We start from the raw sequence: 72,089 nt of genomic DNA, 5'->3' as shown, positions 1-72,089 counted from the left end.
GCTCTGGAACTCAGAAGGTTCAGAGCGTACCTGTCCTTCTAGTCAGCTGGCCAACTCATGGCGATGATCGGGTCCTACACCCCATCGAAAGTTGCGGGCTTCATATTATCAAAGTCCCGATACTGAAAAAACCCGACTTGATCCAACCCCTGCAACCGCATTGGCTGCAGTGGATACAACAACAGTAGTCTCAAACAAGGCAGCATTGCGCTCATCAAATTACTCAATCATTGCAATCTTGATGGACCCAAACATCTCTGGAAACTAAGCTAAAAAACAAGCAACAACCTCCTCTTGTAGGATCTCGCTTATCTTGTCATCTAACGCAATTGAATCACCTTGACGGCTAGTTCCTGATCCCGAACCGGACCCAGCCTGAACTCAACACGTAGTCACCATACATAAAATAAACCAGGAGGATATCAGATAAAACGCATATCATAACATGGGAACCAACTCCTGACAAAGCCCTAGGGGCTGTGACTTCCTTGTTATGCGTAAGACTCATGTGCTTTCCGTAGCACGGGCCCATACTACCTTCCACACCTACCCTTATTTGTCTTAGAGGATCACCACAACACCCTAACAATACTCGTTAGCATACTTACATACTCAATCCTCACTCCCTAGAGGAAAAGCTATATATCGCAAAACTGGCAGGCTGACCCCACACAGCTCATCCATGAAACTTCCACCAACCCTGCATCACTTGTGTATGATATCCATACATAACATTGGACCCTATATACAGTCGAATATCTGATCGTACCCTAAGCCCTTCGTCAAACAACAACAAGAAATAAGCCCAGACCAAAAAATCTCAGGCTAATAAATCTTAGTTATGCACGACCATGACGTATACGCTAAGAAATTACAGTAATGATGTGAATTACATTAGAGAAGAACCCTAGGCTATCAGGAATCTTATAATTAGTCAATTCTATCATGCAAAATCATGAAGATCAATAGCCTATCACTAGCATGATGTTCTAACATATCACAATATCAAGAGGGTGTTTGGCTTAGCTTTTTAAACCCAAAAGTTCTTTTTGGAAAAGTTACAAAAAGTCAGGATTTCCTGACTTTTCCAAAAAGTTCCTTTTGCTTATGTAAAAACTTCAAAAGAAACCATTTTGCCAAACATCTTTTGATTTTTTTTTCTTTTTTTCAAAAAGTACTTTTGGCTTTGAAAAGCCAAGCCAAACACCCCCCCAAATAACAATATGGTATTTTGGGGTCTACTAACTGGCTCCGACTAATCATACACATCACCTCCTTGATTATTTTGAAAATCATTTCAAATATCATTTTAAAAATCTTTTTCCTTAGTTTGAGATTGGATTCACATGAGTGTTCCTCCAGTTCACTCAAACCAAGGCTCTGATACTAACTTGTAATATCGATAAAATTAATGAAAAATTTAAACTTTTAAAACAACCCAAAAATCATCATTATTTAAAAACAGTTTACAAAACAACTTTAACATCAGAGTTTTCCCAAAATTATAAAATCAAAACTTTAGTAGGTGTACGATAATGCCTTTGCCTTCCTGCGATCCACTAAGGTACCTAAAACAAAATCCAAAACTGTAAGCCTAAAGCTTAGCGAGTTCCCCGAAGATACCAATACACATACAAATAGCACATATACAATAACACCATGCAATGGGTGAACAGCTGATATACTGGATTACCCCTGAGCCCATAGCATAAGTCTGGCTTGCCCTTGGCCCACATCTTATTTCTGGCTTGCCCCTCGGGGCCACAGCTTATGTATTGCTTGCTCCCCAACCTGATCAGTCCTTGGAATGAATACTTCTAAGCCCTCAGTACGAGTCTAGTATACCCTACCCAACCCTTGGCTCGTATCTAGAATGCTCATGAGCGCTCAGTGTGAGTCTAGCATGTTATCCCCAGCCCTCAGCTAATATCTGGTTTGCTCTAGGGTTTGTTGGCTACAACACAGAGCAGTACAACCTTAACCCAACCCATACAATATGTCGACATATAACAGATAATATATATATATATATATATATATATATATATATATATATATATAAACCGACAATATCACAAGTAGTCCTACAGATCTACCAGACTAGCATATCAAAACTAGCATGCATATCTATTCCATACTCAACATATCAATAATATCATGTTATCAAACCAATGGGCCGGCCTTGGTACCTTCGACCCATAAGTACAGTGAGGAAAAGTCCATCAAAATTCCAACAATACCCAAAATACCCTCAAAAGTTAAACTTGGTCAAACATGGTCAAGCTTGGTCAAACATGGTCAAGCTCATACTCAACTGGTCAAAATCTAGAAACCCACTGAGTCAACCCAACTAAGTTCACTCAATATGGGCTAGTGCATGCGTGTACATGGGGCGTACGCTGGAGGTACGCTCAATGTACACGAGGCTTCGCAGAGAACCACCATCAGGGTGGCTGATGGGGTACGTAGTGCGTACCCTCACAGTCCCAACTTCTTCATTAAGTGCGTAATGGCTTTAGCACTTGAACTTAAACTTCAAATCCATGGTCCAGAGGCATAATAGGGTCATAAAGTTCCCAACTTTATTATTTTTCACGTCCAAAAAGTACTTAATGCAAGGTCTTAATCCATGAATACCTTCTACAAGAAACATGGAGCCAAACTAGCTAAAGGGGCCTCATTTTAATGGCTAAGCAGCCTTCCTAAGGTCTGAAAGGACAACGCAAATCGTCCAAAACCAAACATGCATAAGAATGGGGCTTTTGAGATAAGAAGAACAACATAAAACTACTAAAATGAGTTCCAAGCAAACAAAGAATCAAGGTGAAGGCTTTTTAGCTTCTAGAACTTCCAAAGGAGGTAATGATCCAAGACCCACAAGCTTGCTTCAACTTTTAAGCTCTTTGATGTTGTTAGAATAGTGTCCAAGGTCAATAACTATTGATGATATTTCTAATAACAACAAGGTCCTTTTGGGTTGCCCTTAAGACCCAAACTGAGTAGAATAATGTAGCATCCCCATTTTAACGGCCAGAAAAAGACCGATTTGTTTATGCTTTGTTTTTAAATCAGATTAATTGTTTAAAGAAAACTGTTGCGGAATTTGTTCTCAAAAGAAATTGTGATAAGAATTTATCAAAGCATTTCTTTAAAGAAATGTATTTTAATTAAATAACAAAATCTCAGGATGTCATGTTCCGATACAGACCAAAAGCATAAACAATATAAAATAGACCTTACAAAAGTTATTAATAACTACTGATCTATAATTCAAAATCTCTCGTCAAGTCCACCAACTTATACTCTTGTGTCATTACCTGTAATGCAAAGAAAACTAAGTGGGTCAGGCTTGAGAGCCTGGTGAGCATATAGGGTTTTCAACCCATAGTAAGATATTATATTATATTTAATCATCAAACAATCAACCCAAATTACCCATCCCCATTATCTCCTTCTGTTTCTTAAAGCTTTACCCTAAGACTCAATTATCCCTCATTCATTCATTCCTAAGGATTGACCTAAGGGATTAGCACAAAGTCCGTTTGCTACCACGCTTTATATAACAGACACAACGTCACATAGTCGCCCAGGTTTATACAATAGGCACTACATCTCATAGTGACCAGGGTTTACACAATAGGCACTACGTCTCATAGTCACCAAGGTTTATACAATAGGCACTACGTCTCATAGTCACTAGGATTTACACAATACGCACTACGTCTCATAGTCAACAGGTTTTACACAATAGGCACTATGTCTCATAGTCACCAGGGTTTATACAATAGGCACTATGTCTCATAGTCACCAGGGTTTACACAGTAGGCACTACGTCTTATAGTCACCAGGGTTTACACAATAGGCCCTACGTCTCATAGTCACCAAATATGTCATCTACCCATGTTCTACCCAATATATTTGTAGATATAAAATACATATACGGTTTAAATCATTAAAAACATGTATAAAACATCCATTCCACACCCATCTCAAATAAACAAACAATACATAACACGTATTTCATAGCAAATACTTCATATTTATGTGTTAAGAGAAAGTAACTATCCACTCAATCACAGCAGAGATATAATACATTCAACCAATACTTGTACTACAATTGTGTTTTTGAAAGTGACTATACACTCACTTGTTAAGACGATTTTCAGATAGCACTACGGCTCTTCAAGTAGTATTCTTCGGTGAAACTAGAATGTTTTCTCAGAAACCGGACTTCTCGCGGGCAGAGTTTCAGCTCAAAAACTCTTTCTCTCGGGACATTCGGGGCTTCGGGACTCGCTTCGGGTGTCGGGATGATACAGGGGCTTCGAGGGTGCTTCAAAAGGGCTAGAGAGGGTATCGGGAGTGAGAGAGTGAAGGAATTAGCAACTATGGCCGGCTGCCCTTCGATTTCTATTTATTGGGACATTTTTCTAAATTCACGTCATGAGTTCAATAGTCATCAGGTGCATCATCGCAACTTGCGTCTGTCAGGCTCCAAAAGCCATAAATACTAAGACAGTGTTGGGGTTTGTGCCCCGAACTTCAGAAGTTCATAACATTCGCATACGAGCTCCGTTTTTGACGTTCTTTATATCCACGCGTAGGTGAGATTATGCTCTACAACTCTCGTTTAGAGTCTGTTGGCTAATTTTTAATTTAATTTATATTATATTATTTTTAGTAGGCCGGGACAGGAAAACTCCATTATAAACTCATAACTTCTTCATCCGACTTCCGTTTACGTCTGTCTTTTTACCGTTGCACTACTATCAACGAGATCTTCGATTCTTGTTTAGATTGTTTAGGCTAGAAATCCCTGTATCTCATATTCGAACTTCGGGTTCCACACTACTAAGTTTAAACTTAGAATAATCATAACTTCCTCATACGAAGTTAGATTTGGACGTTCTTTCTTTGAAAACTCTCGGTTTAACGTATTCTACGACTTTTATTTAGATAGCTAAGGCCAAATATCGCTCTAACTTAAATTCACTATTTACGTTGCGTTGTGTCCTGCCGGTTCTGACGCGAAACATCAACAGGTCATAACTTTTTCGTTATAACTCGGATTTCGGCGTTCTTTATATGTACGGAATCCTTGTAACATATACTATAACTTAGTTAAGATTAATCCTTCTAAATAATCTTCCATCAAAAGTCATTGTTGATGCTTATCATCTCAAATTGACTAGCCCGGATCTCCGGACGTTACAATTATCTCCTCCTTAGGATGATTACGTCCTGGAATCATCAACAAAAATAGGACTTTTATAATGATTACATATGTTATCTTTCCATCCTAAGTAATAACCATAATATATATGTTTCTTCGAATGAGTATCTAACTCTTGGGCTTTTTGACTGCAGGCGATGCTCAATCTTGCATCTGCTTTTCGTACTATGTTGGACTTTCAGTCATAACCTTCAAGTTACAAAATAAGTTCTTATTATGGACTCCTTCTTCTTCTTAGGATAAGTACTTCCCTTTATCTATTGTAATAGATCAATGGGTCATGTTCTAATAACCTCTCATCGTATAATGCAACTCTCTGACTCAAGTCTCTTAGAGTCAATTTCCAAAGTGGAATATACCTTCCTTCATATTCTAATGTGATATAGTCACATTTTAAAATGTAGCATCTCTAGCTACTAACAAGCATGATGCTATTGGTTGCATTAATTTCAATCTTCTGACCTCGGTCAGATGCTACATCTAACTTGGTTCTCCGAACCACGTAACAAACTCATTGTAGTCGGAATCAATTCGATATGACCACTTGGGTCGGAATAACAACCATCTTACTAGTCATTACCGAAACAATGGTAATGACATACTTGAATAAAATGGAATCAATTACTAGCTTCTTGGTAACCTTGTGACTTTCCCTGATCCAAGCGTGAGTCGTGTGCTTCCAGTAGTATAGATCTCTACTACTATTCACACCTACTCATACTCGTCCCAAGTATTGTCTCTCAGTCTAACCAAGTCACCATACAAATATCACAAAAACATTTAACACATCATATATTAAAACCATAAATATCACATAGGTATCAAATCTAGGGTTTATATTATTTCTTGAAACGATTACACAAAGGTTCAAGTTCACCTTATACTATGCCTCTAATAGGCTAAACCACAAGTTACTATTCGCCTTGCTACTTCATAACTTGGTCTTTGGATATAAAATCCTCAGCCTTGATTCCTCGCATGGTTGTCTGCTTCGTCGAGGATCATGTGGAATGCCCTTGGCTGTGGCGGTGTGTTTTTCTTTGGGCAGTCTCTAGAATATGCCCTTATTCGTTACACCGTAGCACACCTTTTTGTTGGATGCGCACTTGTTGGCATAATGCCCTGTCTTCCCACATTTGTAGCAAGTCATCTCCTCGCTACACTTCCCAAAGTGTTTCTTTTTACACTTCTCGCACCACTTAGCTTCATCTCTTCCCCCAGATTTCGAGAATTTGCTTTCTTTGTTGATCACCGAATATCTCTCATGCTTCCTTTTCTCTCCATATTTAGCTCTCTCCAAACCTTTCTCTCTTATCTGAGTCTCGACATTCCTAGCAGCCCAAATGGCGGCTTTCAGAGTGGTCGCTTGCTTGACCATCGGACCAAAGTCCGCTGGTAATTCGATGGCAATCTTGTTGACCTTTGATAGTTCTGTTGGAAGTAGGTAGGGAACAAGCTTCATTTTCTCCGTAAAACTTATAGCATACTCGGTGACGCTCAACCTTCCCTTTTTCAGATTCTGGAACTCATTATTGATTTCCAGAAGATCGTGCTCAGAGCAGTATTGCATCTTTAGTTGCACCCTAAAATCTTCCCATGACATCTTGCTAGCTTCCCCCTTGGGCATAGAACCAGCCAATAGCTTCGACCAGTTCAGCACTCCAGATTTTAACAGAGGAATCGCAAGAGCGGTCTTCTGTCTGTTGCTACACTCGCAACTTTCAAAAATCGTCTCCATCTTGGAGATCCAGACCATAACTCACACTTGTGTCGGGCTTCCAGCTAGACATGGTTGGTTGGATGCCATGAAATCCTTGTACTTGCATCCAAGTCCGTCATTTCCTCCATCCAGATTGTTCTGACGAACTAACGGTGGGTCGGCTTGACCGATAATCCCACTTAAGTTTCCTCCTTCTGACCGCCCTCCATTCATTTCGGGCTCTTTAACTTGTATTGAAAGTTCTTCACAATTTTGATGAAGCAGACGTTTAGTTTTGTCCATATGACGATCCAACATCATTTGAATCATCGCTTGTACCCCAGCCATTTTCATTCGCTCGGGTACTGCTGCTACCACAGCTACTTGCTCAGCTACAGGTGGTTGTTGCCTATTTTCGTTCACGTTTTCACCTCCACTCCGAGTTCTTGCCATTTTTGATCTATACATCGAATAAGGTGATTTTAGATCCTCATTCACGGTAGATATTCAAATCATCCTTATCACTCCGAAACGTTTACATGCTAGTTCTAATATCGTAACTGTACGCTTCTAAACACATTAGGTTTCCAGATCCGGTCGGCAACAGACCATAAATCCGAACAAACAATATCATATATGGAAAACATATAGCATTTAGCACATAAAAGCATTTTAGGCATCTTTCTTAAAACATACTAGTGCTTCTGCCTAAAATATGGCAGACACTCATCTCACATTCTTCACTTAGGAATCTAAGTTTAAGTCTAGAAATCAATCTATATTCCTAGTTCGCTTAAACTAATGCTCTGATACCAACTGTGGCATCCCCATTTTCACGGCCAGAAAAGACCGATTTGTTTATGCTTTGTTTTAAAATCAGAGTAATCGTTTAAAGAAAACTGAGGAATTTGTTCCCAAAACAAAATATGATCAGAATTTATCAAAGCATTTCTTTAAAGAAATGCATTTTCATTAAATAACAAAATCTCAGGATGTCATGTTCCGATACATACCGAAAGAATAAACAATATAGAATAGACCTTACAACACTCATTTATAACTACTGATCTATAATTCAAAATCTCTCGTCAAGTCCACTAACTTATACTCTTGTGCCATTACCTATAATGCAAAGAAAACTGAGTGGGTCAGGCTTGGGAGCCTGGTGAGCATATAGAGTTTTCAACCCACAGTAAGATATTATATTATATTTAATCATCAAACAATCAACCCAAATTATCCATCCCCATTATCTCCTTCTGTTTCTTAAAGCTTTACCCTAAGAGTCAATTATCCTTCATTCATTCATTCCTAAGGATTAACCTAAGGAATTGGCACAAAGTCCACTTGCTACCACAATTTATACAATAGGCACTATGTCACATAGTCGCCAAGGTTTATACAATAGGCACTACGTCTCATAGTCACTAGGGTTTACACAATAGGCACTACGTCTCATAGTCACCAGGGTTTATACAACAGGCACTACGTCTCATAGTCACTAGGGTTTACACAATAGGCACTACGTCTCATAGTTACCATGGTTTACACAATAGGCACTACGTCTCATAGTCACCAGGGTTTATACAATAGGCACTATGTATCATAGTCACCAGGGTTTACACAATAGGCAATACGTCTCATAGTCACCAGGGTTTACACATTAGGCACTACGTCTCATAAACACCAAATATTTCATACCCATGTTCTACCCAACATATTTGTAGATATAAAATACATATACGGTTTAAATCATTAAAAACATGTGTAAAACATCCATTCCACACCCATCTCAAATAAACAAACATTACACAACACAAAGTACTTATTTCATAGAAAATACTTCATATTTATGTGTTAGGAGAAAGTAACTACACACTCACTCATAACATAGATATAATACATTCAACCAATACTTGTACTAAAATCATGTTTATGAAAGGGACTATACACTCCCTTGTTAAGACGATTGTTGGACAGCACTACGACTCTTCAAGTAGTATTCTTCGGTGAAACCATAATGTTTTCTTAGAAATAAGACTTCTCACGGGCAGAGTTTTAGCTCGAAAACTCTTTCTCTCAGGATCTTCAGGGCTTCGAGACTAGCTTCGGATGTCTGGATGATATCGGGGCTTCATGGGTGCTTCAAAAGGGCTAGAGAGGGTATCGGGAGTGAGAGAGTGAAGGAATTAGCAATTATGGTCGGCTGCCCTTCGATTTCTATTTATAGGGACATTTTTCTGGATTCAAGTCGTGAATCTCAAATATTCACATTGTGAGTTTAATAGTCATCAGGTGCGTCATCGCAACTTACGTCTGTCAGGCTCCAGAAGTCATAAATATTGAGTTCACGTCGTGAACTCTGACACAGTGTTGGGGTTCGCGCACCGAACTTTAGAAATTCATAACTTTCTCATACGAGCTCCGTTTTTGACGTTCTTTATATCCACGCATAGGTGAGATTATTCTCTACAACTCTCGTTTAGACTCTGTCGGCTAATTTTGTATTTAATTTGTATTATATCATTTTCAGTAGGTCGGGGTAGGAAAACTCCGTTATAAACTCATAACTTCTTCATCCGACTTCCATTTTCGTCTGTCTTTTTACCGTTGAAGTAATATCGAAGAGATCTTCGATTCTCGTTTAGATAGTTTCAGCTACAAATCCCTGGATCTCATATTTGAACTTTGGGCTGCATACTGCTAAGCTGAAACTTAGAAAAATCGTAACTTACTCATACTAAATCAGATTTGGACGTTCTTTTTATGTACACTCTCGGTTTAACGTATTCTACGACTTTTCTTTAGATAGCTAAGGCCAAATATCGCTCTAACATAAATTCACTATTTACGTCGCGTTGTGTCGTGTCGGTACTGTCGAGAAACTTCGACAAGTCATGACTTCTTCATTATAACTCGGATTTCGACGTTCTTTATATGTACATAATCCTTGTAACATATACTATAAATTAGTTAAGATTAATCCTTCTAAATAATCTTCCATAAAAAGACATTTTTGATAGTTATCGTCTCTAAATTGACTAGTCCGGATCTAAGGACGTTACAAATAAATAAAGTAGAAATTGGTTTATTAATTATTATGGTTAATGATTAATTAGAAACTAATTAGGAATATATTTTGGAAATATATTTTGGAAATTAATTAACAATTTAATTAAATAAAGGGTTGAATATTCATTAATCGATAGTTGGTTAATAAGGAATGTTCCAGAACCTTTTGGGATTAAGGTTGGATGAAAACCACTCCATCCTACATAGGAAAGGAGTGAAATTGTCTGGTTATGCCCCCATCCCACATAGGACGGAGTATAAAACCTAGGGAGGCATCCAAGGCTATAAATAGGGCCTTACGGATTTGATTCCACCTTGCACCTTTGCTTGAAGTTTTGCCAACCCTTCTTCATCCCCCTCTTAGGGGTGATTTCTAACCCCTTTGGGTTTGTGAAATTGACCCTTCTCCTAGTTATTTTTATTCCACTCTTTGGTGTCATTGGGTGCGATACCATTAGAAGGATTCTGGTTTGGGTCCTCTCATCCAAGCAACTTCATGGAGGATCAAGATCTTAAGCATGGAGATCAAGGGATACATAAGTGGTATGTTTTCTTCTTTGTTTTTATGTTTTCAAGGGTTGATGTAATTATCATGAAGCCATAGATCCTTAGGATGCATGTACACTTAGGTATATTGTAGTTTCGATTTTTCCGCTGCCTAATTTAGAGTGTATTTGATGCGTAGAAAATCCAACAGTGGTATCAGAGCCATTAGTTCATGGTTACATTCACCCTTGGTCCATATTTTCTTAAAATACTTGTTTGAAATTTAATTATAGAAAAATAAATGAAAAATCCGTACTATGTTAAAAACACTAGTCACAGCCACGACGTGGCCTCGGCAAATTTAGGGTTTTGGGATTTTCCTCTACGTTTCAAATATGAAGCTTTATCAAATATGGATATCTACCAAATTTAAAATGTTTTAAATGTGAAAAATTGATAAATATTATTTAAATATGATTATTTTGATGGGTTTTATGCATAAGAAACATTCCTATGTGCTCATACAAACCCTAATGTTTGGATCTAGGTTTCTCTATTGTACATGCTTTGATTTCAAGACTTACAAACCTAGATCTATAATATATAATTCAGAATTATCGTAAAGAAAATAGATCTAAGTGGTTTACCTCTTCCAAGTAGCTTGGATCCTTGTAGTCTTCTTGATCTTGAGCTTGGAGTCACAAATGTAACTCCTCTAATGGTTCACTAACCCCACAAGCAAAAAGGCAATATGAGAGAGGATGAGAGAGGTGCTAAAATCGGCCTAGGGTTCTCTTAGAATCAAGTGGTAGTCGATTTCCATAGTCGGGGTCTTATTTATACTGCTGGCTGCTAGGGTTTCAGCCTAAACCCTAATGGACAGCTTAATCACCAAGCAGCCCATAGAACCTTCTAGATTAGGGCCCTTGGACGAAAATATGATGGATCCCAATCATAATTTCGTTCCCGCTTAGTCCATTAGGTTCTCCAGTCCAAAACTCAACTATCATGCATTTGACAGTTTATACCCCTTTATTTAATTAATCTCTTTTAGTCACCAAATTAATTCCTAATTAATTTATGACCAATACTAATTAAATAAATATGATTTCTCCTTTATTATATTATTCTTATAATATATTAATAAAGCATAATATTCTCTCTTTCTCCTTAAATTACCTTGTCAAGTTGCTTTGGAGAAGGCAACCCAAAAGGACCATGCACAACCGGGTCAAGTCCATACCAAATATAGTTACGGGCTTAGACACTATTCCAACAGTCTCCCGCTTGGATAAGTCTAGTAACTATATCTCACATATGACTTCAGAATCCGATTAGCAATCGTAGCACTTATACTTCACTGTCAACTCTGATCCACATGTCCTTCAGATAAGGGATCGTATAATCCCTAGTTCTAGATATCATGCTGACAATGCTTATAGTCTAGCATTTGTTCCTTGATTTCCAATTTTTTTGACATAGAATTTAGTTGAACACATCAACTTCATTCTGACCGGGCCCGGCACATAAGTCAAACCAAATCATCAAGTGGCCAAGATATCACTTTTATTCTCATAGAATAAAAGGAACAGATCAACTTTGACTCATATGCATCTATTATTCACTAATTGAATCATGCACAACAATGCGTTTTATAACATCAAGTTACTGATGCGTTTACACATCATCAATGCATAACCAACCAGCAAACAACAACCATATCTCCAAGTTTTAAGACTATATGATATTATCGCTTTGCGATCACTTAAGGTAAAACACCACGAAGTGATACCAGCAAACGCGGGTTTGTTCCAATGCTCAAATCATATTCATTAGCAGTCATGAACTTGTAGAAAAACGTTTCTATTCCCAAAACCTTTTAGACAATCTACAAACAATTCATGACAGTCTTCATTCATATCTACTTCCAAAATATGACTGACTGTGGACTGTTTGAATAATCCTATCATTCAGGAAGTCAAAACATGCAAAATGGAAACAATAGATAAATAACCAACACAAGATAGTAGCTTTACTCATAAATAACACAATTTTATTTATTCATCAAATATCAAGTACAAACTATCTATTACACGTTTCCTATTTAATCCAAACTTATATCATCCTTCAGCCCAATGCTCCTAGCGTGCTGCAAATGTTTGACCCTACTCAGTCCCTTCGTAAGGGGATCTGCTGGGTTTTCTTCTGATGATACCCTCTTCACAACGAGGAGTCCCTCTTCTACCCGATGTCTGATAAAATGGTATTTTTTTGTTGATATGTCGAGATCTACCATGATCTCTCGGTTCCTTGGTCAAGGCAACCGCTCCTTCATTATCACAGAAAATTTCCATCGACTCCTTTATGGATGGCACAACTCCAAGGTCTCTAATGAATTTCTTCAACCATATAGCCTCCTTTGATGATTCGCTCGCCGCAATGTACTCTGAATCGCACGTTGAATCTGCTACGATCTCCTGCTTGGAACTTTTCCAAGTCACTGCTCCTCCATTTTGGGTAAAGACCCAGCCCGACTGCGATCGGAAATTATCTCGATCCGTCTGAAAACCAGCGTCACTATACCCTCGTACCTTTAAGTCATCACTCCCACCAAGGACTAGAAACCATTCCTTGGTCCTTAATAGGTACTTAAGAATATTCATAACTGCAATCCAATGGGCTCTACCAGGGTTCCCCTAGTATCTGCTGACCATGCTCAAAGCGAAGGCCACATCAGGGCGAGTACAAGTCATAGCGTACATGATAGAGCCTACTGTAGAAGCGAAGGTACTCGGCACATATCAACTATCTCTGCCTCTGTACTCGGGCTCTGAGTATTACTCGGCATGGCATTGCTTTGGATTGGTAACTCCCCTTTCTTGGAATTTTCCATACTAAAACGCTTTAGTACCTTATCCAAGTATGTATCCTGACTAAGTCCTATCAGTCTCTTTTCTCTGTTTCTTACTATCCTTATTCCCAGAATATAAGCAGCCTCTCCGAGGTCCTTCATAGCGAAACATTTCCCAAGCCCAAGACTTGCCCTCCTGCAAGGTTGGGACATCGTTTCCTACGAGTAGTATGTCGCCAACATACAATACGAGGAAGCTCACTATACTCCCATTGGCTTTGACATACACACAAGATACATCTTCACTTCGCAGAAAGCCAAACTCTTTAACCTTCTCGTCAAAACAAAGATTCCATCTGCGAGACGCTTGTTTCAATCCATAAATTGATTTCTCAAGCTTGCATACTCTATTTGGATGCTTCGCATCGACAAAACCCTCTGGTTGATTCATGTAAACATCCTCAGCCAACTTTCCATTAAGGAAAGTGGTTTTCACGTCCATCTACCATATTTCATAATCATGAAATTCAACTATTGCAAGCATTACCCTAATAGACTTTATTTTCGCAACTAGCGAGAAGGTCTCATCATATTCAACTCCGGGAGTTTGAGTAAATCCCTTCACAACCAATCGCACTTTATAAGTATGCACTTTCCCATCGATGTCCGTTTTCTTCTTAAAGATCCACTTGCACCCGATGGTCCTACGACCCGGTACATTATCAACCAAATTCCAAACTTGGTTGTCGTACATGGACTGAATCTCGCTGTCCATCGCCTCTTTCCATTTCGCAGACTCCGGGCCTGCCATGGCTTCCTTGTAGCTGCTAGGTTCGTCCAAATTTACTAGTGTACTATAACTAATAAATGTATCCCCTTCAGCAATAATATGAAATCCATATAACTGGGGTGGAACACTAGCCCTAGTGGAATGTCGAAGAAGTAAGGACTCGTCAACAGGTTCAACAGGAGCTTCCTCCTCAAGTTGAGTGCCATTGTCAGAGGTCCCTTCCTCGCTTTGATCTTAAATCTCTTCAAGTTCAATTTGCCTCCCACTATCTTCTTGGCTTATCAATTCCCTTTCTCAGAAAACTCCTCTTCTAGCAACGAAGACAAGATTGTCAATCGGTCTATAGAAAAGATAGCCAAAAGAGTTTTGCGGGTAGCCGATGAAATAACACTTCTCACTACGAGGTTCGAGCTTTTCGTGAGTCTCTCATCTTACGAAAGCCTCGCAACCCCAAACCTTAATATGTGCCAACGAGGGAGCCTTCCTTGTCCACATCTCATGAGGAGTCTTGGAGACCTTCTTGGTGGGGACTAAGTTAAGGATATGGGCGGCAGTCTCTAAGGCATACCCCTAGAAAGCTATTCGTAACGAAGTCGGACTCATCATAGAACAAACCATTTCCAACAAGGTCCGATTATGATTCTCAGCCACACCATTCAATTGTGGCTTACTCGGAGGCGTCAATTGCGAAACAATTCCACATTCTTTTAGATAGTCGTGAAACTCAAGACTTACGTACTCTCCTCCTCGTTCTAACTGAAGCATCTTGATTTTCCTGCCCAACTGATTCTCCACTTCATTCTTAAAGTCTTTGAACTTTTCAAAGGTTTTCGACTTTTGCTTGATTAAGTAGATATATCCATATCTGCTATAATCATCTATAAAAGTCACGTAGAAGCGGCAAGCATCCCTTATGGTGGATCTATCGGGCCCACACACATCGATGTGTATGAGATCCAATAAACCCTCACCCCTTTCACAAGTACCAGTAAAGGGTGACTTGGTCATCTTCCCAAGTAAACAAGATTCACACGTGTCATCGTCCCTAAGGTCGAATGCCTCCAACACTGCATCCTTTTGGAGTTGGGCTATGCATTTCTTGTTGACATGGCCAAGGCGACAATGCCACAAGCATGCTTTGTCAAGACTAGTAGACAAATCAATATTCAAAACATTATTTACTAAATTATCAACAACCATCACAGATTCATAAATCCCATTACAAGGTAATCCATTGAAATAAAAGACACCATTCAAATAAACGTTAATAGAACCATTACTATTATCAAAAGAATATCTGAAACCTTGTCTAAACAACCCATGAAATGAAATAATATTGCTTGCCATATCGAATAACAGCAATTGTTTAAATCTATCCCTAACCCACTACTCAACACTGAAGAATAAACACCGACTTTGGTCACAGGCGACAGTCTTCTATTTCCCATAATTACGTTCATCTTTCCATGTTCTACCTCCCTACTTCTTTATAGGCCCTGCATATCAGAACAAATGTGGTAACCACACCCTGTATCAAGAACCCATGAAGTAGCAAATGATGAGTTATTAGATTTAATAGAATGCATCACTGCAAAGGTGGGCTTAATCTTCCCATCCTTTATATCTTGCAGATACAGAGGGCAACTTCATTTCCAGTGGCCCTTTTGGTGACAATAGAAGCACTCTGCTACCTTGGGATCGGATGAGGATTTAGCAGGGCCTGCTTTGGTCCCACTTGAGGACGAACCATCACGGGGCTTCCCCTTATGGTGGCTCTTACATGGAGCCTTCCTCTTTTTACCCTTTCCTTGACCTATTGCCATCACAAGAGCGGCCACAGCAGAGGACGCTGCAACAGATTTGTCTTTGAGGTTGCTCTCAGCAGTCCTCAAGAGTCCTTGGAGCTTGCTCAAGGAAACCTCCTCCTTATTCATGTGGTAGGTCATCCTAAACTGGTTGTAGCAGGAGGGCAAGGAGTGGAGGATTATGTCGATAGCCAAATCCTCATCAAACTTAACATTAAGTTTGAGAAGACGATCAACATACCTCTACATTTTCTGCAAATGAGAGGTTAGGGATTCTCCACTCCCCATCTTAGTGGTGATCATGTTAGTAATGATCTCATAGCGCTCTTGCCTCGCGCTCTGGTGATACCTGTCCAGCAAATCCTGATGCATTTTATAAGGATACATTTCCTCATAGGACTTTTGGAGTTCAAGGTTCATGGTGGCCAGCATGATGCAGTGAAATTTCGTAGCATCACGCTCGTGGGCAGCAAAGGTGACCAACTCTTCAGGAGTAGCAACATCTGGGATGATCTTTTCAAGCTTTTCATCGAGGAATATTCTTTGTCCTCATAGCATGTGATCATGCAAATATACCTCATCCACTCGTTGAAATTTAACCCATCAAATGTCACTTTTTGACACAGGTTCATCAACGAGAATTACCCAGAAGCGTTGTTGTTGTTGTTGTTTGCAGACATCTAAAAAAGAAAGGAACAAAGTTTGATTAGAAATGAATCTCTAATTAAACACCCAAATGAGAAATTAGGGCGAGGATCCAACAACATTATTTACAACTTAGAAAGGGATGTCGTGCTCTAAAAGTAAATAATTTGAAGGTAAGTGAATGACGATTCACTAATTCTCACCGTGAAAAACGAAAAAGAAATTTAGGTTTTAAATGTATTGAAAACTCCTAGATCTTTGAGATTCATTGAACTTTTCAATGGCATGTTTAAATCTCGATATGCATTTCAAATTTGCGACTAGGATACTGAGGATCGCAAACAAATTGTGAATAACCATGCGAATCAACATGGTGCACTCAATGTCTCTATCACCTAATCAATGTGCCTGTAAACCACACATGCTCCATTGATCTATGACAAACATCGAGTCACCCTTCGCTACCAATGTCATCCCCAAATTGATGTCCCGGTTAACCACATGCGCTCCATCAACGTTTGACAAGCGTACGAAGCGTAATTCTATGGATTAGAATCATTTTCACATTTTACCCTAAAGTAACTAAGATTCGGAATTTGAAAAACATGTAGTTACTTTGTATCTTACATTATACTTTTAATGAGCAGAGGGTTGCCCTATCCTACCCGTTCGGCTAACGACCCTCCACTAGTCAAGCAAGCCGTGGGTGCGAGTGTACACCCATTAAGCGCCATTTTATAGGCAGCAACCTTATATCCACCTTATAGACTGGCTTCGTGAATGAGGCCTACTAACGGTAAGACTAGCAGTTTAAGTTTTATATATATATATATATATATATATATATATATATATATATATATATATATATATATATATATATATATATATATATTAAGCTTGTAATAATATATAATAGTATAGGGTTGAATTTTAAACTTGTAAAATTCTAAGGGTTTGAAATTTAAAATATTCAAAATTAAACATTTAATCACAAAATTCAAATCTCAAAACTTGAGGGCAAGTTTTGAAGTTTTCAAAACATAAGGGATCAAATAACAAATAATTTAAATTAAACAATTAATTTCACAATTATCTATATTTGACCTAATCTTATTTTAGTCATTAGATAATTACCAAATAATTTTAAATAATCCATATTATCATATAAACAACCAATATTCAAAAAGATTTGAAATTATCTATTCTTTTGGCAAGGATAATCATTTAATTAAGATAAAATTCAGATTTTAACTTCAAAAAACGATTTAGGCATCAAATCCAAGTCAAAACAGCAGCTAAATCCCGAAATACCCTCTGTCTGACGCACAAACTCGCCGAGTCAGCACTGAACGCGCCGAGTAGGGGCCAACTCGCCGAGTTGAGTCGGGCAGAGGCAAAAAAAACTCGATTTTCAGCAAGTAAAACAGTTAAGCATCACATACAATTGAAACTAATCAAGGCTCTGATACCAATGATGGGTTTTATGCATAAGAGACATTCTTATGTGCTCATACAAACCCTAATGTTTGGATCTAGGTTTCTCTATTGTACATGTTTTGATTCCATGACTTACAAACCTAGATCTATCATATATAATTCATAATTATCATACAAAAACAGATCTAAGTGGTTTACCTCTTCCAAGTAGCTTGGATCCTTGTAGTCTTCTTGATCTTGAGCTTAGAGTCACAAATGTAACTCCTCTAATGGTTCACAAACCCCACAAGCAAGAAGGCAATATGAGAGTGGATGAGAGAGGTGCTGAAATCGGCCTACGGTTCTCTTAGAATCAAGTGGTAATCGATTTCCATAGCCTAGGGGTCTTATTTATATTGATGGCTGCTAGGGTTTCAGCCTAAACCCTAATGGACAGCTTAATCACCAAGCAGCCCATAGAACCTTCTAGATTAGGGCCCTTGGACAAAAAATATGATGGATCCCCATCATAATTTCATTCCCCCTTAGTCCAGTAGGTTCTCCAGCCCAAAACTCAACTATCATGCATTTGACAGTTTATAACCCTTTATTTAATTAATCTCTTTTAGTCACCAAATTAATTCCTATTTAATTTATGACCACTACTAATTAAATAAATATTATTTCTACTTTAATATATTATTCTTATAATATATTAATAAACCATAATATTCTCTCTTTCTCCTAAAATTTCCTTGTCAAGTTTCTTTGAAAAAGGCAACCCAAAAGGATCATCCACAACCGGGTCAAGTACATACTAAATATAGTTACGGGCTTAGACACTATTCCAACATATTTGAATTTGGATATTTATCTATTATTTAAATAGGGAATTTAAATATTTAACATTATTTATAATATAGATTTATAAATTTAAATATTACCCCCCCCCTCCCCCCATGATTTATTAATTGTTACATTGCATCCTCACAATTAATTAGAATTAATAATAGACAACTAAATTTAAAATATTTTAAATTTACCCCTTGTATTACCATGACTAGGCTCACCTATTCTAATGTAGGGTTTAAACGAGTTCTTTATGATTCCTAATGAGGTCGATTTTGAATATGCTTCGCGCTTACCACCCTCACCGCCCTATTTCATTTTGAGAATGGAGTTACCGTAAGGGTTTGATAGTGATAATGGTCAATCTAAAAGTATTCTAAATACTAGTATAAAACGAAATCCCATTTTATTAATAGAATGTGAGTTTATATTATCCATGAAAATTGCACATTCTCTTTATATTCTATTGGTGGAGCTTGTGTGTTTAACCGACACATCAATCTAGGGTATAGTTGACAATAATGATATGTAACTTGCGAATCTCAAGCGTAACTTGAGCCGGGGACCATGCGATTTTGCAAGGTTAATTTTCAATCTATTTAATGTGAATCTTATGTTATACATAAAAGTTGAAAATTCTATTTATAACTTGTTGATGGAGCTCATGTGGTTAAACGACACATCAATTTGAGAGTATAGGTAGAAAATGATGTGGAACTCGCAAATCTCAAGCGTAAGTTGAGTCGGGGACCACGCGATTTTTTATGGTCAATTCACCATCTGTTTAGTGATCCATGGAGACCCCATCATTTAACTTGAGATGAACATAATCCGAGATTAACATGTCATTGATAGTCAATGGATCTTAAAGATCTAGGAATTTCGTAGTGATCAAAATTGGCAAAGGGTCCTGCCTACCTAGATAATTTTATGGTGTGTTTACGGCATCCCTTTACACATCATAGAGCCAAATATGGATCATAGCCTTCTAAAGTAATTTTATTTAGGGTGATTATTTTCTAAGGATAAGTAAAACAAACTATAATGGAATTTGTTGTTGAATGAGGAAGGTGAGAAAATTGTCTCTAGGGTTTCTTGGTTTGCATGAGTGCCGATTTCCTCCACCCAATGGGTCTATTTATACTCTGAGCTACTAGGGTTACACCTTAAACCCTAATTGAATTACTTAGGCCCTAAGCAATCCAATAATCCGTATACACTAGGACTTGGACGATTTCTAGGATCTTCCAAACCCTAAAATCGTCCACCCTCTCATCCATAAGGACTCATAGCCCAAAATACAACTATCACACATTTGACAGTTTATGCCCCTTTATTCAATTAACCTCTTTAAGTTACCAAATTAATTCCTAATTAATTTATGACTTATATTAATCAAATAACAATATTATTATTCCTTATATTATTCTCATAATATATTAATAATATTTCTTCTCTCATTACAAATCATCCTGTCAAGTTGCTATGGTGAAGGCAACCCAAAAGGACCATGCACAACCTGATCAAATACTTGCCAAATATAGTTACAGCCTTAGATACTATTCCAACAGTCTCCCACTTGGATAAGTCTAGTAACTATATACACAAGCACAATCCGATTAGCAATCGTAGCTCTCAAAAGACGCTATCAAATTCTGATCTTATCAGTCTTGTCCTTTAGATAAGGGATCGTACAGTCCTCTGTTTAGATATCATGCAGACACAATCATAGTCCAGCGTTTAGTTTCTCGATCTCAGATCTATTCGACATATAACTTAATCAAGCACATCAATTCAGTTCTGACCGGGCCCGGCACATAAGTCAAATCAAATCATCGAGTGGCCGAGATATTGCTTTTATCCTCTTAGGATAAAAGTAACAGATAAACTTCGACTTATATGCATTTACTTATTCACCAATCAGTTATACACAACAATGTGTTTTATAACATCAATTTACTGATGCGGTTTGGCATCATCAATGTACAACCAATTAACAAATAACAAACCATATATCTAGGTTTTAAGGCTATATGATATTATCATCTTGCGATCACTTACAATATATATATATATATATATATATATATATATATATATATATATATATATATATATATATATACCTTAAAGTGATTCCAACAAACGCGGGTTTGTTCCAATGCTCAAAACTAGTTCATAAGCACTCATGAACGTTGCAGCAAACCTTTGCTATGTCTAATACCATTTAGACAATCTACATACCAATTCATGACAATATTCTTTCATACCTACTTCCAACATATGAACGATTGTGGACCATTCGAATAATTCGATTATTCTTAATAACTCAATTATTCAAGAAGTCAAAACATGCAAAGTGAAACAATAGTTAAACAATCAACATGAGACAGTAACTTTACTTATAAATAATACTCTTTTATTTAATCATCAAATGTCAATTACATTTATCTATTACAAGTTTCTAAACTATCTAATCTAAACTAATATCATCCTTCAGCCCAATACTCCTAGCATGCTGCAAATGCTTAACCCTAGTCAATCCCTTCGTAAGCGGATCTGCTGGGTTATCTTCTGATGATATCCTCTTAACCAGGAGGTGTCCTTCTTCTACTCGATGTCTAATAAAGTGATATTTTCTGTCGATATGTCGAGATCTACCATGATCCCTCGGTTCCTTGGTCAAGGCAACCGCTCCTTCATTATCAGAGAAAATTTCCATAGGCTCCTTTATGGCAGGTACAACTCCAAGATCACCGATGAAGTTCTTCAACCATATTGCCTCCTTCGACACTTCGCTCGCTGCAATGTACTCTGATTCACACGTTGAATCAGCTACAGTTTCCTGCTAGGAACTTTTCCAAGTTACTGCTCTTCCATTAAGGATAAAGACCCAGCCCGACTGCGAACGGTAGTTGTCCCTGTCGGTGTGGAAGCTGGCGTCACTATACCCTCGCACCTGTAAGTCATCACTCCCCTCGAAGACTAAAACCCATTCCTTGGTCCTTCGAAGGTACTTAAGGATATTCTTGACCGCAATCCAATGGGCTCTGCCAGGGTTCCCTTGATATCTACTAACCATGCTCAAAGCAAAGGCTACATCAGGGCGAGTACAAGTCATAGCATACAATATTGAGCCAACTGCGGAAGCATAAGGTACTCGGCTCATCTCTGCTATCTCGACTTCGGTACTCGGACTTTGAGTCTTACCCAACTTGGCATTACTTTGTATCGGTAATTCTCCCTTCTTCGAATTTTCCATACTAAAATATTTCAGTACTTTATCTAAGTAAGTATTATGACTAAGTCCTATTAGTCTTTTACTTTGTTCTCTCACTATCCTTATTCCCAAAATATAGGAAGCCTCTCCGAGGTCCTTCATAACGAAACACTTCCCGAGCCAGGACTTAACCTCCTGCAATGTCGGGACGTCGTTTCCTATGAGTAGTATGTCATCGACATACAAAACGAGGAAGCTAACTATACTCCCACTGGCTTTGACATATACACATGATTCATCTTCTCTTCGTACAAATCCAAACTCTTTGACTTTCTCATCGAAGCAAAGATTCCATCTGCGAGATGCGTGCTTAAGCCCATAAATGGGCTTCTCAAACTTGCACACTATATTTGGATGCTTCGTATTGACAAAACCCTCTGGCTGAGCCATGTAAACATCCTCAACCAACTTCCCATTAAGAAAAGCGGTCTTGACATCCATCTGCCATATCTCATAATCATGTACTGCATCAATGGCTAGCATCACCCTAATAGACTTTATTTTCGCAACTGGTGAGAAGGTCTCATCATAGTCAACTCCGCGAGTTTGAGTAAATCCCTTCGCAACCAATCGCGCCTTATATGTGTGTACATTCCCATCCACTTCCGTCTTCTTCTTGAAGATCCATTTGCACCCAACGGTCTTACGTCCGGGCACATTATCAACCAAATTCCAAACTTGGTTGTCATACATGGATTGAATCTCGTTGTCCATTGCCTCTTTCCATTTTGCAGACTCCGGGCCTGCATGGCTTCCTTATAGCTATTAGGTTCATATAGGTTTATTAGTGTACCATCACTAATATATGTGTCCCCTTTGGTAGTAATATGAAAACCATAAAACTGGGGTTGACCTCTAACTCTTTCGGTACGTCTAAGAGGTAAGGACTCGTCAATTGGTTCAACCGGAGTTTCCTCCTCGGGTTGAGTGCCAGCGGTAGAGGTTCCTTCATCACTCGATTCTTGAATCTCTTCAAGCTCGATCTGCCTCCCACTGTCTCCTTGGCTTATGAGTTCTCGCTCTCGGAAAACCCCTCTCCTTGCAACGAAAACAACATTGTCATTCGGTCTATAGAAGAAATATCCAAAGGATTTATGTGGGTAGCCGATGAAAATACATCGCTCACTACGAGGTTCGAGCTTGTCGTGATTATCTCATCTTACAAAAGCCTCGCAACCCCAAACCTTGATATGTGCCAACGAGGGAGCCTTCCATGTCCACATCTCGTGAGGTGTTTTGGCAACCTTCTTTGTAGGGACTCGGTTAAGGATATGGGTGGCAATCTCAAAGGCATACCCCCAGAATGAGATAGGTAGTGAAGCATGACTCATCATAGAACGAACCATGTCTAGCAAGGTTCGATTTCCCTTTTTTGCCACACCATTCAACTGCGGTGTCCTAGGTGGCGTTAATTGCGAAACTATTCTGCATTCTTTGAGATAGTCGTGGAATTCAAGACTAAGGTACTCTCCTCCTCGATCGGATTGAAGCATCTTGATTTTCCTGCCCAATTGATTATCCACTTCATGTTTGAATTCTTTGAACTTTTCAAACGTTTCTGACTTGTGTTTGATTAAGTAAATATACCCATATCTACTATAATCATCGGTGAAAGTCACATAAAAGCGGTTTGCATCCTTTGTGGTGGATCTAAAGGGTCCACATACATCGGTATGTATGAGATCCAACAAACCCTCACCCTTCTCACAAGTACCAGTGAAGGGTGACCTGGTCATCTTTCCAAGCAAACAAGACTCACACGTGTCATCTTCCCTAAGGTCGAATGACTCCAACACTCCATCCTTTTGGAGTTGGGCTATGTGCTTCTTGTTGACATGTCCAAGACGACAATGCCACAAACATGCTTTATCCATACTATTGGAAGAATCCATGCATAAAACATTATTTCCTAGGTTATCTACAATCATAACAGTTTCATAAATTCCATTACAAGGCATTGCTTCAAAATATAAAACATATTTAGATAAGCATAAATCGAACCATTCTCATTATTAAACGAATATCTAAATCCTTGTCTAAACAAACCATGAAACAAAATGATGTTTCTTGCCATATCTAGCGAGTAGCAACAATTATTCAAATCTAAACTTAATTCATTACTAAGCACTAAAGAATACACTTGAATCTTGGTGACATGCGACGATCATCTGTTTCCCATTATTAGATTTATTCTTTCATGCTCCACATCCCTATTTCTTCTTAGTCCCTGCAATTCAGAACAAATGTGGTAACCACACCCGGTATCAAGGACCCAAGAAATAGCATGAGATGAATCATTAGATTTAATTGTGTAAATACCTGCGAAAGATGGCTTGATCTTCCCTTCCCTAATGGCTTGCAGATATTATGGGCAGCTTCTCTTCCAATGCCCTATTTTGTGACAATGGTGGCACTCTGCCTCCTTCGGGTTAGGGTTGGGTTTAGCAGGATCAACCTTGGTCCCACTAGAAGAGGAACCATCTCGGGACTTTCCCTTGCGATGGCTCTTTTACGGAGCCTTCCTCTTCTTGCCCCTTCCCTGCCCTTTAGCCAAAACATGAACAGTGGGTGGATTGGGAGTTTGTGCAACAGACTTGTCCTTAAGGTTGCTCTCAGCAACCCTTAGGAGCCCTTGGAGCTTGCTTAGGGTGACTTCTTCCTTGTTCATGTGGTAGGTCATCCTAAATTGGTTGTAACACGGAGGCAAGGAGTGAAGGACCATGTCGATAGCCAAATCTTCCCCAAAGTCGACATTCAACTTGCGAAGACGATCGACATACCTTTGCATCTTTTTGCAAGTGTACGGTTAGAGATTTTCCATTTCCCATTTTAGAAGTGATCATGTTAGTGAAGATTTCGTAACGCTCCTGCCTCGCGTTTTGATGGTATCTCTCCAACAAGTCTTGATGCATCTCGTACGGATACATGTCCTCATAGGACTTTTGGAATTCGGCGTTCATTGTGGCTATCATGATGCAATGAACTTTCGTTGCATCAAACTCATGAGTCTCAAAGGCAGTCATTTCAGCCGGAGTAGCGATTTCTGGATTGATCTTTTTGAGCTTCTCGTCGAGGACATACTCCTTGTCCTCGTAGCGGGAAATCGTGCGAATGTATCTTATCTATTCGCTAAAGTTCGTTCCATCGAACGTCACTTTTTGGCAAATGCTCATCAACGTGAAAGGACAAAGTATGATTAGAATTGAATCCCTAATTATCACCCAATATGAAAAATTAGGGCTAGGATCCAACAACATTATTTACACATTAGAAAAGGGATGCCGTAATCCAACATGCAAACAATTTGAAGGTAAGTGAATGATGATTCACTAATTCTCCACCATGAAAACATAACCTTAAGTTCTAAATATATTGAGAATTCCTAGATTTCGATGAGATTCATTGAACTTTTCAATGGCATGTTTAAATCTCGATATGCCCCTCTCGTTTGTGACTGGGATGCCAAGGATCACAAAGTGGGTGTGAATGACCATGCAAATCTACATGGTGCCTTCATTATTACAATCACCTATTCGATGTGCCGGTAAACCACACACGCTCCACCGAACTATGATAAACAATGAATCACGCTTTGCCACCTTTACTTAGAACCAATTAGTGTGCCGGTAAACCACACACGCTCCACTAACTTCTTAGCAAGGGTGCAAAGTGTAATTTCATGGGATTACATCAATTCACTTTTCCTAAAGTAACTAGGATTGGGAATTTGAAAATCATGTAGTTACTTTTGTATTTTAATATTATACTTTTAATGAGGAGATAGAGTTGCCCTATCCTACCCGTTCGGCTAACGACCCTCCACCGGTCAAGCAAGAGGTGGGTGTGAGTGTACACCCATTAAGCGCCATTTTATAGGCGGCAACCTTATACCCACCTTTTAGACCGACTTCGTTAATGAGGCCTACTAACGGTAAGACTAGCATTTCAATTATACATACATATACATATACATACATATATATATATATATATATATATATATATATATATATATATATTAGTCTTGTAATATTATATTAGTATAGGGTTGAATTTTAAACTTTCTAAAATTCTAGGGTTTGAAATTTAAATTGTCCAAATTAAACTTTTAATCACAAAACTAAATTTCACAAACTTGAGGATTAATATTTAAAGTTTTAAAACATAAGGGATCAAATAAGAAATAATATAAATTAACCATTTAATCTCATAATTATATATATTTGATTTATTTAATTGTTTCTTGCAAAACAATTCACCAATTCAACTAAAATAATCAATTAATATCATATAAGGAAATTATTATTCAACTAATTGGTAAATATCTTTTGTTAGGTCAAGAATATATTCACATATATGTTAAAATTCGTATTTTATTGACCCATGAAGATTAAGGCAAGTTTCCATAAGAAAAACAGCAAGAAATCCCGAAACTAGCTCCATCTGACGCTTGAACTCGTCGAGTACCACAATGGACTCGCCGAGTTGAGGCCTACTCGCCGAGTCCACTATGGAACTCGCCGAGTTCATCAGGCAGATGGACAAAAATCGAATTTTGCAACCAACAAGTAATCAACCAATGCATCAATTCAATAGAAACCAATCAAGGCTCTGATACCACTGATGGGTTTGAGCCATAAGAACTTTCCCATGTGCACATCAAGGTGCAAAAATCGCTCGACGTTAGCTAGTCGGTGGACTGGGGTCAAGGGATTAATCGGCTAGGGAGAGATTAATCGGGGGATTAATCGGGTACCATTAATTGCTAATTTTTTGAATTTTAGAAAAAATAATATGACTAATATCATATCAAAGTTCGTAAATACCACTAATATGATAACAAAATAGGTTAATATGATTAATACAACACTAATCATGCCTCAAATAGTTTCCATTGAGATAAAATTTCTTCAAAATGTTAAAATTTCATCGTTTTATAATGTTTCACTCATTATGTATGCAAGGATTAATCGCTAGGCGCCCTCTAACCGGTCGAGTAGCGCCTAGGGATTAATCGGAGATTAATCGGGACCTAGTCGGGATTTTTACAACAGTGGTGCATATACAAACCCTAATGCTTGGATCTAGGTTTCACTAATTGAACATGCAATGTATCCAAGACTTTGATTGATAGATCTAATGTAAACATTCAATTCATAATATATAAAATCAGATCTAAAGGAATACCTTGAATTGCTTGCTTGAATCTTCTTGTCTTTGGAGCTTAGAGTCACAATTGTCACTCCTCTAATGGCTTACAAACACCAACTAGCAAGAGGATGATAAGAGAGAGAGAGAGAGAGAGGAGGGTGAGAAAATTGGCTCTAGGGTTTCATGGTTTGCATGAGTGCCGATTTCCTCCACCTAATGGGTCTATTTATACTATGAGCTACTAGGGTTACACCTTAAACCCTAATTGAATTACTTAGGCCCTGAGCAATCCAATAATCCCTATAGACTAGGCCTTGTATGATTTCTAGGATCTTCCAAACCCTAAAATCGTCCACCCTCTCATCCATAAGGATTCATAGCCTAAAATACAACTATCACACATTTGACAGTTTATGCCCCTTTATTCAGTTAACCTCTTTAAGTTACCAAATTAATTCCTAATTAATTTATGACTTATATTAATCAAATCACAATATTATTATTCCTTATATTATTCTCATAATATATTAATAATATTTCTTCTCTCATTACAAATCATCCTGTCAAGTTGCTATGGTGAAGGAAACCCAAAAGGACCATGCACAACCTGGTCAAATACTTGTCAAATATAGTTACAGCCTTAGACACTATTCCAATATATCAATCATGTAAATTTCATAGTTTGGGAATAGTTATCATAAACGAAAGGAAACATCATGCCTTTTTAAAGCTCTTACTTGGTTACTTTAAACATTGCATTCTAAATTTTTAGAAAGAGCAATTATCAAATGTACGTTGCAAATTGACATATTGAAGTAAAATGGAATTTCCTTGAGATAAAAGTTAACTAGGGTTAGTCAACTAGCTGACGATACATACAATCAAATCATTTTGATTTTGATATGAACAACTTGGAATGTCCATGAAGGAGTTGTGTATCATGTTGAGGTTTCCTTTTAGAACTAACATGGAAATCATAGAAACTCATACTTCAAAACACTCCCATATTTTTTTATCATGAATAGAAGTGTCAAGAAGAAGAAAGCCAATTGCCCATGGTTTAAAAGGTGATTAGTGTTGGTATACCTAATCTAGGCCCTGATACCTAGGACAAAGGAAGGCTTATTCTAAGACATGTTCTGATAGCTGCTCGTTTCCATAACAAGAAAAGGACTAAAAATCAAACTTGCCAAAATGTATATTTGAGGTGAAGGGACTGGAACTTGAAGAAGTTTAATTTGATCATGGATCATGAGCCCATGCTACTTTCCATTGGATCAAAAGATAACTAGTTCTTCCATGTTTGGTATTTAATCAAATATATGGATTTATAATGCCATCAAAACATTACTTTTAAACCTTGAGTATTTTACTAAGGATTAAGAACTGACATTCGCAAGAATGTGCAGTTGCTAAAATGAAGTAAGATGACTGAAACATGGAGAAGATAATTTGATCATGAATGCCACGCCCTTGCTACATTCATAAGATCAAAGGAAAATTCACTTCAAATGTTTAGTCTATGGTATTATAATTGAAATTGTTTATACTATGATTCATGAGATAGTTCTGACTTATTTAAATGTGGAGCATTCTAACATGTTAAAAGAAAGTCATGAAATCTATGAAGCTAGTATAGTAGCAATAGTTCAAAATTGATTCGAATATTTGAATAAGGTGTATTATTGTCAATATGTGTTGATGTTAGTTCAAGTAATGGATCGTTCAGATTGACCACAATAAGTACTTATTCAAATACATCCAAAGGTTTGGGTGAAATGTATTTGTGGAATAATAGTCCTGGATACATAAATTAGAAATGCATTAACAAGTATCCAGTTGGATCAGATTTTGGATATCATTTGACCTCGAGTCTTATGATAAATGTGAATCTTGTTTATCAAGATAGATGATGATTGCATCACTGGGTGATGTGAGTATCTGTTGGAATTAGTTCACACTAATGGATCGTTCAGATTAACCACGATACATGGTGAGACCAACTTCGTATGAATGTGAGTCTGGAACCTTTCTGGTGTTCAGAGCTCTCAAAAAGCGAAGTTAAGAATCAATTGGGAAATAGGATGAGAAACTCATAGTGCAAATCTCAGCCAAAACTTTATCGATCATCTAAGTAATTGTGAAAGAGTTTCACGATCTGTCTCCACCCAAAACACTGCCACTAGGAAGTTTTAGTTGGATAGAGAAACAAATCGTTCATTGATTTTGTACTAGATGAGTCGCATTATGCATACTAACAATTCATGGATTGTACCATGAATAGTGTTACGAGAAGCCCTTTAGTCTTGTACCAACTAAGTAGGTACATGAAACACTATATGGTATGTGAAGTGGGATTTAGACCACACTACTACATATGTAAGTCTACGATTATGAGGCTTATGCTCGTCATGAAGTGCCCAACAATCTAGGACTTTGATTAGAGATGTGTTATCTCGTTGGAGAACCCATCAAGCGTTTTTAATAATTGTTTAACAATCCTTCTGAGAACAAGGTATATGTTGCTCGAAGGGCAACCTTCCAAGAGAGGGGGCTGATTTCCAAAAGGGCTAGTGTGAGCCACATTACACATGATAAGATTCGAGAGTCAACCAATGAAGGGCCTAAAGTTGGACATAACATTCAATTTGGAATTGAAAGAGGTATTAAGGAAACTGACATATTTCCACTTTTTTCCTTATAGATCTGATAGATGACATCATATACTAGTTATACATTAGTTTATATTATTAAGGTATGTAAGTCACTGGAAGATAGCAATCAAGTTGTACCAGCTATCGGAAGCTATGGTAGGCCTTAAAGGCTACAACTTAGAAGGAGGACATGGAGAGTGAGATTCAGTCTATGTATGTGAAAACTTTGTAGATCAAGCACCTGACCTTAAGCCTTGGGTGCAAGTGGATCTTCAAGTAGAGATAATCATGGATAGGAACAAACACATAATCAAACCAAGATAGGTTATGACAGATGTGTAAGCTTAACAAGTTCATTTATGGACTGAAATTAGCATCTCACAAGATGGATCATTATTTCAATGAGAAAGTTCAAAGAGTTTGAATTTCATGAAATAAAGATAAGCCACATAATATGTCAAAGCTAGAGGGAGTAATTAGAAGCTTTGTTTCAATGATAAAGTTCAAGGAGTTTGAATTTCTATAAACATAGATAAGCCATATATATGTCAATGCTAGTGGGGGCACTATAGTCACCCTTGTATTGTACATAGATAATGTATGATTCATAGGAAACTGTATTCTTACTTAGAAAGTGTAAAAGCTTGGCTTGGTACGGGAATTGCTTTTCTATGATATATATGGGAGACACAACACATGTACATAATAAGGATCTATGGAGATATATCTAACTGATTTGTTGGATTGAGCCAAAGTAGATGATATCTTGACGAAAGTTGACATGCAGAACTTTGAAAGGTTAGTGCTTAATATGGCATGACATTGAGTGATGCTAATGTCCTATTTCTACTAGAGGTTATGAGTCGTGTCCCACATGCTTCTGCTATGGGATCAATCATATATGTCATGACATGTACCAGATCTGATGACTCGTATGCGTTGTGCATGACAAGTTGGATTAGATCAATTTGGTGAGAATCAACGAATTAAGATCAAGTACATTCTTAAGTGTCCTTGGAGGACAGAAGAGATGATCTTGATAGTATAGAAGAGATCATTGTCAGAGTTACATTGATGTTAAGTTCCATACTGATAAAGGCAATTCCGTTCGCAGTCGAAATTCGTGCTTTTACTGAATGGTGATATATTAGCTTGGAAGAGTACCAGATAATACACCATAGTGGATTTAACAAACTTAGAGTATATTGCAGTTGGTTAAATTGAAAAGTGGACAATGTGAGTGAAAGAGATTTATTAGTGACATCTTTGTTGAAATTCAATCATTGATGGTCCTTATGAAGGTTCTTATGACTTTATGGGTGAACTTACCTTGGGTATGGATCCAAAATCACACAAGCTCACAAGACGCACACTCAGTAAGTACTAACACATTTGATAGTGGCTTAAATGAAAAGACATCATAGACAATGTCATATTGAAAGACAATCTTGTCGATCCATTCCATAAGCCAATGTCATTGACCGAGTCTGACAGTCAGACAAAGTCAAGAGGCATTAGATTTGCAAATGAATTGGCTTAAACTCTTTTAGTTGGGTTTGTTTTAAACATGATAACTTAAAGCAGTATAAGTGTTAATTCGATTTGGTGATTATTAAGTGTAGATCTTAATATATGATGGAAATCAGTCATTTCAATTAGCTTATTATTGTGTTCTCCTTTTTCATGTTTGGAACCCACTTCCTAGGTATTAATTTACTCAAACATTCACAGTCAGGCATACTATTGGAAGTAAGTAGTGATGCAAGATTTTCATGAGTATTAGTGGATTGTCCATAATGAGTGGACATAGCATAGAGATTGCGCTAACACTCATGAGTGCTTAATAGATATTTAAGTATTAGAATAATCCGCGCTTAGAGATTACTTCATGAATCCAGTCACGAGTAATTCTAAAACGATAATATCTTCTACTCTTCAAACCCAGATACATGTGGGGTTTTGCTCTATGATTATGTTATGCATTGGTCTACTCCAACGTTATCCGTAACTGGTAGTCATAAAGGGTATGTCCATGTATGACATGATGAAATAGACAAAAACTATGTAGTCAAAGTTTATTCGTTCCTTCTGCCTTAACAGGAGAAGCGATATCTATGGGCCCCTTGATGATTTTTTTTGACATCTAAAGTGCTTGGCCGAGCCTTGACTGGAATTGATGTGTTCAATTTTATAGTCAGATGCAGTCGTCACAAATCAATATCGGGAAACATAATCTTGAATTCTTGAGAATTACCATTATCTATGTCTCGAATTCATAAAGATATCATAGAATGAAAGGATAGTTGATCACTTATCTAAGGGTTAAATATTGATTAAATCAAGAGTTCGGTAATTGCATTGGATGGCTAACTCTCTGTTGATTATTGGAGAAATATTGATCCATGTAAAGTTGATGACTTGTCCAAGTGGGAGACTGTTAGAAAAGTGTCCAAGGTCATTAACTATTGGTAATATTTCTAATAATAACAGGGTCCTTTTGTGTTACCCTCAAGACCCAAATTGAGTAGACTAATTAAAGGAGAAATAGGTTTATTAACTATTATGGTTAATAATTATTTAGAAATATATTTTGGAAATATATTTTGAGAATTAATTAACAGTTTGATTAATTAAATGGTTGAATATTCATTAATCGGTAGTTGGTTAATCAGGAATGTTCCAGAACCCTTATGTGATTAGGGTTGGATGGAAATCACTCCATCCCACATGGGAAAGGAGTTAAATTTTATGGTTATGATCCAATCACACATGGGAAGGAGTACAAAACCTAAGGAGGCATCCAAGGCTATAAATAAGGCCTTACAGATTTGATACCTCCTTCCACCTTGGCTTGAAGTTTCGCCAACCCTTCTTCCTCCTCCTCCTCTTAGGGACAATTTCTAAACCCTTTGGGTTTGTGAAATTGAACCTTCACCCAATTATTTTTATTCCACTCATTGGTGTCATTGAGTGTAATACCAATAGAGGGATTCTGGTTTGGGTACTCTCATCCAAGCAACATCATGGAGGATTAAGATCTCAAGCATGGAGATCAAGGGCTACATAAAAGGTATGTTTTCTTCTTTGCTTTTATGTTTTCTAGGGTTGATGTAACTATCATGAAGCCATTCATCCATAGGATGCAGGTATACTTAGGTACATTGAAGTTTCGATTCTTCCACTGCCTAATTTAGAGTGTATTTGATGCGTAGAAAACCCAAGAGATGCAACTCCGTCTTCTTTATGCACACCAAGAACACAATTTTAGCTCAAAAACACTCTTAAAGGACTAGGATTTGCCAAAAACGACTCAAGGGATTTGGGGGCTGAAAAGGTGGGGGTAAATGAGCCATTAGGATGCTTAAATACCTCATAAACTCTAAAACTTAGGGTTTCATTCGGACATGAGTAGGCCCAACGTACATATGTGTACGTCTAGCGTACTAGGGCACGTCCTAGTACGCTTAGCGTCCACCTCTTGCATCAAAATTACAATCTTACCACCAGGGCTTCTCATGGGTACTTCCTTTCAAATCTAAGGACCAAAATGAGATAAGTTAAAACCAAGGGATGAATTTGAAAATACCTGAAAACTGGGGTGTTACACATCGATCCATGAAGTGATCTTGAACGATTCAATCCAATACTTGTTCTCTATCAAGTACCTATGAAACTGTTTACAACACTTTGTTAACCATTCCAATTCATATTAGCCTTATTTCATTATTTCTCCAACAATAACAACCGACTATAGAATTTAGAGTGAATAAATTTACTCAATGATTAAACATGTTAATAATGAACTCTACAAATATTTAATGGAAATATCATATGCCCTATACAGATCATAGTTATTACAAAAAATGATGTTATAAATGTTCAAATATTAAATAATAACATATATCAAATCCAGTCACTAGAATAGCGAAGTCCAATCCCTCGAGTATGTCCTTCAAACTTTTCTTGAGGAAGGGGCTTAGTGAAAGGGTCCGCCAAATTTTGATCAGTGTGAGCTTTCAAATACTGATTTCACCATCTTCAACTTTATATCGAATGAAGTTGAATATACAGATTATATGCTTGGTATTCTTGTGTGATATGGGTTCTTTGTCCAAAGGAATTACACCCTCATTGTCACAGAAGACTTCTACGGGATCCTGAATGGAAGGAACCACGCCTAGATCTCCAATGAATTTCTTCATCTAAGCAGCCTCTTGTGTAGCTTCTGAAGGAGCGATGTATTCTGAATCTGTAGTGGACTTTGCTTGGAGCTCTTTCAAGATACTGCACCTCCATTGACAATGAACACATATGCTGATTGTGACTTACAATCATCTCGATCTGTTGTGAATGAAGCATCAGTCTAACACCTTACACTTAACCTTTCATCAACGCCTCCATAGACCAGGAGCATATCTTTAGTTCTACACAAGTACTTAAGTATGTTCTTCGCAACTATCCAATAACTCTCCCCTGGAATTTGTTGGAACTTTTTGTCATGCTCATTGCATAAGCAAAATCTGATTTAGTATAATTCATGGCATACATGATAGATACAAGTGCCGAAGCATATGGAACATCTTTCATCTTATCTAGCTCAGCCTTTGTGATAGGACATCGGGAAGAACTTAGTATTGTGCCATGCGCCATTGGTATAGCTCCTCTCTTAGATTTTTCCATCTTGAACCTTTTCAAGACCTTTTCAATGTATGTACTTTGGCTTAGACCTATTAATTGTTTTAATCTATCTCTATAGATTTTGATTCCTAGAATGTATTGAGCCTCACCTAGATCCTTCATTGAGAAGCACTTTCCTAACCAAGCCTTATACCTAGTAAAGTTGGAATGTGATTTCCAGTGATATGTATGTCATACATATAGGACTAAGAAGGTCACCGAGCTCCCTCTAGCTTTCATGTAAACACAAAATTCATCTTCATTTCTAACAAAACCATACTTTTCGATTTCTTCATTAAAACAATGATTCCAATTTCAGGATGCATGCTTTAACCCGTAAATGCATCTTTTGAGCTTACACACTTTATTAGGATGCCTTTGGTCAACAAAACCTTCAGACTGAACCATATAGACATCTTCTTCTAAGTGTCCATTTAGAAAAGCAGTTTTAACATCCATTTGCTATATCTCATAGTCATGATATGCAGCTATGTCAAGTAGTATCCTAATAGATTTAATCATAGCAACTGGTGAAAAGGTTTCATCATAATCAACCCCTTGGGTTTGAGTGAATCCTTTAGCAACAAGTGTTGCTTTGAATGTGTGTAAATTTCCATCCATGTCATTCTTATTCTTAAAGACCCCCTTACTCCTTACAGTCTTACATTAGGGAGGAACTTCAACCACATCCCATACCTGGTTTTCTCTCATGGATTACATCTCTGTTTTCATGGCTTCAAGCCATTTGTCAGATTTACGATTTGCCATTGCATTTCAGTAGGTGACGGTCCGGCCAACATTCATCATCATGACGCATTCATCAATGAGAAATCCATATCTCTCAGGTTCTTGACGAATTCTACCAGATCTGCTAACTCCTTGTGTTTCAATAGGTTGAAGAGTAATGATTTCTTCATCTTCAACAACCTCTTGTTCAGTACTAGTGCCAACTTGAGTTGCATCAGGCTCTAGTTCTTGGTCTTCTTCAAGTTCCACACACCTCCCACTTTCTTCATCCATTAGAAACTTGCTTTCCAAGAATTCAGTTTTCCTGAGATGAAGATCGTGTTCTCACTAGCGATGTAGAAGTAATATCCTAAATAATATTTGGGATATCTTACAAAGATGCATTTGGTAGACCTAGGCTCGAGTTTGTTGGAAGCTTCATGTTTAACATAGGCTTCACAACCCCAAAATTTCATATAAGATATCGATGGAGCTTTTCTATACCTTATCTCATAAGGTGTCTTGTCTACCTTCTTAGTTGGTGCCATATTCAAGATACAAGTTGTGGTGAGTAAGGAATAATTCCAAAATGATAAAGGGGGAGTACATCTACTCATCATGGACCGAACCATATCAAGTAAACTCCAATTTATCCTCTCAGACACACCATTAAGTTGTGGTGTTCCGGGTGGAGTAAGTTGTGAGATAATCCCAAAACTCCTAAGATGATCTTGAAACTCTTGGCTCAAGTACTCGTAACCTCTATCCGAACAAAGGATTTTGTTTGTTTTATCGAGTTGATTCTCAACTTCACTTTGAAACAATTTAAAATTTTCAAATGTGTCATGTTTGTGTTTCATCAAATACACATAACCAAATCGACTGAAGTCGTCAGTAAAGTTGATATAATATCTTTCACCATATCTTGAAATTGTTTTCAAAGGACCACATACATCTGTGCGTATGATGCCTAATAAGACACTTGCCCTCTCATTAGTGCAAGAGACAGGGGCCTTTTCTTCTTGCCACATAAACAAGATTCATATATGTTAAATGACTCGGTGTCATTTCCCCCCAAAAGTCCACTCTTTTGGAGTTGTGATATGTGCTTCTTGTTTATGTGTCCAAGATGACAATGCCATAGATCTGTTTGGTTCAATCCTTGTTTGATCCTTTTGGTGTTAACATGATAAACTGAATTATTTTTTCAAGTGTCATATAGATTCAATTCATAAATTCCATTTATTGGTCTAGCCTCAAAATAGAATATTCCATCCTAGAAGGAATGAATATTGTCATCAACAAATTGAAAATTAAAACCAGATTTTTTTAAACTGGAAACTGATACAATATTTCTGGTGATAGAAGTAATCAAACACACATTGTTTAATGTTAAGTATAGACCAGATGGTAAATTTAAATCAAAATGTCCTATTTCTTAGATAGAAACCCGTGCTCCATTTCCCACATGCAATACCATCTCCTCTATCTTTAGTTCCCTACTCTTTCTGACCCCCACAACGAAATAAAAATATAAGTTCCACAACCAGTATCAAATACCCAAGTGTTAGAGAAAAAGTAAATAGTCTCATTTCAATCATGAAAATGGATATACCTGAAGGGATTTCCCGGTCTTATTATTCTTCAACTCAGCAATGTACATAGGGCAATTCCTTTTCCAATGCCCCACGACACCACACTCAAAACATGTGTCATCTTTAACAACCTTTTCCTTATTCTTTGGTGATGGGTTTTAGGGAGCTTTCTTTCCTTTGCCCTTGCCAGCTTGTGGCTTCCCTTTGGAGTTCTTGCCTTGATTCTTCTTGTTGACTTGTCCCTCCCCGAATCATGAGCACTTGGAGGGTTTTTTCTTGGGATGTTTTGTTCTGTAGTTTTGAGCATCCCATTCAACTCAGAGATAGTTTTATCACACCCATTCATGTTGTAGTTCATGATGAAAGTGTCAAAAGACTTTGGCAATGTGTCCATAATTAAGTTTGTGGCCAAGTCTAGTAGATATGGAGAGCTTAATCTCTCCTATTGATCCATGTCACTTTTCATCTTGAGAACATGAGTGCTCACTTTTTCGGTTTCCTCCATTTCGTAGGCATGAAGGGCTCGAATAGTTTCAAATCTTTCATTCCTAGCTTGCTGACCAAACATCTACTTGATATGTTCAATCATATCAAAGGCATTGAAGAGTTCTAGATCCCACTTAAGATCAGGAATCATTGTTACAAGCATAAGGCATGACATATCAAGTAAATCATCTATATGCTTAAGCCATGCATCATGTGCACCCTTTGGGACAGAAGGTGCTTCACTCGGGACTTGTGATTCGAGGACATAGTCTTTCTTTTCTTGTTTAAAAACGATTCTCAAATTTCTATGTCAATCCAAAAAAATTGGAGTGTCCTAGTTTTTCTTTTTCAGTCATGGATCGAAGGTTCATGGGGTTATGATATGTTATAGCAGTTGGTGGAGTCATCTACAAAATTTAATTAAATTTTATTAAGTATTTAATTCTTTAAAAATAAATTCCTTTTGTTTCCAAAAACATTATTTCTTTAAAGTCTAGGATCCAAGTTACAAATTTAATAAATGTTTAGGTATCATTCATCCCACTTGCTCAATTTTTACAAGGTAAATAGCTTTTATTAATTACACCACTTGTAATTCCTATTTGTATGAGACCCTTAACAATCCATTTATTAATTTGACATGTTTGGTCTTATATATGCCTTGGAACGCTCTTGCTTAGGTGACCTTTCTCATAAAAGGTTTCCAATCAACTCATCCAAGAGAAGAAACTTGTACAATTGGCCTATAACTTGCTTATATAAATCGCAAAAATACTTTGGCCACCAAAAGATAACACAGACTTCCCTTTTGAAATATACAAATGGTATGCAAATGTTTCTAAAGATGGATGACATAGACTTCCCTTTTGAAAAGTGTTTTGGATGTTTTATTATTTTATTTAAAACATATGATATCATGATAATTTCATGCATCCAATTGATCATGATAGCAATTTTAAAAAATCACATTTTGAGGTTCAAATATAAAACCCAAATTTATATTTTAACCGGTTCAATTTTAATAATAATATCCAAATATTATGTTTGAGTTTGAGCCTTATACAACCTTTTAATATTGTTTAATAAAACTTCCTTTCATTAAAAAATATTTGGAGTTTGTATAATTTTCAAAATCATAATTTTTAGACTTATATCTTACTATTCCAAAATTTGCTGTAATTAACATTTTTAATAAAACCGGTTATTATTTGAAAGCATTAACTTGTTACATCTTATGTTCAACTTTTAAATTTTAAAAACCAAACTCCATGTGATGTTTATTTTGACCAAAAAATAGTTTGCGTTTGTGAAAAACTAAATTATCAACCACACAAAATATTAACATGAAAAATAAACAAAACAAGCATTCATTTAACAAAAACAAGCCTTAAACTAGTTAACACTTTTGTAAGCCAACACAATAGTGTTAAGTCCTTCCTAAGGGACAAAAGGGACCAAATAATACAAGTTGTTCTTCATGTGATCTTCAAGCTCTCACTTGCAATAACAACCAACTTTGTTGCAATTTTATAAGATCTTTATAAAAATTTTGAACCTTTATAAAAACCTTATAAAACCATGGCCTCCTCTTTAAGTCTTCAAAAATAGCCTCCGTGTTCATCTTGTTACATTTTCCATAAAATAAATCTACTCTAAAACTAATCTATTACATAAAAATAACAAGAATAAAAAATAGCTACTTTTATTACATACTTTTATGAATAAAAGAATATTACAAACCATTTTCAAATAAATCACACAAATGGTCCAAGACTTGTTTATGCACTAAAAAATACATATAAACATAAAACAACCTTTGTTTTTTAAGACAACTTTATGTGACAAAAAATGCATGTAAATTTTGTCAAAAAAAAATAACAATTAAAAAAGTTGTCAAAAGTAAATATGTATGAACTTGTTTTTAAATAGAACCAAGTTATCCATATTCTCCAAAGACTAAAATTTCCATAAATCAAAAAATTTAACTAAACTTGCAAGGTGACTCTGATACCAATTGTTGGGTATTAGTTCAAAATTAGTTTCTAAAAAACTCATAATATTTGCAACGAAAGTCTTAAATTTTTTTAACTTAATAACAAATTACAACCCACCAAGGATCATCTTACAAGTAATAGAAAGAAAACACCAACCATAGAAGAGTAGAAGAATAAACAACCTTTGTTGTCTTTGGATCCTCAAGGGGAAGCTAGGAAGTTGATGAAGAATGTGGAACCTTTGAGACACCAACAATGAACCAACTTGAAGAGATGTTAGTCACAACTCTTAAACTTTAAGCCAAAACCAAAATTTAACTTAAAGAGAGAAAGTAACTTCTTCTAACACTTTGGAAGAACAATGAATAAAGGGGGGAGGAGAAGGTATGGTTTTTCTACCAAAAATGAAGGGGTGAAAGCCTTCATAAAGCTAAATCATTACCCAAGAGCTCTTAACACTTTAAGCACTCCATACCCTAAAGCCTACATGTCTTCCATGCCTTTTAAGCCATGCTTACTTTCCCTTATAATATTCAAAATACCATGTCTTGTTTCCTAGAAACTAGCTCACCATTTTTTGTATAAAAAGAGAACAGAAGTTTATAAAATTCTTATAACTCTTTATATGATATAAACTTTAACTTTTAGAAAAAAGACAAAAGAGACTTTTTATTCCAAAATAATATACATGACTTATTAATTCATAACATATGAAAAAATTTGTCACTTGTTCTTGTAAAATAATTATTTTCAGGGAATTAAAATATTTCCAGTTCATTATAAGAGTTTATGACTATTTATTAAAATCAATTTCTAATAAATAATCAATTGTACCAAGTTGTTGTTAGTTTAACCCGTAGTAGTATATGTTAATTAGCAATATCATTCTAATATGACTCTTAAGCATATTAGATCTTTCAGGAGTTCCTCCAAAATACCACATACAACAATACACATACAATGCATGCACACCAGGTCCACAACACAAGGCTTGACTGCCTCTTAAGCCTACAACATAAAGTTGCACCACTTCCGAGCCTGCAACATATAGTTGGACCACTCCCGGGTATGTTGTCCTACAACAGAAAGCAGTATCGCCTCAACCCAACCACACTACATTGACATATATATATATATATATATATATATATATATATATATATATATATATATAATAACAAACAAGCATAGGTAATCATAAAAAATCTACTAGTCTAACAGATCATTACAGCATAACAACATCCTACACACAAGGACAGATATTGCAGTACAAAGTATAATTAGAAAACTCATCCTAGCTTACTTGTAGAAGCTTAATAGAAAATCCCAATAACCAGAACAACTAACACAAGCTACCAAGCGCCAAACGGAGACTAGATCTTAGCTAAACACTTAAATCTACCAAGGTTTGACCAAAATTCAAACTAATTAAAAAGTCAATGGTCAATGGTTAAAGTCAACAATCAAAAGTCTTACAGACGACCGCCACATCGTAACCAATCTTTGGTCATGTCGTGGTGGCCTCAAGACAAAACAGTCGCGAAGCCTGCCCTTTTCTCACGTCATAAAGGCTAATCTTTCACGTTAAGAGAACTTCTTTGGCCTTCTTAATACATTAAGTTCCTAATCGCTAAGGCCACTCATCCATACTTTCCTGAAGGCTTTCCTACTCCTAATGCATCATAAAAATCAGTGTTTTATGAACAACTCTTAAACTTTAAGCCAAATCCAAAATTTAACTTAAAGAGAGAAAGTAACTTCTACCAAAAATGAAGGGGTGAAAGCCTTCATAAAGCTAAATCATTACCAAAGAGCTCTTAACACTTTAAGCACTCTATACCCTAAAGCCTACATGTCTTCCATGCCTTTTAAGCCATGCTTACTTTCCCTTATAATATTCAAAAGACCATGTCTTGTTTCCTAGAAACTAGCTCACCATTTTTTGTATTAAAAGAGAACAAAAGTTTATAAAATTCTTATAACTCTTTATAGGATATAAACTTTAACTTTTAGCAAAAAGACAAAAGAGACTTTTTATTCCAAAATAATGTACATGACTTGTTAATTCATAACATATGAAAAAATCTGTCACTTGTTATTGTAAAATAATTATTTTTAGGGAATTAAAATATTTCCAGTTCATTATAAGAGTTTATGACTATTTATTAAAATCAATTTCTAATAAATAATCAATTGTACCAAGTTGTTGTTAGTTTAACCCGTAGTAGTATATGTTAATTAGCAATATCATTCTAATATGACTCTTAAGCATATTAGATCTTTCAGGAGTTCCTCCAAAATACCACATACAACAATACACATACAATGCATGCACACCAGGCCTACAACACAAGGCTTGACCGCCTCTTAAGCCTACAACATAAAGTTGCACCGCTTCCGAGCCTGCAACATATAGTTGGACCACTCCCGGGTATGTTGGCCTACAACAGAAAGCAGTACCGCCTCAACCCAACCACACTATGTTGATATATATATATATATATATATATATATATATATATATATATATATAACAAAACAAGCATAGGTAATCATAGCATATCTACCAGTCTAACAGATCGTTACAACATAACAACATCCTACACACAAGGACAGATACTCCAGTACAAAGTATAATGAGAAAACTCATCTAAGCTTACTTGTAGAAGCTTAATAGCAAACCCCAATACCCAGAACAACTAACACAAGCTACCAAGCGCCAAACTGAGACTAGATCTTAGCTAAACACTTAAATCTACCAAGGTTTGACCAAAATTCAAACTAATTAAAAAGTCAATGGTCAATGGTTAAAGTCAACAATCAAAAGTCTTAAAGACGACCGCCACATCGTAACCAATCTTTGGTCACGTTGTGGTGGCCTCAAGACAAAACAGTCACAGAGCCTGCCTTTTTCTCACGACATAAAGGCTAATCTTTCATGTTATGAGAACTGCTTTGGCATTCTTAATACATTAAGTTCCTAATCGCTATGGCCATTCATCCATACTTTCCAGAAGGCTTTCCTACTCCTAATGCATCATAAAAATCAGTGTTTTATGAACATGCATGTCCAATGCATGTCTCTTGCATTCTAGGTCAAAAACATTGAAGAAAGAAACTCAAACTTGTGCATGAGACCAAATACACCATAAAACTTTAGATCTGCAACACTAAACCTCAAAGGGACCTCACTTATCCATAAAGTTGCTAACTTTAAAGAATCCATCCACTCAAACTCTCATAATCATCGTGAAAATGCATAAAAGCCTTGATCTAGAAGCATAAATCATAAAGATTGGAACTTAGGGACTTGCAAGAGTCCAAAATATGTGCTCCAAGGTGGCGAGGGAACTTGCTTGTTGGATCTATGCACCAATAACACCTTATGCTTCTTCTTCAAGGCACCAAAAATCTCACAAATGGATGAAAGAGGAGATGAGAGGCTAGAAAGTGGTAGAAGGGAGGCTAGGATTTCTCTTAAGAGGCTTTAGATATGATGGATGAAAGAAAAATTTCCTAAAAACACAAAACCATCGTTTAAATACATAGAAAACCCCAAAAATTCATAGGCTAGGGCTGCCCAGCGGTCACCTCGTGACAGTCCGCTTTTCACCGCGTGATGACTCATCATGTCATGAAGATCCCCTCCTCACCTCGTAGCAACGGGTTTTCACCCAAATCCACTCCAACTTCATACAATCATAATTTCTTCATTTCAACTCTGTTGTCAGCGATCTTTATATGCACGGAAAGGTATTTACGAGCCTCACAACCGTATCTAATTACTTTTGAATTAATATATGTCGAACTTAAACTATATAATCCATGCAAAAAGCCTGAAATATTACTTTTCCAGTTTTGTCATTTTGCATCAAAGTACAATTCGAGGGCTTTAATCACTTAATTCAATATTATCATCATCCGATAGGGCCTAAACAATATTCCCTTGAAGTCCAAGAGCTTTACCCGATCAATTTAATTTCCGCTATCCCGATATTAGAAACATCCTAAAACTAGGTGTTATATAATAGATATATCTAAATAGATAGATAGTATAATTTATGTATTATATATCATTATTAAAAAGTTATAGATCATTCATATAAAAATTTTAAAACCACTTTTATTTGTAATTATAATAATCACTTTCTTTTATTTATTTAACATTATTAATCCATTTTCATTGTTAGAAAGAAATTAAAAAATAATTAGAGTTTTGATGAAACAAAAAATGTCTCTTAATAATATTTGTCTCTTAATAATATTAAGACCTTAAATCTTTGTATGTAATTTTTTTTAAAAGATAGTTTTCCGAGGAGAGAGATACAAATAATATTAAGACCATAAATCTTTGTGTGTAGTTTTTGTTTTAAAACATAGTTTTCCGAAGAGAGAGAGAGAGAGATACGGTGGGTTTCTCCCCTAAGAGGTCCCTCCGCATAGCAATTTTTGTAGTCAAGGTGTGTTCCCACGGCCGCAGCACAACCACCCATTTTATACTCATCGACAAACACAAAACTATATTTTTTTATTTTATACATCCCCACCCCCACCGCACTGTGCCATGAGTTTATACCCTTTGGTCTTAATGGATTAAAAAATATAATTTGTAGTTCTTTCTAATAATATTGGACACAAACTCGTTATCGAATTTTCGTCTCTACAAAAAGCATAATTACCACATATGTATACTCTATCATTGAAATATGTTTAGTCGTCCCATTTCGTCTATTCATCATATATATATATATATATATATATATATATATATATATATATATATATATATATATATATATATATATATATATATATATATATATATATATATATATATATACTCTCAGTCTGTTCATTGAAATATGTTTAATCGCATTTCGTCTATTCATTTACCATAATACTATGTAACAAACATAACTTAAACTAATAATAACACTGGATAGGTAAAATTACTACGGTCCACCACTAATTCACCGGTAGGCACACATTACATGCATGGGATTCACATTCAGTGTCCATAGTTTATATCGATTATTTTAACCACTAATGCAAATTTATTTAAATATTTTCATCCTTATTATGAGTTGGCAATATGAAAACCATGTGAACCATATTTAATGAAAGAAAGACGTGCTAAAGATTCATACAATCAATTGTGACAAACTAGTACAAACAAAAAACATAAATCAATCAAGATTTAACAAAATTTTACCTCGATGAAATCAAAGAAACATGAGCATTGAATAGAAAGAAAAGAATCCTGTACCAAACCTTTCGAGAAAGTCCCCCATAAATGTTCCAAATATTTCTCAATCTTAAAAGTCTTCGTCAATCCTCATAAACAGACTATCTGATGTGAAATTTATAGAGCAATAAGCATAAATGTTTTCGGAAAATTAAGATAATGACTTGTTCATGAAAAACACATTAATTTCAATGAAACATAGTTTTTGATTCTAAAATAATTACAATTTATGGACAGCCCGGAAAAAAAAATTACTGGGTGTTTTGAGAGTACGTTTCAAAACTTGTTTGTAATAAACGAATAAGTTAAAAATGTTTGACAAATTAAAATGATTATTCCACACCACTGATAAAGAGTTTCCAAGAAATAACTTCTTCAATGGTCAAGTTTAATATTTTCTTCATTTTATCATTATGTTATATCTGATTTCTAATTAAATAACATTTTTAATGATTAATTTTTTAATAGCTTTTTTTATAAAATTTAACATATTGATTATCATCTATTTAAAGTGTTCCATAAATCTCCTCGTTTAGTTACTCGTTTTTAAATATATCATATTTTAATACAGAATATATTAAATAATATTATCATTATAGATTAATATATAAACATTTAATAAATGAAAAACTATGATATACATAATTAATCATCCTATGATCATTATGAAATCGCAGTGGAGACCTAACATTGTTTAGAATAAGAAATGAAACTTTAAGGACAAGAACCGACAACGTCAAATTGGAAGGAATCACCACATAAGCCCTGATGTTACTTCTTTCTTTGTTAAGAATTTTTCAGATTCTGTTCTCTCGAATGATTTTGTGGCATGCATGTGATCGTCTTGGAAAAGTCCTGGATGCATTTATTTCTAATAAAAAGTCTCGTAGGGGAAACGCTTTAATTTTATTAGATTTACTGGTGTTTGAAATATTGATCATATGGTTAAGCAATTGTGATGTTTGGTTTGGTTACCATAAGCATTTCGTGTCTATTCCAAGATTCTCTTAAACATATACTTCTTATTTTCATCATGTGGTTTCTTCTGAAGTGGAAAAGCAACAAGCCTTGGTGAACTCATATGTAAGTATAGTTAGAGGTCCATTTAATGAAAATTGTGATAAAGAACCAATTGAGAAAATATTAGTACTTCCTTTTGGGTATTTTATAGTAGAAACTTGAAAACATGCATGTCTAGTTAATGCCAGAGACTTCTCCATTTTACCCAATCTTCGGATGTTTTGCTTTGACGAGGGTTTTAATGACTTTGAGATTTGTTATGTGGGTGGTTTATGGTCTATGTTTGAGTTTAAAAGCAGTGACGAGACTAGGTATAAGGAAGGTGGGTCCTAGGATCCACCTAATTTTTTTCATTTATCTAAAATTACTATGGAAATTTTTTAGAGATCTACCTAAAAAAAATTTAGGACCTACCTTACCTATGAATTTTTTTGAGTTTGTACAGAAAAATTTATATAGAAAAATTAGTGAACCATATGGTTTTCTATTCTAGACTCGCCACTGTTCAAAAGTAAAGATGCTTGCAAGAACTTTAAGGCTAGTGATGTGATGAACCATTAGATTTTGGAAAAGCATGCTTAGGATAGAGATTTTGTGCCATTGGAAAGACTTGTTTGGGTTGATGTTGAAGATTTACCCTTGCGTGCTTGGAGCAAAGAAACATTTAGAAAAAGCATTGCTAAATGAGGATGTATTATGCATCTTGAAGACGGTTTAGGCGAAGATGACTATAAGAATCGACTTTGTATTATGTCTTCCTTTCAAGGGATCATTTTGGATGTGTTGAAAGTTTGCATTGATGATTTTGTGTTCTCGGCTAAAATTAATGAAACCCTCAGTTGAACTCCATCTTTTTCTTCTAATATTCCTAAATCTGGTTCTAAAAATATTGATGTTCATGGTCATTTTGAAGAGGAGGGAAGCTTTCACTCCATGCATGATAAGGAAGATATCTCTTGTGATCCATTTGGTATTTATGAAACCATGGAAAAAAATTAAGGATGATGAGGACATAAATAATGCAACAAGTGGTTATAGAGGTGGGGGATGCAAAAAAACCTTCAGGAGAAAAATGAAGATTTGGAGGCTATTTTCAGAAAGGACATTAACAAAAATCACAAAGGTTTAATTCCACTTTGTAAGTTGTTGTTGAGGATTCTTCATGCTCGCCACCAGCCCCATCTCCTATGGTAGCATGAGTCGAGGCTACTACTTCCATTCCTACACTAGTTCCGACGACAAGTGTTCTTCCGGAGACAGCAACAGTTGTTGTTCCTACTCCGATTGCTGAAAAAATTCCTCATGTTGATTCAGACACGAATGGAGCTGTTGTCAACAATCGAGGAGGTGGTGCCCCGGTTAGTTTCTCGGGAGTTTATGGTCGTATGCCAGGGGTTGATCTCTCGAAGGATTCTTTATCTCATCCTTCGGGTTTTTCAAATCTTATTGGCAATGGTGGTTTTTTCTGAAGAGTCCTATAATAATCATTCATTTTTTAATGAAAGTAAAAAACATTAGAAATGGGGAGATCTACGAGATATAATATGGATGGATGTTTTGAGTGGGTGAAAGAAATTATCAAAGATCACGGGTAAAGACAAGTACTTCCATGAATTGTCTCTCCATAAATATTCAAGGAACAGGTTGTAGTGACAAGCGGGTGTAGATTAGAACTTTATGTCAAAAACATAAGGTGAATTTTTAGCTATTCAAGAAATGAAGATGGGAGTTATTGATTTAGATACAGTACGGTTTTTGTGGGGGTGATGCTTCATTTAATCATGCGTTCTCTACTTCTCACGGAACTTCGGGTGTGATTCTTGTAATATGGGATCTAGAACGAGTTTCTGCGAAAAGGGTGATCATTTTTATTACTTATAACGGTTAAGGCGGTCTGGTTGATTTTCGTTTAGAGGTTTTGTTTATTTCACTCTACGCTCCTTAAGGGGTCGATAGCAAGAGACAACATTGGGTTCAAATTCTTTAGATGATTGGTTATTTTGGGTGTGTCATTTGATGGGAGATTTTCATGAAGTTTGGGATGAATCAGAGAGAATGGGTTACCAGTTTCACCCGAAATTAGATAGGAGTTCCAATCAGTTCATATACCATGATGATTTGATAGATATTCCTTGGCTGGTCCTCGATTTACATGGAGTGATAAATGGGGGTCTAAATTTAGTAAGTTGGATAGATTTTTGGTCATAGAGGGTTTTTTGGGATCTTTTCCTCATCTCACACGTCTTGTTTCAGAAAAGAAAATCCATGATCATCGTCTTATTCTTCTTTTGAAGCACATAGTTTATTATGATTTCCTTCCATTTCTTTTATTCCACCCTTGGTTCAATATGGATGGTTTTCGATGGGGTGGGATTCTTCGTCGCAGTTACCTTTGGGAGTGGTATATGATAATAAGAAGTTGCAACTTCTTAAATCTAATATGCGAATCTGGAATTCTAGCAGTCAAGATCGAGTAAGATCCAAAAGAAAAGAGTTCCAGGAGTTGCTTATGTCCATTGATGTGCATCTCATGGATGATGGCGGTCTGGATACGTTGTATGAGAAACAAATTTTGATTCAGAAGGAGCTTACAAATTTAAATCATCTTTCCCAAGTAGATTTAACTCAGGAGGCGAAGATTCAATGGGTTTTTGACGGAGACGAGAATATTGGTTTTTTCCATGGTACTATTAATCGTAAGAAGAGTCAGTTGGCTATTCGAGGTGTGTTGAGGGATGGGTGTGGGTTTATGAGTCGAGGTGTGTTAAGGAAGAATTATGGTTGTATTATTAGTCTCTTTTTATGAGATAGAGGGGGCTCGTCCTAGGACTGATGCAAGCAAATTTTCTATTATATAGGAGTCTCAAGTCCGGTTTCTTCAGGCTCCTTTTCCTCGTGACGAAAGTAAAGGGGTGGTGTAGGATTGTGGTTCGTGTAAGGCGCCAAGGCCTAATGATTATTCCTTTGATTTTCTAAAGGTTTATTAGGATCTTATAGCGTACAATGTTGTGGCTTTTGTCATGCATTTTTATAGTCACTTTTCTATTCGGAATGGGTATAATTCTTATTTATTTACTGTTATCTCGAGAGTCAGAAACCAAAAGATCGTTGTAGATTTTAGACTTATTAGTCTAATTGATGGTAAGTACATGATTGTCGGTAACATAGGTTAATAGTAGTGTTGTGAGTTTGGATCAATCTACTTTTATTAAAGGCAGACAGATTTTGGATGGTTCGTTTCTTCTATATCACTTGAATTTGGTATGCTCCCTTCAACCCTTCTAATTTTGAGCATTTTACTTTTTGTCCTTATGGTTAGTACGCGGGGCGTACCCTAGGGTACACCTAGTGTACTAGCTGAGAAGCTAGTACGCATGGCATACCATGTGTGTACACTGAGAGTACTAGTGAGAGGTTGGATCACGCCTTTGGGCAGGTACGCGGGGAGTTTATGCATCTTAATGAAACCCTAATTTCTGCGTGTTGCACCTTATATATTCACCTTAAGTCCTAGGAGATGGCCTCTTTATCAGCCTCCATTTCCCTAAAACCCATAATCTCGAACCCTAATAGCATCTCTGAGTGTTCTTGAGCCTTGGTCTTGATTTTTGGTGGTTTGTGCTCCTTAAAGTGATAGAAGCAGAAGTTGGAAGGCTCATTCATTGGAGGGAAGCTTAGAGATCCAGATTTAGCTCCATATTTTGGTAACTTTTGAGGTATAAAAGTTCATACCTTGTCTACTCCTTACTTTAATCTACTCTTAAGCTTGTTACGGTCCTTTTTGGTCCTTTTTGTTTGGTCTTGATGAGTTAAGACCATTTTCGAAGCTAAATCTTGTAGACCTGGATGTTTGGAGGGTTCCTTAAGCTTAAAGGTGCAAACTTTATGGTGTTTTTGGTCTCATGCATGTATTCAATCATTTATTAAGCTCTTTTGAGCTCTAGAGCCACATTAAGGCATGAATGCTTGTAAAGTTGGCACCTTTAAGTGATAAACCACCTTAAGGAAGTCAGATCTGAGCCGGGATGGAAGTCTTAATCAATTAAGAATCTAAAAGTGAAAGTTGGCAAAAGGGGGGAGTATGATAGGCATACAAGCATGTACATTGCGCGTATAAGCCCTTAAGCGAGTACATTGAGAGTACGAGCTGATTACGCTCTGTGTACTCAGCAGTGGGCTGCGACAGTTGTGCTTTTTGGTATTAGGCTTCATGTTAGACTTTAGGAGTCTAGGGCGTTATTTTGGGCCATCAGAATATTGTTTTGGGCTAATAATATTTTTTGGACCTTGGTTTATGGCCCATGAAGGGGTTTGGGCCTAATTTGGAAAACTAGGCCATAGTGGGCCTTGGGTTATTATTTTAGAATTTGGGCCTTTGGACAATTTGGATTGGGCTTGGGCCTTGGGCCAAATATAAGGAAGGGTAAAAAGGTCTTTTACCCAAGTTTGGACTCTTAGGGTGAGTCAGGATCGAATTATTAATTGCATGATGTTTTGTGATTATAGCGTGGGGATTTTTAGCGGGCCAGCATCTAGAGATTTATTTGTGAGATTCAGCAGTGCGAGGTGAGTTTCCTCACCATGTTTAGCGGATCTAAGGCACCAATGTCGGACCATGATCAGTGATGCTAGGATACTAGATGTATGTGTGACTCTTGTATGTGTATGTGCTTATAAGATTTGTATGTTGCGCGGGGCCCGTTATGCGAGTTTGTAAGGGGCTTTTTATATTCAGCGGGTGGGGCCCGATATATGATTTTGGGTGGGGCCTGTTATACTTAGTGGGTGGGGTCGTTATGTGAGTGTGGGTGGGCGTAACACTAGGCTTTGTGCTTATGGTTTTCAGTTTATGTTTTTGGTACTTCTGGTTCCAAAGGGAAGATCATGGGATGATTGCAAAGCACATACCACATGTTTCTACGTTTTGTGATTTACTCTAATGATTGATGATGTATTGATACAATTTGTTTATCTGGATTTTTATGATGATGTTTTTGGGATATTGGTTTTATTAAATTAAAAATGAAATTTTCGAGTCTAATTTTTGGGATGCTACATATTCTTAATGAGCTTGTTGCTTGGAGTAAGACTTTTAAATACCCACTCATGGTTTTAATATGGATTTTGAAAATGTCTATGACTCTCTACCATGGGAGTATCTTCATGAGATCATGGGTTTTGGTATGAAATGGTGCGAGTGGATAATGTAGTGGCTAAGATCTGCTAGAGCTTCATTTTTGGTAAATGGATCCCTACTCAGGAATGGCAGATGCAGAGAAGTCTGAAGAAGGGGGATCCTCCTTCCTTATTCATTTTTATTTGGAGATGGAGGAGTTACCTGTTTCTTTTTCTAGGGAAAACTCAGCTACTGTTTATAGGGGATTTCCATTAGTAGCATAAAGATCTCATATATTCTTTTTGCAAATGATGTAGTGTTGTCATCACATGGGATCCGGAGAATGTTAATTATATTGTTTGTATTCTTCGATGTTTTTTCCTAGCCCCGGGTCTTAAAATCAATTTGCATAAAAGAAAAATGTTTAAAGTTAGGGTTCGTACTTCTCAGGTTGCATTAGTTGTAAAATGTATGGGTTATGCACTTTATTCTCTTCCTTTTATTCATAAGAGTGTGCATGTGGGTTAAAGTATGTCTCGGTTGAATGCTTGGCCTTCCATTATTGATCGATTATGAAGCAAATTGGAAGGTTGGAAGGAAAATGTCTTTCTTTTGGATGTCGACATATAATTCGGTTTTGGGGTCTTTAGTTAGTTACCTGATGTCGATGTTTCCTACCCCGGTCACGGTTCTTAACTCCTTGGAGTCTTTGAGGGTTAGATGCTTTTAGGGTGCATATTTTTTATGAGAGACGTATGCATTGGGTTCAATAGGATAATGTTTTAGCTTCTAAATTAGATTGAGGATTAGGAGTGGGAAGTTTGTTCTAACATTCCCAAGACTTGATGTAGGTGAGGGTTGTCAAACCTTTTTATGGTACTAATGAGGGTTGTTCTTCTTTGGTTCCGAGTAGTTCTTGGACGAATCCTTGGAATGGTATTGTAGCACCTAGTTCTTGGTATGTATTGTGTTATTAAATCTTCATTTATTTTTTTGCATTTTAGCCTTGGACTCGGCGAGTTGAAGGACTGACTCGCCGAGTAGAAGCAGGACGAGGCGCGGGGTTTGAGCTGCGGACTCGGCGAGTCGGGTCCCGGACTCGGCGAGTAGCCGCTGTTTGGACAAAAACACTAATCCAGGGGTTTGCACCCTATTTAAGCGACCTTATGCAACCTCCTTTCCCCTTTTATGCTCCCAAACACTCCTCATAGCAAACCCTAGCCGTTTTTTAGTAGATTTAAGGCTTTTTGAGTGATTCTTGTGAGTTTTGATCTCAAGGAAGAAGGAAGAGCATAGAAGGATCAAGAGGGGACTGAAGGATTCGAGTGTGGTTCATCATTTGCAGTCTTTGGAAGGTATAAAGTCTGAACCTTGCTCATTCATTTGTTAGATCCCTCTTTGAGGTGATTTAGGGCTTTTATAAGCCATTTTTGGTGGCCAACCATGTTTGCAAACATGGTTGGGGGTTTGGGATTCTGTATCATGTAATTCTATGAGCCACAAGTCAGATCTAGGTTTCTTTTTGCACCAAGGAAGGCCCCATGCAACAAAAGAACCATTTTAGAGCCTTTTAAGCTCTAATGTCCCATGCATGCACGTAAAGTTTGTAACTTTACGTGCTAGATCGAGTTTAGGGGCCTGGATCTACCATTTGGTTAAGTGTTGCACATCATAAATCGAAGTTCTTAGTAAGGAATGTGATAGACTCGACGAGTTCATTCCTGGACTCGGCGAGTCCAAGGGTTTTGGTCCCATATCAGTGAGGGTCATAAGGACCAGTTGAGTGTGGAAAGGTTTTAGGAGTCCCGGGGAGTGACCCAACGTTCTGGACTAAGCAAAGTGTTCGGGGAATTCATGGTACTCGGCAAGTACATGAACGGACTCGGCGAGTCCAAGACAATCTTCATGGTACTCGGTGAGTTGTTCATACAACTCGGCGAGTCAAGGACAGAACGTGTTCATTGGAGGAAGAGTAACTCGACGAGTTGTTCATACAACTCGACGAGTCAGGGCAGGACATGAGTATCGGTTGATGATGAACTCGACGAGTTGTTCATACAACTCGGAAAGTCGGATGTGGATTCAGTTGGTGTTCTTTTAGAAGGAAAACTCGTCGAGTCATCGCCTAACTCGACGAGTAGAGACGGGTATGAGGTCTGATGGAAGGATAGGGACTCGGCGAGTTGGCGAGCCAACTCGGCGAGTCGGGTCAACTGGAAGTTGACTTTGACTTTGACTTGGTCAAGGGGTAAAATGGTCATTTTACCCTAAGGGTAGATGTCATTTTCTGACTAAATATTTTGTGGGAATTATAGCCGGAGGATTTCCGGAGCAGCAGCGGCAACAGTCAGAGGATTCCCGCACAGTTCAGCAGCTACGAGGTGAGTTACCTTCCAGTAGGGGTGGGTCTAAGGCCACAATGCCGTCCCACCATTAAGGAGTATTTAAAAGATAATTGTCTTTGTGATAATTTATCTTGGTCTAGTATGCGTTTGGTTATGAGTTATATCTGTATGATATGTTACATGATAGGGATAGTTTCCCTGATAGTGGTCCTTAGGACCAAGGGGTAGGTCAGTACCCGGACATGTCTGAATGTGTGCATATATCTTGCTATTGTATGCTAGTGGTAGGGGTTGGAATAGTTCCCAGTTGTCGGTTGAAAGATACTGATGGCGATTACCGGTTGAAAGATACCGATGATGATTACCGGTTGAAAGATACCGATGGTATTGTATGGTATGTGGTATGATGGGGGAACTCACTAAGCTTTGTGCTTACGGTTTCAATTTTTGGTTTCGGGTACCTCTTCATCTAAGAGGAAGGAGCCGGCGGTGTAGCATGGCATCACAGACACATATGATTTTCTGCACGGTGTTTTCTGGGATTGTACTCTGATATGACATTTGTTCATGGTTGTGGGTTTCAAATATGATACTTGGTTTTGGGATGACGTGTTTATACAATATTTTCTGATGAATGTTTTATAAATTAATCAATCAAAAAAATGAAATTTTTGGGCGTGAATTTTGGGACGTTACAGGTATTATTCGGATGTTGGTTCATCTTCGTGATCACGGGATCGACCTTCACTCTTTATGTATGACTCAAGTAAGGGGATGGGGGTTTTTAAATGTTTTGGCATGATGTTTGGAAGGGGGCATTGCCTCTTTCATTGTCTTTTCATAGGATATATGTGTTGGATAACCAAAAACATTCTTCAGTCAAAGATTGGGTGTTAACAAGCTAGGATATGGAGGCTTTTAGACATATCCCTAGGGGTGGTATTGAGCAGACACAGTGGGACAACTTATTTCATTTTATGCATAATCTCTAGCTAGAGTCTAGCCCATATAGGTTGGGATGGCTCTTTGATGTTAAAACCAATTTTACTATTTCTTCGGTTTGGTCTTTTCTTCATAGTGGTATGCTTTTAACGAGGTGAACGGAGACTAGATGGAATAATTGGGTTCTTACTAAGCTCAATATTTTTAGTTATAGGTTGCGATGGTAGAGTATCACCACTAGAGAGATACTTTCGTATGGAGGAATTGTGGTGGATTCGATTATATTCCTTGTTTGCTTTAGTTTTGTTGAGACTATAGATCAACTTTTGCAGTTTGAAGTGATTTGATTGACTTATAGAGTCGTATTGCTATTTGATGGGATGTTCACCTTTTTGATCATATTTTCATGCAATCATTAGTTTCTTGGTCTGATTTTGTTTCGTTGGGGGGAGGTCAATGTAAGGCTTTCGATGTTGTGGTTTTGACTACATTTTGGTGTTTATGGAATTCTTGTAATCTGAATCTTTTTGTAACGGTCCTCCTTAGGAAATCTTTTCTATTTGATGATGTGATAGATATGGTGTTTTCTTTTGTTATATAACAGTATGTTGAAGTGTACTTTCATGTTTTGGACAATTTTACTGAAAATGGAACTCGTAATAACATGTTGGGATTTAAGGGGAGGTGTCCTTATTAGTGAAACCACTAATGTCAATGCTTACAAATAATCATAACATGAACACCAGCCAAAGAACAAACATAACCATAACCTGTACCAGATATGCCACTTTTTATAAGATGTGGTCTTGTAACACCCAATATTGGTCCATTGAGGCCATAAAAGCATAGGATGAATTCTTTTTTATGCTTAAAAGACCATACCACCAAACCTAATGGGTAAAAAATAAAGTTGCCATTAGATGTCTCAAAAACAAAAGACCTTAATTTAACAAACCATCCTATCCTAAACCAAACTGTCTAATCATTTGTAAACGAAAAATGTTGCCTAATCTATATACATTTGTTGGAACATCCTCAAACCAAATAAAAGTTTAATTATATCCATAAAAAATCAAATAAAAAATATCTCACTTTCTGGGTCTTATAATTATGTAAGAAAGTACATCAAATCAACAACATTGTTGGCTCTCTTCATGGCTAACCCACTAATAAAATCTAAATCTATCCTAATAGCTTCACCAATGAGTTCCACCATAATAATGACATATTGATATCTATAAGGAATAAACCCTTACATAGATCTATGCCTTATGAAGACCAAAATTGCTAACTTTTCTCGATATTTAGTTCAAGACCCAATCTTGGACCGGTTATCCTAAAAATGTCAACACTCCGGACACCACATCTAAATCTTCAATGAAGGTCTAATCATGCATATACCATGTATGAAGTGTTGGATTATGTTGTCTAAGCTCATAACTAAATTGGTATATTCTTAGTGACTAAAAGAAAAGTCCTTTTTGGGTTGCCGTCATAACCAGAAATGTGATAGAAACGATATTAGGATAGAGAGAAAGAACTTATTAAATTACTATGTGTTTAAAATTTAATTGGAAATTATGATAAAAGATTTGTTAATATATTATATGGTTAATTTGTTAATTAGAAATAGATAAGTGATTTGTGAATTTATTATGTGATTAATAAATTAATATGAAATCAATAAGAATTAATTTATAATTAATCAGATTTAAGTAGAATTAATTTCTAGATTAACTGAAATTAATTAAAGGTGCAAAGGCTGAATTGTAATGGTTTAATAGTTGAACAAAAGAAGCAATTCTAGAACCATCCACGGTATGGGCATTTTTGGAGAAGGTTCTTGGGTTTTAGGAAGCCTCGTGGTTGCAGATAAGGAAAGAATTTGAATTGGGATTACATATATTATTTAATTAATTCAAATATGGATTCATCTACAAGTTACTTAAACTATAAATATGACTCCTTGTCTTATAATTTTGGTTCATGACATTCCTAAGAATAAGATCAAGAAAGGATTAAAAAAGGATTGTTTGCTATAAAATACAATTGTATGTAACCATAATCTAATGATTTTCGATTCTAACCTTGGGTTATAGAAGTTTCATAGTATGTTCATATTAATTATAAAGACATAGATCCTTAGGTTGCATGTACCCTTAAGTGTTAAGAAATTTTTTGCAAGTACATTGATGTTGTAACCTTAAAATTTCATCAATGGTGTCAGAGCTAGTGGTCTAACAATTAATTGTGCATGAGAACAACAAAACACACACAAAAAAAGACACATCACGCCTTTCTTTTTTTCCTTTTTTTTTAATTTTGTGCCCTTATCTTCCAAATCCGAATGTAGGTCTAATTTTTAGTGATTATCTGTTTCGAAACTGTTAAAATCCGAATTTTTGTTCAAAAGATATGATTAAAACCCTATTTTGGATTTTTTGGAGATAACATGGAAAGATAATCTTTAGTTATAAGATAAATTAATGAATTATCCTTATGGATTTTAATATTTAATTTAATTAATATTTATCAAAAGATAAATATTAAATCCATAATTTATTTAAATGATTTAATTAAGTTAATTAATAGTTTAATTAAAAGATAAAGTAAATCACTAACTGGCTTAAATATTAATTAATTAATAGTTAATTTTAAATTAATTTTAAAGCCATGAAGATTTTAAAAAAGTTTTAAAAAACACCTTATACATATATAATGTTGAGGTCGAATTGTATTATGAGGTGTCGAAGTGTCATGAGTTTGTCTTAGTGTCGAAGTCTGTATTTCAGCTTTCGTTGTATGTATTTCATAAGGGTACTTTTGTATGTCGAAGTGTAATAGTTTTAGCCCTTATGTGTTTTTTGTAAACTTCTGTAATGCCAATAAATAGGGATAGGTACTATAGATAGACTAACTTTTTGGTCATTTCGTGTGCTTACTCTGTTCACTCTTGTAACCTTCAGAAGTTTAATTGAGCCATCTAGATTATATTTACTCTTGTGTTCTAGATTCAATTCAAACTATGATTTCATTTCATTTACTCGATCAATACAAACTACATTTTAATCATTGGCTCGAAGGCAAAGGAAAGCCTTATCAATATGGGAAGCTTGCTCAAGATGAAATCTGGTATGCTTATGAAAGCTACTTAAATGAATCCCAGACTGGTATTTCTTCGTCAATGGAATCGAATCCTACTGTTCAAAAGTGCAAAGCAGTTCCAAAGCGAAAGTTGAGTCACAATGAACTATTAATGGAAAAGGGAAATTCGGTATCGACTCTAAACCATTGAATGATTTCATTTCAATACCTAAGTCTGTGGAAGTCGACTTAATCCACAGCTTGAAATCTAAAGTTAGTAATTGGCTTTTAGGATCTTCACTTCATAATGCAATCAGTTCTAATAACCAAGCACCCAAAAATCCTTGGGGACCTAAATTCTTTAATTGATTGTAGGTGTTGAGTGACGAGCAATATGATGAATATTGGTACATCGATAGTGGTTGCTCTCGTCACATGACAGGTCAAAAGGAAAATCTGTGCGATTATCAAAGTGTAGAAAATGATGGAGTGGTGAAGTTTAGGAAAAACAATAAATGCAAAGTTAAAGGATATGAAAAACTAACCAATGGAAAGTTCACGGTTAATCAAGTGGCTTTTGTTGAAGGACTTCAACATAATTTGATAAGTGTTTCGCAACTTGTTGTGGGCACTGGTAATCAAGTTGTCTTCGCTGAGGAAGGAATTGTCATTTCTAATAAAGAAACCAATGAAGTTTTGCTCAAGTCAAAAAGGAAAGGAGATATGTTCACCCCTGATATCAAGCAGATTGTTGGTGTTCCCTCTGTGTATCTACTTTCGAAGGCTTCATCTTATCTACGATGGTTGTGGCATAGAAGATTGTCTCATCTGAATTTCAAAACTTTGAACAAATTGGTGGTAAATGATCTTATTCGAGGCTTACCTATTTTAAAATTTAATAACAATTCGTTATGCACAACATGTGAATAGGCCAAGCAACATCGAGAGGCTCATCAAATTACTATTGATTTGAAGATCATCGAACCATTGGAACTTCTTTACATTGATCTTTGTGGCCCTTCGACTATTGAGATACTCAACAAAAAGAGGTACATATTGGTCATTGTTGATGAATTTTCAAGGTTCACTTGGGTTTACTTTCTTCTACAGAAGTCAGGCCCTGCTTAAGTGATGATCGATTTCATTAAGCATATCGAACTAAGTTTGTGCAAGAAAGTGAGAAAAATCAAAAGTGAACATGGCTCAGAATTCAAGAATCAAGTTCTTGATTCATCTCTGATTGATATTGGAATTTCACATAATTTTTCTTCTCCTTACACACCACAACAAAATGGTGTTTTCAAAAGGCGGAATAGATCACTATGCGAAGCGGCGAGGACTATGCTCACATATGCGAATCTACCTCATATCTCTAGGCAAAAGCAGTATCTACAACATGTTTCACTCAGAATAGATCTTTTATTTATTGACGTTTTAACATCACTCCATATGAGATTATAAATAATCGAAAACCAAATGTGAAATTTTCCCTGTTTTTGGTTGCAGGTTCTTTATATTGAATCTCAAAGATAATCTTTCAAAATTTCAGTCCATAGCTGATGAAGGAATATTCTTGGGATATTCACATAATTCGGTGGCATATAAAGTGTTGAATAAACGAACCAGGAAGATTGAAGAAACATTTAATCTAACTTTTGATGACTATCATGTTAAACAAGTCGAAAAACCATTTGTTCAAAAGCCAATCATTTCTGAAACAGCTATTGAGTCAGAAATTAATAATTCTTTTGATTTTGATTATGACTTAATTTTTGGTGTTCCTGACAGGGTCATTGATGCAGAAATTCATGCTGAGGATAATCGGATTCCTAAAGCTTCGAAACATTCTGATGATTCGACATTAACTCATGAAAATGATGATTCCTATTCAACCTCTAATACTCAATGTCATGTCGATAGTCATCATGTGTTACAAGGTGATCAACTGGAGGGGGAGCACTTGAATTCGACTATTAATGTTGAGGGTGATCATGGAAGTTCGAGTACTGATGTTGAGGGGGAGTGTCCTATTTCAAATACAAATGTCAAGGGGGAGCATTACCAGTCCAATCCTATTGTCGAGGGGGAGCAAAATGGAATTTTACCTTATGATTCAAACATACACATTGATGTTTTTCATGATATACCAGATAATGTATCCAATGTAGGTGAAGGTTTAGAACCAGATGATATGTTCGAAGATGCACCTTTGGATTTCAATCCATCCTACCCACCATTTGACAAGTGGACAAGAAATCATCCTAAAGAACAAGTTCTTGGTGATCCTTAAGCTGGAGTAGAAACAAGATCCCAACTTCGAGCTAAAAATGAGGTACTAAATGTGCATCAAGAATATTGCATGTTTAATGTTTTCATTTCAAAGATAGAAGCGAAAACAGTTAAGGGCTTTGGATGATATTGATTGGATTGTTGCAATGCAATCCGAATTAGCTGAATTTGAGAGAAACAAAGTTTGGCGTCTTGTTCCAAAACCAAATGAAGTGTAAGTAATTGGTTTAAAATGGATCTTTAAAAATAAAACTGACAAAGAAGGAAATGTGGTAATAAAAAAAGCTAGGCTAGTTGTTAAAGGGTATTCGCAACAAGAAGGTAGTGATTATGAAGAAACCTTCGCCCTTGTCGCAAGACTCGAGGCTGTTCGAATATTTTTAGCTTATGCATCACACAGGGACTTCGATGTCTATCAAATGGATGTCATGTGCACTTTTTTGAATGGTGTACTAAAAGAGACTGTGTATGTCGAGCAACCACCAGGTTTTATTAATGATAAATTCCCTGATCATTGTTATATATTCTCGATAAAGTTGTTTATAGATTAAAACAAGAACGACAAGCCTGGTATGCAACTCTTACCAATTTTTTAAAGCAATCAAAATTTAAACAAGGATCAGTTGATCCCACTCTCTTTAGAAAGAAAGTTCGGAATCATTTCATGCTTGTTCAAATTTATGTTGATGAAATTATTTTTGGCTCTACTAACCCTACATTGTCGAGTGAGTTTGAGAATATGATGAAGAGTCGATTCGAAGTGAGCATGATGGGGAAGATTAACAATTTTCTAGGATTAAACATTCATCAAATCATAGAAGGAATCTTTATCAATCAAGTGAAGTATTCTCGCCATCTGCTTGTGAAGTTTGGAATGAAGAATAATTCGAAATTGCACATACCTATGGTTGTTGGCACATGTCTTGGACATGCGTTGGACAAGCCTGTTTTCGCTCTTACATTGTACAAGAGCATGAATAGTTCGTTACTATACTTAACTGCTAGTCGACTTGATATTATGTTTGTAGTTTGCAATTGTGCTAGGTATCAGTAAAATCCCAGGGAACCTCATCTAACTGCTATAAAGAATATCTTTCCTTATCTAAAAGGGACAATTTTGTTGGGTATATGGTACCCTTCGAAGACTGTTTTCTTTGTTCAAGCATTTTTGGATGCCGATCTGGGTGGTTGTCAACTCGACTGGAAAAGCACTACTAGCGGATGTTAATTACTGGACGGGAAGCTTGTGAGCTGGCAATCGAAGAAGCAGACATGTGTTTCGATTTCCATAGCAGAAGCAGAATATGTTGCTGCTAGATCTTGCACTTCTCAGATCATTTGGATTTAAAGTCAGCTTCATGACTACGCAATCAACATGAAGAAGATACCTTTGTATTGCGATTCAGAAAGTACAATTCAAAATTTTCATAATCATGTGCAACATTCGAAAACCAAACATATCGCACTTAGATATCATTTTATCAAAGATCATGTTTAGCATGGAAACATAGAAGTTCACTATGTGAAAACAACAGGTCAACTAGGTGATATCTTTACCAAGCCTTTGGATGAAAAACCTTTTCTTAGGATCTTTTCTAGATTAGGAATGCTTGATGCAACTGTTGTACCAAATGAATCTTCATGATAAACTCACAAGGATTTGACACTTCGCTGAATGAATAAGATGTTACTGTTCACAGTTCAGCGTTCAACATGCTTCAATTTCGAAAATCCTCTGAACGATTCAACTTATACTTCGTTTTACAAGGACAATTATTGTCTCGATTCATCAACTCTCAATGTCGATTTATCTCACTTCTTTCATCTGGTAACATAATATTGTTTTTATTTTCGTTTTGTTTTTTCTGCATCAAAAAGCCCAAAAAGATTTTATTATTTTTTTTTAATTTTCAAAACAATCAAAAATCCAAAAATATTTTTTTATTTTGTCTTTACATTTCAAACACAAAAACTCCAAAAAAATTTATTAATTTTGTTCTTTTCATTTTCAAAACCAAAAATCCAAAAATAATTTTTTTGTGTGTTTTGTTATTCTTAGGTTAGATCTTAATCAACATTGTATAGTGGTCATTGCTTCGTTACTTCATGGGACAGGTATAATTTCTCCACTTTGCACTCATTAGGTGTACCTAGAAGCATGTTGTTGTGTGTCGACCTAAGTATCATAGTCTCAATGTGTGTCAAAGCCTTAATGGATCACTGACTATGAGGGTTCCTTCCCAATTAGGCTATATTCACATTAGTCAACGAGCTACCTTTTCTCATCTTGAGTTAAGAGATTTATGCTTGGTCTTTCTCATTCGTAGAGGTACAACATGTTTCTTGAACAATCTTTTTCATCAACTTAATTCTTCACGATTCACACACTTCACTTGCATATCCTCGACATCTCTGGTAGAAACCAACCAGAATGTAAATGTCGCACAAGTATGTGTTCATGATCTTGATTCATGAGTCCGTGATGATGGTGAAACCCACTATATCCAAGCTATTTAAGGAATTGATGGTGAACTTTGTTCAAGTTTTTCACGAAACATTTGTTTCTATACCGTACTTCGATATTCAAAATCGTATTTCTTCGTTATGCGTGGTCTTGAAAAATGGTCTACACTCAAGACATTTTTTCCCAATAAGATCCAACACTTTCTTTTTCAAATAATATGATTTCTGTCTAAATATCAAATTGACCCTATGTCACTTCAAAATAAATTATATCTTTTACTTGTCCCTGACTACATTGGTCATATAGGTAATTTTGCTCATTGGATTCACAGTTATGTTAAGTTGTGATCATGAACAAAACTCAACCATCCTTCAAAGCCTTAGTAAAAAGAAGCTCTTCAATACTCCTCTATGATTATTCGATTGTTTATCACAGGTTACCACATAAGCAGTTCAATATCGCTCTTGATGTTGAATGAAGTGATCTTTGCCCGGGATCCATCTACTTTTCCATCAAATGATTATTTGATGTCACAATTCACACATTTTTGTTATTTTGGTTCCCATTATTTCGTTGGCACACAATAGCATAGAAATCCTTGAGGTCTTGGGTATTACCAACCCAAACCTAGATTTCAAACGTCTGTTTATAATTTCGTTTCTAAACCCAAAAGAGAATGAGCCCAACCTCGTAACGAAGATTTTGTGTTGGTTCTTATCCTCTTGGGGCAACTGAAATGATTGACTGATGTGACGGTTGGGTTATTTCACAATTTTCCAGGAAAAGTGCTCATTAATTTTCATACGTGGCTATTTTTACGGCTACATACCCATTTTTAAAGGATACATGTGGAATGAATTTATTGCTAACCGCTTCAAATTCAAACATGGGGTTACAGTATAAAAGGATTTTGGGGATATCTTGTTCAAACTTTACGCAATCAGGATAAATATTTTTCCCAAATTCTCTCTACTTCTACTTCTCTGTTCTCTTCAACCTTCAAACCTTAACAATGGCGGCCACAAATGTTCTAGCTGATCCTTCTCAAACCACAGATGAAGCTTCATCTCAACCATTGTTGAAGATTCAAGGATCCAACTATTGGGTTCAACCTAATTTCTCGAAATACCCTGAAGAAATGCAAATGTTGATTGTGTCTCTCAATCACTCAGTTCTATCTACTGTGATGACGACTTCCTTCTCAGTTCCGATGACCTGGTTATCGTTGGTCGGTTCTACTTCCATGTTCAACAAAACGTCTAAGGTGGTTATTTTATGTTAACCAATGATAAGAAATACAAGCTCACGAAGAACAAGTTCGCTCAAATCTTGAACATTCCCAATGTTCAACATGGGTCATATGTTCAATAAGATGGGTCATCACCCTCTACTCACTAAACTCAGTCAGTTCAAGAAATCTTCTTTACTATGTGTGTCGAACTTCCTCTTTGGAATCTTTCTTCGATGCTTGAAAAGTCGAAATGTGGGTTTGGATAAAGTCAAACTTGAAATTTATGACATGGTTGTTGGTCTATATTACGATTTGCAAGTTGATTATGCTACTCATCTATGGTAGGAATTTAGTTTCAGTATCTCACACACAAATGTAGCTAATGGAGTCCCATATGCTTCAAATATAGGATCAATCATATATGCTATAATATTCCCTGATTCTAATTTTTCAAATTCCTTGAGTATTGCGAGAAAATGATTAGAATTTCATGTGACTAAGGTTGTTAAATAATTGTCAAGAACATTCTAAGGTTTTACCAAAGATTGGTTGCTTGTGGGCAGTTGGAATTATGATATTATTTTAGACTTTCCATAGTGACACATTTTGGATTGAGATGAATCTTGGTCAAAATTGATGGTCATATGAGAATATAGAAATGTTTCTGTAATGGGAGATGGTTATAAAATCTATATGTGAGTTAGAAACTTTAATGCAAGAGAAGTGTTCAACGAGTGTACATTGAATTTCAGACTCATTAACATGGGATCGTTTTACGTAACAAGTTCTAATGGAACATTCTGTAATATTAAAGGCTCGGTCTTTCTAACTTTAAAACCACGACATCCTAGAAGGTCAATGCATGTAAAGATGAAGTTTCATTACATCTTAAATAACGATAAGAATTAGAAATAATGAAATGAACATCATTAGAGTAATGTCCAATTGATCTGTTCACAAAGGAAGGACCATAGAGAGGCATAGTATGCATGTTTATAACATGTCATGACTAATGTTACTTAAGTCAAGTGGTTAGTTGATTAAACAAAACAATCTAAAATGAATAAAATTGTAATTGTTATGGTGATTAAATAATATGGATTTATTTATATTCAATAAGTATGACACCATAGTTAATTAGTTTTTTTATTGTTTTTCACTTTGCATGTGTACTTCCCTAAGTAATTTAAGTATTATTCAAAATTGTACGGTAAATCAACTTTTGGGAGTAGGTAATGAGTTAAGACTGTCTGGAGTGTTAGAGATTACTTGAAAAAGGAATGAATAGAATCGTAATTGTTATGGTGATTGTTGTTGTACTCATGATTACTTGAAAAAAAGGAATTTAAGTATTTGATAAACCCACACTTAGAGATTACTTCATGGATTTAATCACAAGTAATTCTAAGACGATAATATTTTCTACTCTTCAAACTGAGATACATAAATTGTAATTTAAAAGCTGGTTGTACATTGGTATTGCATAAATGGATTAGTAACTTTATGTTATAAAATGGAGTGTCATGCATTAGTAACGTTATGTTATCAGAAACAGGCCTAGTCCGGGCTAAATTGATTTGTTTGATTTTGTAGTCTGAATTTGATCATAAAAATCGGAGACGGAGAAACAAACAAATGAACATGAGGTTGATCATTTAATCCATGACTTTGTTTATACGATATCTTATAGAATGAAGGAATTGTTTATCACTTATCTTATGGCCAACGTTTAATTTGAATCAGAGTTCAGCAGTGGCTTTGGAAAGCACATTTTGTTGTTTGGTTCATGGTTATACTTGCAATTGTAGTTATAGGCTTATCCAACTGGGAGTTTATTGGTTTAAGGTATCCAAGCTCACAACTAAATTGGTATATTCTTAGTGACTAAAAGCAAAGTCCTTTTGGGTTTCCCTCATAACCATCAATAGGCTAGAAATGATTTAGGAGAAAGAGAGAAAGAGAGAGAGAGAGAGAGAGAGAGAGAGAGAGAGATAATATATTGGATTATTATGTGATTAATAATTTAACTGGAAATTATGATAAAAGATTTGTTAATATATTATAAGATTAATATGTTAACTACAAATATATACTTGATTGGTTAACTTATTATGTGAATAATAAATTAACATGAAATCAATGGTTAAATAACTGATTTGTTAATTTATATGATTAATAAATTAATATGAAATCAATTAGAATTGGTTAATTATTAATCAAAATTAATATGGAGTTAATTCGGGATTAATTACAAATAATTAAAGGTGCAAGGGGTGAATTGTAATAGTTCAATAGTTGAACAAAAGAGGCAATTCTATAATCATCCAAGCATGGATGGTTATGGGAGCTCTTCTAGGGTTTCTGGAAGCCTCTTAGTCGCATAAAAGAAAAGGGTTTGAACTAGGATTAAATCTATTAATTTAATCAATTTAAATCTTGCTTTGTCTGTAAGTTACCTACACTATAAATAGGACCCCTTGGCTTGCAATTTTCGTTCATGACATTCCCCATAAGCATATGAACGAAAAATCCCTCATATCTCCTCTCTCCTCTTCGTTCTAGGATTTCTAGTTTTAGGTGTGAGCCATTAGAGGCATCATGTTAGTTTTGTTGTTCAAGAACAACTACTACAAATAATTGAAGTGATTGTTTTATAGTTGAATAAAAGAAGCAATTTTAGAACCATCCATGGTATTGACAGTTTTGGAGGAGGTTTTAGGGTTTATGGAAGCTTTCTGGTTGTAGATAAAGAAAGGATTTGTAACTCCTAAAAATACCGAGTAAAAATTTCATTTTAAATAAGTTAAAGTCATTTATTCATAATTCCGAAAGACGATCAGAGTCAAAGTATTCTCAAACTATCATAGTAATTTTTAGACATTCAATGTGGAATAAAACTCCAGGGGATATAGTGCGATCAAGCGACGCCCTTCCTTTTGGAAACAGAAATACCTAAAACCATAAAAATAAACTGTAAGCATAGAGCTTAGTGAGTTCCCCAAAGTACCACATACTATACATACATATCATACTAAAACATTTAACGGTTCTGTTTCACCCATGAGTCCCTTCCGACTCTCTGAGTCCCGTCCAAATCTCTAAGTCCCTTCCAACTCCTTTAGTATCTTTCAACCGGTACGGGTCTATTTTACCCCTACAGTTAAGCATAAAATCATACTAGAAAGAGTTACAACGATAGCAAGCACATACAAGCATATCAGTAAATGTCACGAAGACCAATACTATTCTACAACATAAGCCAGTGGGTCAGCATTTGTGCCTTTGACCCACAAGTACAATAACGAAACTCACCTTACAATCTAAAAGAATAGCTACACCGATCACTACACCAAAAGCTATGTCTACCTGTTACCTATACAATTAACAGCGAACCAAATCTCAACTACTATTAAAATTACCCAAAATGCCCTTAAGTCAAACATGGTGAAATTGAAAAGGTCAAAAAGTTAAAGGAGATCAACACAGACTCACTATGCCGAGCGTACTCAGTCATTACACTCAACGTAGTCGATCCCTTCCTGAATACGGGGTTCCAGCCTGGTACACTCAACATACTACCAGGTACGCCCAACGTATTCGACTAATTCCATTTACCTTCATTAAGTGCTTATTTCATTAAAATATCATGTCCAAAGCTCAAATCTAGTCCCAAATAATATTCTAAGCCACAAATTTTCCAACTTTATGACTTTTCATGGCTAGCAGTCCACACACCAAAACCCTAACTTAATACACAAACCAAGGCATCATAACTCTTGTATGGAGGAAAGAAAAGGACCATGATCACATTTTTATGGTTCCTAATAGCTCCATAATGGATAAAGTTTCCAACTGTAGTTATTAGGATGGTCCAAATAACCAAGATCTAGTCTTTAAGTCTCAAAGAGACCAAAAATGCATCTTTCTTAACTTATTCCATTAATTCCAAGTCTCTAACCTTCATATCTGAATCAATAAGATGCTAAGATGGATAAAGTTTTCAACTTTATCCATACCAAGGTCACAAACTTTCAATATCTAAACTTTATGCACTAAAGTGACCAAAAAGTCACAATTATGAAAATTAACAAGATCTATGAAAAAATGATCAAGTTTGAAGCTTTTTACTCTCAAAGGTCCAGAAATAATGTAATCTTGCTGGATCTATCCTTCAATCCTTCTTCCATACACTTTTCCGCCACCTTGTTCTTCAATATCCCACCTTCTAATAGACAAATAAGCTCATAAATGATGTCAATGATCAAAATAAGTGAGAGGAGGCTAGGGTTTCGAGTTAAAGGCTCAAGAGGGTGGAGGCTCATGATAGGAAGGACCCCCAAGGGGTTAGATACCTTAAATAGGGCTCAAAACCATGAAAATAGGGTTTTTACTCTTCGGAAGTACGCCCAGCGTACCTAACGTTACACCCAACATAATGACCTAAAAACATGTTCCTTCAGCCTAGTATGCCCAACATATTAGCTAGTGTATGCCCAACACTTCTAGACTCCCTTTTTCCAGCTTAACTTCAAACACCCATAACTTCTTCATTTTTGGTGATCTTTATATCCACAGAAAGGTATCCAAGAGCTCTACAATTCTATCTTGATACTTATGACTAAAAACATCTCGGGCTAAAATCATTAATTTATTCAAGAAGCTCGAAACATAACCTTTCCTATTTACCCTCAACTTCCAACGAACAATCCAAGGTTTGAATCACTTTTCCAACATCATATACCTCCAATAGAGTCTAAACTCCATTCCATTAAAGCCCAAGGCCTCCATTTGATGTATTTATTGTCCACAATCCTGAAATAAGAACTTCTCAAAACAGGATGTTACAATTCTCCCCGACTTAAACTGGATTTCGTTCTCGAAATTTGGCATGGTTAGGATCTCTAAAAACAATGCCAACATGTTCCATAGGCTTCCTCAAACCAATTCGAAATGAATGTGTCTTATAAATAAAACTCAAGAGACCACGCGGAAACCTATAGATACCAAAAAAACAACCCAAAAACATGAAAATACTCAACCACAACTACTACCTTTCTCTCCCAAACTAAAGACCCAACTTCCAGTGAGAACCACTCAAACTAAAAAATCTCAAAAGCACATCTACAAACCAATTCCATCAATATACTTCCCGGAACAGGGAACACATTAGTCTAAACTATAGAAATCATACCCTAATTATGTTGATCATCCATTCGTCGTACCACCCCTAATTCCCGGACTAGAAATACCACCAAATCATGCAGAAAGAAATACTCAAAACATGCTGATTGTGAATTTCAACCAATCCAAATCTGAAAGTTGTGCCCAAAAACCTTACATACACACTTGACTTCCCGACAATTTGTCACCAAGCCACTGCTCCCATGAGTGTAATGATGGTTAATCCATGAATCTGGTGTTTCATCCAAGTCCATCATTAGCTCAGGTGTACATCCACCTAAAAAATCACTCAAGACAATTACAACAAACTTCATGACTCGAGATTTAAAAACCCATACTCAAAATTGGTAACGAAACTCCTAATGAACAACTCGAAAGCAAATGGGGTTCATAATGCAAACATTCAGCAAGAGACTTCTAATGCACAATTAATACTCCCAACAACCTTTTACCGACCATACAATCCAAACTAGCTAGTCATTGTGTCTCCCGACTCCCAACAATACACTAACACCCAAACATGCCAACAAGACAAATGATATGAGACCTAAGAGTCTCAATCAAATGACTACCGGGTTCCACCCGTATGAATCATACAACTACTAGTCCACGATACATTATGGCACCCTCTATCCACTAGAATGATAACTCCATGATACTATGTCGATCTTGTCATTATCCCATCATTGTCCTGAAAACTTAGGATCAACACTACAGGGCCTAAAGATACTCAACCATCAATCCACCGACTTGCAGGAACCCAATCAACATACCTCTTAACGCTAACCGAACATGACATGGGCCATACAACTTTTATCACGCACAATTCCTTTCACAACACAGGTTAATACCAATGCAAAGCCAGACGAAAACATAGTCTCACACAACCAGAGAATGAGATAGGCAGTCATAATCTTATTCCAATTCGAAAGCTATAACCTAAATCATAACCATGCCAATAATAATAACCAAGAGTTCCCATGTTACCTTACTCAATCCAAATGTACCCCTCATGCCCATAATCGAGGCACTACCATAATGTGCACCCCTAAAGGTAGACACATAACTGTTAGGTACATTTCATGCACCCATTTTGTAGCTTTATTTCATAAAATTGCATTGTATATAGGTTTAAACACAAGCATTTTGCATGTTTTTTGGGATTTTCCATGAGGCTATTTCATTCACACACTTTTGTGATATTTCAAGGACTTTTGGGGGGAGGATCTTGCTTGAGGAGGTAAATAAGAGATGTGGACGAAATTGTGGGACTTGCGGAGCACCGGGGATGAAGATATTGAAGAATTGAAGATTTTGGCAATTCAGGAATTTACACGACCATGTAAACGTAAGGCCTGAGTTTACACGGGTTGCGCATTTGAATCTACAAATGCAGTTTGAGCGTTCTACTTTTTGCGTTTACGCGGGCCACTTAAACGACCATGTTAATTTACGTAGGTTGTGTAAACTTAAACGTGGGTTTTAAAGCAATTTTTCACCTTTATTAAAAGGGGGGACCGATTTTTTACTTTGGGCGGTCGATTTTTGGAGCAGAGAAGGCGATTATATTGAGGATTTTGGAGTTGATTAACACTTAGGAACATTTGATTTCATTTTGTAAGAACTCTAATTTCAATTTCTAGATTTGTGATCTTGTTCTAGTTATGAGTGGCTAGAACCCTAGTTTCTCCAACTTCATGTCGTTACTTCTTAGTTGTGATTTCAATCATGTGACTTGATGTTTGCTTTCAATTTCTATCTAGTGAATTTGATTTTGTTTCAATTGAATGTTTTATTCTAATTGTGGTTCTTATTGTCCATTTGAAATAGGGTTAGGTTATTCAAGTTATCTAATTGCAAAATCTGTATTTCTTTTGTAAATTGGACTAGGTAACAAGCACTAAAATGATTTCTATTGAATGACATTAGTGTAAATCTTATTCACACATTCTTACATTTCTGAGCTTATGAGGAGTATTGGGTGTTGTTGGGAACATTCACATAAATCTTATTGCAACATTTTTGTTTAGACTTAAATTAGAAGGTTAGGTTATTTTCAAAGAGCTTGTTTTGAATTTGACAACTTGGCGAATGGGAAGTGTTAGAGCTTGTTAAACTTTCAAGTACTAACTTAGGTGGAATTGAGTAGACATCATTTCATCCTTGGAATCACATTGCTAAATTGTCTTGCATAGTGTTGGAGTTCTCACAAATCCTTAATTTGTTTCATTTAATCGATCATTTACTTATTGCTTTATCCTCTAGTTCAAATCATTGCATACCAACCCCCCCCCCCCCATTTATGGGACCATTATTGTACCTTATTCCAAAAGGTATAAGCATTTGTCCCATGTCTCTGTGGATCAACCTTGCTTACATTGTATTACATTTTTATTGCAATGTAGGAGTGCTTTGGAGGAATTTTGTATCCCTTTATTTGTTGGGCTTGACGCGCCTAACAATAACTAACCCTGGATATACTGCTTTCTTTCTTCCTCACAACCTTACATAAAGGGTGATGTACCAACAGATCTAACGAAATGACGAACCTCAACCGTTAACATATACATTCTCATGAACGATCGATACAAGATCCCACATCTCTATTGAAACTAAATAGATCCCACTAATATGTAACTAGCTTGATAAAACTTCCAAAATTATCCAGATTTGTTGCTAAAACCCTGGTCGGATCAATTCAAATACCAACCATACCGACACGATGTGTCAAAATTAGATTCTATGCAAGTCCCAAACCACACCTGAAAAACTAAACAACATTGCTCTGACGTCCTAACTTCCAATAACCAAGGATAACTACCAAACCCGAGCCTACTAAGAAAAACACTTTCATAACCAACAATTGAGGGTACCAATACCCAAAAACCAAAATGTAAGATGACAGATTTTGACAATAGGTTGATGCATCCATTAAACTTCAACCGATAAAGCTCGAAACTTTCAAAGAACCTCAACTATTAACGATGAAAGAAATGACCAATTATAGAGAATGCATTAACAACTAATCCAATGACCCAATACACTACTGAACAAAACCCATGTGAAACAACACATACCAAAATTTGAGGCCAATTTACCAATCAACAACTGCTCATCATGGAGTTTAAATAGCAATCTATGAAACGAGCTAACATATCCCACAATAACCGATACTAAACCTGAGTGTCCCAAATGCCTCTTGATCTATTCATTGGCATCCTGAAAGGAAACACGGGCTACAGTGAGCTCCTTGTTCAACAGCTTCCTTCCGTGAAGACAACTCATGCATTCCTAAGCACATACATCTAATGGCAACTTGCTTTGCATACCCAACTTGACCAAATCCTGAGCCAAAGTCTTGCATATCCAAACCATAGATCCCTATGACCTGACCTTCTGAAACCATGTACTCTAACCGTTCGATGATCCTCCAAGCATAATACCTAGTTCTCTTCCAGTTAGGGTTCAAACTACCACCAACTTACATTACAACAAACCAATACTCAAACCGAATCAACCAGATACATACCATCCCTAACTCTAGAAATATATAAAACAAATCAAGATGATCTTCCAGATGAATGACCCCCAAGGGGTGGAGGCTCTTGATAGGAAGGACCCCCAAGGGGTTAGAGACCTTAAATAGGGCTTAAAACCATGAAAATAGGGGTTTTACTCTGCGGAGGTACGCCCAGCGTACCTAAAGTTACACCCAGCATAATGACCTAAAAATGATTTCCTTCAGTCTAGTATGCCTAGC

This window comes from Lactuca serriola, chromosome 6, assembly GCF_051521515.1.
Source record: "Lactuca serriola cultivar US96UC23 chromosome 6, Lser_US96UC23_V15, whole genome shotgun sequence".
NCBI lineage: Eukaryota > Viridiplantae > Streptophyta > Magnoliopsida > Asterales > Asteraceae > Lactuca > Lactuca serriola.
The sequence above is the reverse complement of the archived record's forward strand: the minus strand, read 5'-3'. Positions refer to the sequence as shown.